The sequence below is a fragment of the Zea mays genome, chromosome 8, assembly GCF_902167145.1.
Source record: "Zea mays cultivar B73 chromosome 8, Zm-B73-REFERENCE-NAM-5.0, whole genome shotgun sequence".
NCBI lineage: Eukaryota > Viridiplantae > Streptophyta > Magnoliopsida > Poales > Poaceae > Zea > Zea mays.
The window spans coordinates 103,007,257-103,079,345 of NC_050103.1; positions in this window are offsets into that span (position 1 = coordinate 103,007,257).

The window sequence follows — 72,089 nt, forward strand, 5'->3', positions numbered from 1 at the left end:
ACTTGACCCTTTGAGACTAACCATGTGCTTGAGTTTGCTTGTTTTAGTCTCAAAGGAGGTTTGAAAGGGAAAAGGTGGACTTGGACCATGAAAGACTTCCACTGCACTCCGATGAGAGGGTAACTTATTCCAAGTTCATCTCATGTACTCTTATTGCCTTTGTATTCTTATTGAAGATTTTGGTGAGGCAATGAGGTTCTAGGGCCAAGATTGATCCCGTTTTGGTGCTTGATGCCAAAGGGGGAGAAAATAAAGGCCAAAGCAATAGATGGATCAGCTACCACTTGAGAAATTTTGAAAATAGTAGATTAGAGCTTTTGGTTTGTCAAAACTCTTTTATTGCTACCACTTGAGAAATTTTTAAAATAGTAGATTAGAGCTTTTGGTTTGTCAAAACTCTTTTATTGTCTCTTATGTCAAAAGTTGGCCGCTTGTGGGGAGAAGTGTTGATTATGGGAAAAAGGGGGAGTTTTTGAAATCCTTGATCAAATTTCTTTGGAAAACCTCTCTTTATGTCTCTACAAGTGGATTTGACTTAGAGATAGGAATTTGAGTTTGATTTGCAAAAACAAACCAAGTGGTGGCATAGAGTGATCCATAAATGTCAAATTTGAATCAAAACAATTTTGAGTTCTTGGTTGAATTGATTTTGTACTTGTTCTACTGGCTTTATGTTGTGTTGGCATAAATCACCAAAAAGGGGGAGATTGAAAGGGAAATGTGCCCTTGGGCCATTTCTAAGTATTTTGGTGATTTAGTGTCTAACACAGGTGCCTAAGTGTACAAAGGTGGACAAAGTACAAATCAAGGATAAAGGTATGTTTCTCAGACTTAGTACATTGTTTTATGGACTAATGTATTGTGTCTAAGTTCTGGAAACAAGAAAAATCCAATTGTAAATGTCTTGGCTCGAGCAGCCAAGACTCTGCTGAGTCTGGGAGCACCGGACTGTCCGGTGGTGCACCGGACAGTGTCCGGTGCGCCAGGATGGCTCGAGCGAAGTGGCCGCTCTCGGGAATTCACCGGCGACGTACGACTATAATTCACCGGACTGTCCGGTGTGCACCGGACTGTCCGGTGAGCCAACGATCGACCGGGCCAACGGTCGGCCGCGCGATCTGCGCGGGACACGTGGCCAAGCCAACGGTTAGAAGGGGGCACCGGACTGTCCGGTGTGCACCGGACATGTCCGGTGCGCCAACGGCTCTCTGGCTGTCAATGGTCGACTGCGCCAGTTATGGAAAGAAATCGGGCACCGGACATGTCTGGTGTGCACCGGACTGTCCGGTGCGCCAGTCGACAGAAGGCAAGATCAGCCTTCCTAGATTGCTCTCAACGGCTCCTAGCTGCCTTGGGGCTATAAAAGGGACCCCTAGGCGCATGGAGGTGAACATCAAGCATACTTACAACATTCCTAAGCACCAAGTCATCGATTCCGCGCATTTGTTTCTTTGTGATAGCATATAGAGCTCTTGTGGAGTTGTGAACTCATTGGGTTGTGTTGCGAGCTCTTGTTGCGACTTGTGTGCGTGTTGTTGCTCTGATTTGTGAGTCTTGTGTGAGTTGCTCATCCCTCCCTTACTCCGTGATTCTTTGTGAACATCAAAAGTGTAAGGGCGAGAGGCTCCAAGTTGTGGAGATTCCTCGCGAACGGGATAAGAAAAGAAAAGCAAAACACCGTGGTATTCAAGTTGATCATTGGATCACTTGAGAGGAGTTGAATGCAACTCTCGTCCGTTGGGACGCCACAACGTGGAGTAGGCAAGCGTTGGTCTTAGCCGAACCACGGGATAAACCACTGTGCCGTCTCTGTGATTGATTTCTTGTGGTTATTGTGTTTCGTTGAGACTCCTCTCTAGTCACTTGGCATTTACTGTGCTAACGCTTAACCAAGTTTTGTGGCTTAAGTTTTAAGTTTTATAGGATCACCTATTCACCCCCCCTCTAGGTGCTCTCAAAGGTAGAGCCGGTTTATGGCGTGGCAAGCTGTGTTCACAGCTTCTGACCAAAACTGCTCAGGCATCTTGAACTCTCCAAGCATCGTCCTCGCCATGTCGATAAGTGTCATGTTCTTCCTCTCTACCACACCATTTTGCTGTGGTATGTAGGGAGCGAAGAACTTGTGCTTGATGCCTTCCTCCTCAAGGAACTCCTCCACTTGCAAATTCTTGAACTCGGACCCGTTGTTGCTTCTTATCTTTTTCACCTTGAGCTCAAATTCGTCTTGAGCCCACCTTAGAAAGCGCTTAAGGGTCCCTTGGGTTTCTATTTTATCCTGCAAAAAGAACACCCAAGTGAAGCGGGAAAAATCATCAACAATAACAATACCATACTTACTTCCCCCGATGCCAAGGTAGGCGACGGGTCCGAAGTGATCCATATGTAGTAGCTCCAGTGGTCTTGATGTTGTTATCACATTCTTGTTGTGATGAGTGCTTCCCACCTGTTTTCCTGCCTGACAAGCTGCACAAGGTCTATCTTTTTCGAAGCAGACATTGGTTAGTCCTAACACATGTTCTCCCTTTAGAAGTTTATGAAGGTTCTTCATCCCGACATGTGCTAGACGGCGATGCCACAGCCATCCCATGCTAGTCTTAGCTATTAAGCATGCATCTAGATCGACCTCCTCATTCGAAAAATCAACTAAGTAGAGTTTGCCATCTAGTGCACCCTTAAACGCTAATGAACCATCACTCCTTCTAAAGACAGATACATCAACATTTGTAAACAAACAATTGTAGCCCATGTGGCACAATTGACTTACAGACAGGAGATTATAGCCTAGCGACTCTACTAAAAATACATTGGATATAGAGTGCTCGCTTGTGATGGCTATTTTTCCTAAACCTTTGACTTTGCCTTGATTCCCATCTCCAAAAATAATCATATCCTGGGAATCCTTGTTCTTGACGTAGGAGGTGAACATCTTCTTCTCCCCCGTCATGTGGTTTGTGCATCCGTTGTCGATAATCCAGCTTGAGCCCCCGGATGCATAAACCTTCTTTTCTTTGTCCATGAGGCAGGTGTGGCGTTCGTTGGGGAAGAGCGAAGATTTGTTGAAGGCCGAGGCTGCCAGTCCTTCATCATCGGAGTCATATGAAGAGCAGTCCGAGTCCCATTCTTTGCCAAGATGCGCCTCACCTTTAGCCTTCCTATAGCTTTTCTTCTTCTCCTTCTTCCCATGTCTTACTTCCCCCTGGTTATTTTCATTATCGAGACATTGAGCAATAAAATGACCTGTCTTACCGCATTTGAAGCAGGAGCGCTTCCCCTTGTCTTATTCTTGTTGGGGTATTCCTTGCGTCCTTTTAATGCGGTCTCGAAGCGCTTGATGATAAGCGCCATCTCATCTTCGTTGAGGCCAGCGGCCTCTACTTGTGCCACCTTGCTTGGTAGCGTCTCCCTGCTGCTTGTTGCCTTGAGCGCAACGGGTTGCAGCTCGTAGATGGGCATGGGGCCATTTAATGCATCATCAACATACCTTGCCTCCTTGACCATCATACGCCCGCTTACAAATTTTCCGAGTATCTCCTCGGGCGTCATCTTTGTGTACCTGGGATTTTCACGGATGAGGTTCACAAGATGAGGGTCAATAACAGTAAAAGACCTAAGCATAAGTCAGAGGACGTCGTGGTCCGTCCATCTTGTGCTCCCATAGCTCCTAATCTTGTTGACCAGGGTCTTGAGCCTGTTGTACGTCTGTGTTGGCTCCTCTCCGCTGATCATCGCGAACATTCCTAGCTCGCCTTCCACCAACTCCATTTTGGTGATCATGGTGGCGTCGTTTCCCTCATGTGATATTTTGAGGGTGTCCCAGATTTGCTTGGCATTGTCCAAGCCGCTCACCTTGTTGTACTCATCCCTGCACAAGGATGCTAGCAAAACAGTGGTAGCTTGTGCATTCTTATGAATTTGCTCATTGATAAACACTGGGTTATCGGTACCGTCGAAATGCATTCCATTTTCAACTATCTCCCATATACTAGGATGGAGAGAAAATAAGTGACTACGCATTTTGTGACTCCAAAAAGCGTAGTCCTCTCCATCAAAGTGTGGAGGTTTGCCAAGAGGAATTGAAAGAAAATGAGCATTGAAATTAAAAGGAATACGAGAATAATCAAATGAATAATTTGAATTAATTGGTTTCTTTTTCTCGTCGTCGTTGTCTCTTGGTGAAGAAGAAGATTCATCGCTGTCGTAGTAGACGATCTTCTTGATGCGCCTCTTCTTCTTCCCGTCCTTCTTCTTGTGACTCGAGCCAGAGTCGGTGGGCTTGTCGTCTCTAGGCTCATTGAGGAAGGACTCCTTTTCCTTGTCGTTGACCACCATCCCCTTTCCCTTAGGATCCATCTCTTCGGCCGATTAGTCCCTTACGTGAAGAGAACGGCTCTGATACCAATTGAGAGCACCTAGAGGGAGGGTGAATAGGTGATCCTGTAAAATTCAACACTAAATAGCCACAAGCTTGGTTATAAAGATGTTAGTGCAATCGAACCAAGTGGCTATAGAGCGAGCTCTTGCAAATCACAATAATCATAGAGAAAGACAGCACATGAGACACAATGGTTTATCTCGTGGTTCGGCCAAGTATAACACTTGCCTACCTCCACGTTGTGGCGTCCCAATGGATGAGGGTTGCACTCAACCTCTTTCAAGTGATCCAAAGATCAACTTGAATACCACGACTTTTCTTCCTTATATCTTTTCCCGTTTGCGAGGATTCTCCACAAGTTGGAGCCTCTCGCCCTTACAAGATTGACCACAAAGAAAGCACGAAGTAAGGTTAGGGAGCAACACACACAAATCCGCATCACATGCACTCACACAAGCCAAGACTTGAGCTCAAAATGAAACACAGAGAGTTCACAACTAGAACGGAGCTCAAATCACTAACACGATCGATCAAGTGCGCGGAGACGGAGTGTGGGAGTATTAGATTGCTTAGTGAATGCTTGGGTGACTCCTCCATGTGCCTAGGGGTCCCTTTTATAGCCCCAAGGCAGCTAGGAGCCGTTGGAGGTCAACAAGGAAGGCAATTCTTGCCTTCTGTCGGGTGGCGCACCGGACAGTCCGGTGCACCACCGGACAACCACTGTTCATGTCCGGTGCGCGATCTCCTTCCTATTCTGGCACAGTCGACCGTTGCAACTTCGGGGCAGTTGGCGCACCGGACAGTCCGGTGCACATCGGATAGTCCGGTGCCCCCTGCCGACCGTTGGCGCGGGCCACACGTCGCCCGCAGATTGCGCGGCCGACCGTTGAGCTGGCGGTCGTTGGCTCACCGGACAGTCCGGTGCACCACCGGACAGTCCGGTGAATTATAGCCGTACGCCGCCAAACATTCCCGATAGTGGCCTGTTCACCGGAGTTCAGCCTGGTGCACCGGACACTGTCTGGTGCACCACCGGACAGTCCGGTGTGCCAGACTGAGCTGAGTCTTGGGTGTACCAAGCCAAGTCTTTTGCATCTCTTTTCTTTTCTTCTTTTCTCTGTTTCTAGCACTTAGACAAATATATTAGTACACAAAAACCAATGTACTAAGTCTATAAACATACCTTTGCTTTGATTATCACTTCTCTCTTTATTTAGCACATGAGAGCTTATTTAAATGTGTTGGGCACTTAATCACCAAAACAAAATAGAAATTTCCCAAGGGCACATTTCCCTTTCAGTCTCCTACCTCTCCTGCGGGTTGGCGCTACCGATCTCGCCTTTCTTCCTGCTGCTACTGGAGAAGCTCATCCTCCAACTTCAGCACCTCACGCCCCACTCCATCCTCCAGGCGGCCATCTTCACCCACCTGTGTGAGATGTTCGTGGGGGTGGCGCCCAACACCTCCCTCTTCCGCCATTTCTTTGTGCTGGTGAAGTCTGGGAAGGCTAAGGACCACCTTGGTGCCTATTATTTCCAGACGAGGTCGGATCCAGCCGTGGCCTACATCCCTTCCCTTGGCAGCGCAAGGTGGGAGAACTGGCGCGACGACTGGGTGATCGCCAGCGCGGAGGCTAACGACCGTCTCGCCCTCCCGAGCGATGGGCCAAGACTCGACCGGAAGCAGTGGAGGGCCAAGCCGTCCCTGGCGTCGGAGTTCCAGCTCGTGCTGGATAGGATCAAGAGCTTGGCAGCGGGCGGCCTGACATCGATGCACGTGGTCGGGGACTTCCAGAAGCGTCGGATCGCGCCGCTGCAGCAGAGGGCGCGCCTGTGCTGCTGGTTCACCGACTCAAACGACATCGGCAGGGTGCAGCGCGGGCCAGGGACCGACCTGACCTGGGAGGAGCTGGAGGTTCTGGTGAAGGGGATTACTGGTGAGTCCTTCGTCCCTGAGTCCCTTATCCTCCCCGAGGGCATCTCTGCGCTCTACGACGACGCAGGGTTGAGGACGGCGATTTTGGCCACGCTGCCGACCCTCGACGAGAGCGGCGTGGTGGTTCGCCAGACTGGCGGCTGAGATCCCCACCGCAGGATCCGAATCTCCGACGCGCTGGCCGGAGGCCCCCAGTCTGCCGGCGTGGCCCCCAGCGCCCCGCTAGAGCTTCCCATGCCTCCGCCGTGGCCCCCTGCCCCTTGGACAAGGGCAAAGGGGCTGCAAGCAGCTCCTCCACCCTAGGCGGCGCTGGGGTGTTGGAGGAAGAGAGGCGACGCCGGCTGCGCCGCACCGACGGATCGTTCATTTCGAACCCCCCCCTGTTGGGGCCGAGGAGGCGGGCTCCTAGAAGCGTCAGAGGACTGCTGGCGAGGCCGAGGAGACTGGCTCCTAGGCCTAGGGCACACAAAGGCGCGTCATCCTCCGCCACCACAACCACCACCACCATCGGGCCCGCCACCGCCAACAACACCTGGGGATGATCTCCCCCAGGGGCACCAGCAGCAACAACAACAGCAGCAGCAGCAGAAGCAGCGGTCGCCCCGCTTCTAGGGTAACTAGAAGGTCCAGGGTCCCAAGTGAGTGGAGCCCTTTCTTTTTTATTAGTCTATTTATCATGCCGACAGGTCTTAACCCATCCTTTGCTTGTTAGGGCTTCCTCCCCCTCGGCTCCCAAGGTCGTGCCTCCACCGCCCCTGGCTGCTGCCACCGAGACAGCGCCGCTGGGCCCTTAGGCTCCAGCTAGGGGTCCGGCAGCAGCGGTGCCAACACCAAGTGGTGCTACAGCGGCGGAGGGGGTCCCCACTGCTCCGACGGCTGCCACAGCCGTCGACAGCGGCAGAGGAGGCCCCAGTTGTGCCCGCCGCCGCCATTGAGGTCGACACGGGGGGCGCGTCCAGCTCCAACTTGCCGCCCACTCCGGAGGAGACAGAGGTGATTTTTGGGCGGCAGCTCCGGTCCGGCGCTGAGCCAGAAGCAGCGCCAGTTCCCCTCCCTTGGGTGCTGTCCCGCACCCACCAGGCCCTCCAAGAGACTGAGGCGGCGATTCTGCGGGAGTGGGAGGCGCTTGAGGCCGAACACCAGTGCCTCAGCGACTGGCGTACCCAGCTGGAGGAGCGCACCAAGGCAACGTCCCGCCAGTTCGCCTCCGAGCGGTCCGAGCTTCAGCGGGACCGCAAGGACTACAAGAAGGACCTCCAGAAGGTGTTTGCCCGGGAGCTGGAGGTGGCTCGGAAGGAGAAGAAGCTGGTCAAGAAGGAGGAGCACTTGGACCAGAGGGAGGAGGTCATCACGGAGCTCTAGGACAAGCTGAATGCCCTCAACAAAATCCTGGAGGAGCAGCGGGTCCAGCAGACCGCGACTGTGGAGAGCCTGCAGAGGCTACAGTAGGAGCTGGATGATAGGGCCAGCAGCATTGCCCTGGCCGAGGAGAACCTCAAGGAAAAGGATGCCTCCCTGGATAAGCGGGCGACGGATCTCGCCTGGCAGGAGAAGGACCTCGCCTTCAGGGAGGAAATGTTTGAAAGGTGGGAGAAGCTGCTGGCCGATCATGAGCTCGAGGCGGAGGAGAAGGAGCGGGCACTAGAGGAGCGGGTCTGCCAGTTCCGGGCGGCGCAGGCGGCACAGGCAGCACCAGGCCCCCAGGCGATGGAGGCGATGAAGAAGACACTCGAAGATCTCCGGGCGGAGCAGCGCGCCGGGGTCCAGCACATCGCCGCATGGGCCGGCGAGGCGAGCATGACACTGGTGCCGCTAGGGGTGAGTCCCATCCCGGTGTCGGAGCTGCCGTCGTCCATCTCCAATGCGCTCTCGGTGCTGGACTCCGCCACCGACCGCCACCGACGCCTGGACCAGATCCTTGGCGCCCGCCTAGAGGCCGAGGGCAGCAGGCTCTGCCAGGCGGTGATCGTGTACATCCTGATGTGCTTCCGGAGCCATGACCCGACCATCTCCTTGGAGCCGATGATTGCTGGTCCGGTGGCCGACACCGAAGACGCCGCCCGGGAGGGCGTACAAGATACTGTGGAGGTGGTGGCCGAGCGCTTCCAGCGGGATCCTGCCGATGATTAGTAGCTAGATCTGCAGAAACAGGGCAAGGGTTCCGCTAGGGTGCGGCTTGTAATATTTTCTGGTTTTTGTAAGATACTTTTGGGAAGTATTAATCTAACAGTGATAGAACTTATATGTATGCTATTTGTCTTTGTTGCGTGCGTCGTTACCAACTTCTCCCTGGTACTTGGCCCCCCTGAGATGTAGGCTCGATGTGTCGAGGCTAGATGCCAGTATACTTACAAAAGAATTGGTAACCTGCCCCCCAGGAGGTAGTCTCGACTGGGACCTGGACCTGCACATAGCCTTGGCTAGGAAGCTTTAGTAGTGCACCCATAGGACCCACTGAAAGTCGCCTAGAGGGGGGGGGTGAATAGGGCGAATCTGAAATTTATAATCTTAAGCACAACTACAAACTGGGTTAGCGTTAGTAATATGAACGAGTCCGAGAGAGAGGGTGAAAAACAAATCATGAGCAAATAAAGAGCGAGACACTGAAAGGGAATTAGGCTTACACCTAGTTCCTAAATAATTTTGGTGGTTGAATTGCCCAACATAAATCTTTGGACTAACTTGTTTGCCCAAGTGTATAGTGTATACAGGTGTAAAAGGTTCACACTTAGCCAATAAAAAGACCAAGTTTTGGATTCAACAAAGGAGCAAAGGGGCAACCGAAGGCACCCCTGGTCTGGCGCACCGGACTGTCCGGTGTGCCACCGGACAGTGAACAGTACCTGTCCGGTGCACCAGGGGACTCAGACTCAAACTCGCCACCTTCGGGAATTTCCAAGGCGACTCGGCTATAATTCACCGGACTGTCCGGTGTACACCGGACAGTGTCCGGTGCTCCAAGGGAGGTCGGCCTCAGGAACTCGCCAGGCTCGGGTTCGCGCGGCAGCCGCTCCGCTAAAATTCACCGGACTGTCCGGTGTGCACCGGACTGTCCGGTGTGCCAGCGGAGCAACGGCTCACTGCGGCGCCAACGGCTCCCTGCGGTGCATTTAATGCGCGCGCAGCGCGCGCAGACGTCAGGCACGCCCATACCGGTGCACCGGACATCAAACAGTACATGTCCGGTGTGCACCGGACATCCAGGCGGGCCCACAAGTCAGAAGCTCCAACGGCTAGAATCCAACGGCAGTGATGACGTGGCAGGGGCACCGGACTGTCCGGTGTGCACCGGACTGTCCGGTGCGCCATCGAGCAGACAGGTTCCCAACGGCCACATTTGGTGGTTGGGGCTATAAATACCCCAACCACCCCACCATTCATTGCATCCAAGTTTTCTACTTCCCAACCACTTACAAGAGCTAGGCATTCAATTCTAGACACATACAAAGAGATCAAATCCTCTCCAATTCATCACAAAACCTTAGTGACTAGAGAGAGTGATTTGCCGTGTTCATTTGAGCTCTTGCGCTTGGATTGCTTCTTTTCTTTCTCACTTGTTCTTGAGATCACAACTCCATTGTAATCAAGGCAAGAGGCACCAATTGTGTGGTGGCCCTTGCGGGGAAGTTTTGTTCCCGGCTTTGATTTGAGAAGAGAAGCTCACTCGATCCGTGGATCGTTTGAGAGAGGGAAGGGTTGAAAGAGACCCGGCCTTTGTGGCCTCCTCAACGGGTAGTAGGTTTGCAAGAACCGAACCTCGGTAAAACAAATCTCCGTGTCTCACTTGCTTATTCGCTTGGGATTTGTTTTGCACCCTCTCTTGTGGACTCGTTCCTTATTACTAACGCTAACCCCGGCTTGTAGTTGTGTTTATATTTGTAAATTTCAGTTTCGCCCTATTCACCCCCCCTCTAGGCGACTATCAATTGGTATCAGAACCCGGTGCTTCATTAGAGCCTAACCGCTCGAAGTGATGTCGGGAGATCACGCCAAGAAGGAGATGGAGACCGGCGAAAAGCCCACTACAAGCCACGGGAGCACTTCATCGGAAGAGTCCCGCACTAAAAGGAGGGAGAAGAAGAAGAGCTCCTCCAACAAAGGGAAGGAGAAGAAATCTTCTTCTCACCACAAAGAGAAGAAGGAAAAATCTTCTTCCCACAAGCCGCATCGGAAAGGCGACAAGCACAAGAGGATGAGGAAGGTGGTCTACTACGAGACCGACACTTCATCAACATCGACCTCCGACTCCGATGCGCCCTCCGTCACTTCTAAGCGCCAAGAGCGCAAGAAGTATAGTAAGATCCCCCTACGCTACCCTCGCATTTCCAAACATACACCTTTACTTTCCGTCCCATTAGGCAAACCACCAACTTTTGATGGTGAAGATTACGCTAGGTGGAGCGATTTAATGCGATTTCATCTAACCTCGCTCCACAAAAGCATATGGGATGTTGTTGAGTTTGGCGCGCAGGTACCATCCGTAGGGGATGAGGACTATGATGAGGATGAGGTGGCCCAAATCGAGCACTTCAACTCTCAAGCAACAATAATACTCCTCGCCTCTCTAAGTAAAGAGGAGTATAACAAAGTACAAGGGTTGAAGAGCGCCAAGGAGATTTGGGATGTACTCAAAACCGCGCACGAGGGAGACGAGCTCACCAAGATCACCAAGCGGGAAACGATCGAGGGGGAGCTCGGTCGGTTCCGGCTTCACAAAGGAGAGGAGCCACAACACATGTACAACCGGCTCAAGACTTTGGTGAACCAAGTGCGCAACCTCGGGAGCAAGAAGTGGGACGATCACGAAGTGGTAAATGTTATTTTAAGATCTCTCATTTTTCTTAATCCCACTCAAGTTCAATTAATTCGTGGTAATCCTAGATATACTAAAATGACCCCCGAGGAAGTTATCGGGCATTTTGTAAGTTTTGAGTGCATGATAGAAGGCTCGAGGAAAATCAACGAGCTTGGCGACTCATCCGAAGCCCAACCCGTTGCATTCAAGGCAACGGAGGAGAAGAAGGAGGAGGCTACAACAAGTCGACAACCAATCGACGCCTCCAAGCTCGACAATGAGGAAATGGCGCTCGTCATCAAGAGCTTCCGCCAAATCCTCAAACAAAGGAGGGGGAAAGACTACAAGTCCCGCTCCAAGAAGGTTTGCTACAAGTGTGGTAAGCCCGGTCATTTCATTGCTAAATGTCCTATATCTAGTGACAGTGACCGAGGTGACGACAAGAAGGGGAGACGAAAAGAAAAGAAGAGGTATTACAAGAAGAAGGGCGGCGATGCCCATGTTTGTCGCGAGTGGGACTCCGACGAGAGCTCAAGCGACTCCTCCGACGACGAGGACGCCGCCAACATCGCCGTCACCAAGGGACTTCTCTTCCCCAACGTCGGCCACAAATGCCTCATGGCAAAGGACGGCAAACGGAAAAAGGTTAAATCCAACTCCTCCACTAAATATGAATCCTCTAGTGATGATAATGCTAGTGATGAGGAGGATAATTTGCGTTCCCTTTTTGCCAACCTTAACATAGCTCAAAAGGAAAAATTGAATGAATTGGTTAGTGCTATTCATGAAAAGGATGACCTTTTGGATTCCCAAGAGGATTGTCTAATTAAAGAAAACAAAAAACACGTTAAGGTTAAAAAGGCTTATGCTCTTGAGATAGAGAAATGTGAAAAATTATCTAGTGAGCTAAGCACTTGCCGTGAGATGATTGACAACCTTAGACATGAAAATGCTAGTTTAAATGCTAAGGTTGATTCACATATTTGTAATGTTTCAATTCCCAATTCTAGAGATAATAATGATGATTTGCTTGCTAGAATTGAAGAATTGAACATTTCTCTTGCTAGCCTTAGAATTGAGAATGAAAAATTGCTTGCTAAGGCTAAGGATTTTGATGTTTGCAATACTACCATTTCCGACCTTAGAACTAAGAATGATATCTTGCATGCTAAGGTTGTAGAATTAAAATCTTGCAAACCCTCTACATCTACCATTGAGCATGTTTCCATTTGTACTAGATGTAGAGATATTGATATTAATGCTATTCATGATCACATGGCTTTAATTAAAAAACAAAATGATCATATAGCAATATTAGATGCTAAAATTGCCGAGCACAACTTAGAAAATGAGAAATTTAAATTTGCTCGTAGCATGCTTTATAATGGGAGACGCCCGGGCATTAAGGATGGCATTGGCTTTCAAAGGGGAGACAATGTCAAAATTAGTGCCCCTCCTAAGAGATTGTCCAATTTTGTTAAGGGCAAGGCTCCCATGCCTCAGGATAACGAGGGTTACATTTTATACCCTGTCGGTTATCCCGAGGACAAAATTAAGAAAATTCATTCTAGGAAGTCTCACTCTGGCCCTAATCATGCTTTTATGTATAAGGGTGAGACATCTAGCTCTAGGCAACCAACCCGTGCCAAGTTGCCTAGAAAGAAAACTCCTATTGCATCAAATGATCATGCTATTTCATTTAAAACTTTTGATGCTTCTTATGTGCTTACAAACAAATCCGGCAAAGTAGTTGCCAAATATGTTGGGGGCAAGCACAAGGGGTCAAAGACTTGTGTTTGGGTACCCAAAGTTCTTGTGTCTAATGCCAAAGGACCCAAAACCATTTGGGTACCTAAAGTCAAGAACTAAATTTGTTTTGTAGGTTTATGCATCCGGGGGCTCAAGTTGGATACTCGACAGCGGGTGCACAAACCACATGACCGGGGAGAAAAGGATGTTCTCCTCATATGAGAAAAACCAAGATTCCCAACGAGCTATCACATTCGGGGATGGAAATCAAGGTTTGGTCAAAGGATTGGGTAAAATTGCTATATCACCTGACCATACTATTTCCAATGTTTTTCTTGTTGATTCATTAGATTACAACTTGCTTTCTGTTTCCCAATTGTGTCAAATGGGCTACAACTGTCTTTTTACTGATGTAGGTGTCACTGTCTTTAGAAGAAGTGATGATTCAATAGCATTTAAGGGTGTGTTAGAGGGTCAGCTATACTTAGTAGATTTTGATAGAGCTGAACTCGACACATGCTTAATTGCTAAGACTAACATGGGTTGGCTCTGGCACCGCCGACTAGCCCATGTTGGGATGAAGAATCTTCATAAGCTTCTAAAGGGAGAACACATTTTAGGATTAACGAATGTTCATTTTGAGAAAGACAGGATTTGTAGCGCATGCCAAGCAGGGAAGCAAGTTGGCAATCAACATCCACACAAGAACATCATGACGACCGACAGGTCACTTGAGCTACTCCATATGGATCTATTCGGCCCGATCGCTTACATAAGCATCGGCGGGAGTAAGTACTGTCTTGTTATTGTGGATGATTATTCTCGCTTCACTTGGGTATTCTTTTTACAGGAAAAATCTCAAACCCAAGAGACCTTAAAGGGATTCTTAAGACGGGCTCAAAATGAGTTCGGCTTAAGGATCAAGAAGATAAGAAGCGACAACGGGACGGAGTTCAAGAACTCTCAAATTGAAAGCTTTCTTGAGGAAGAGGGAATCAAGCATGAGTTCTCTTCTCCCTACACCCCTCAACAAAATGGTGTAGTGGAAAGGAAGAATCGAACTCTATTGGACATGGCAAGGACCATGCTTGATGAGTACAAAACTTCGGATCGGTTTTGGGCCGAGGCGGTCAACACCGCCTGCTACGCCATCAACCGGTTATATCTTCACCGAATCCTCAAGAAGACATCATATGAACTCCTAACCGGTAAAAAGCCCAACATTTCATATTTTAGAGTCTTTGGTAGCAAATGCTTTATTCTTGTTAAAAGAGGTCGAAAATCTAAATTTGCTCCTAAGACTGTAGAAGGCTTTTTACTAGGATATGACTCAAACACAAGGGCATATAGGGTCTTTAACAAGTCCACTGGACTAGTTGAAGTCTCATGTGACGTTGTGTTTGATGAAACTAACGGCTCTCAAGTAGAGCAAGTTGATCTTGATGAGATAGGTGAAGAACAGGCTCCATGCATAGCACTAAGGAACATGTCCATTGGGGATGTGTGTCCTAAGGAATCCGAAGAGCCTCCACATGCACAAGATCAACCATCCTCCTCCACGCAAGCATCTCCACCAACTCAAGATGAGGAAGAGGCTCAAGTTGATGAAGAAGAAGATCAATCAAATGAGCCACCTCAAGATAATGGCAATGATCAAGGGGGAGATGCAAATAATCAAGAAAAGGAGGATGAGCAAGAACCAAGGCCGCCACACCCAAGAGTCCACCAAGCAATACAACGAGATCACCCCGTCGACACCATCCTCGGCGACATTCATAAGGGGGTAACTACTCGATCTCGGGTTGCTCATTTTTGTGAACATTACTCTTTTGTTTCCTCTATTGAGCCACACAGGGTAGAGGAAGCTCTCCAAGATTCGGATTGGGTGGTGGCGATGCAAGAGGAGCTCAACAACTTCACGCGGAATGAGGTATGGCACTTGGTTCCACGTCCTAACCAAAATGTTGTAGGAACCAAATGGGTTTTCCGCAACAAGCAAGATGAGCATGGTGTGGTGACAAGGAACAAAGCTCGACTCGTGGCCAAAGGGTATTCACAAGTCGAAGGTTTGGATTTCGGTGAAACCTATGCACCCGTAGCTAGGCTTGAGTCAATTCGCATATTATTGGCCTATGCTACTTACCATGGCTTTAAGCTCTATCAAATGGACGTGAAAAGTGCCTTCCTCAACGGACCAATCAAGGAAGAGGTCTATGTTGAGCAACCTCCCGGCTTTGAAGACAGTGAGTATCCTAACCATGTTTATAGGCTCTCTAAGGCGCTTTATGGGCTCAAGCAAGCCCCAAGAGCATGGTATGAATGCCTTAGAGATTTCCTTATTGCTAATGGCTTCAAAGTCGGCAAGGCCGATCCTACACTCTTTACTAAAACTCTTGAAAATGACTTGTTTGTATGCCAAATTTATGTTGATGATATTATATTTGGGTCTACTAACGAGTCTACATGTGAAGAGTTTAGTAGGATCATGACACAGAAATTCGAGATGTCTATGATGGGGGAGTTGAAGTATTTTCTAGGATTTCAAGTGAAGCAACTCCAAGAGGGCACCTTCATCAGCCAAACGAAGTACACTCAAGACATCCTAAGCAAGTTTGGAATGAAGGATGCCAAGCCCATCAAAACACCCATGGGAACAAATGGGCATCTCGACCTCGACACGGGAGGTAAGTCCGTGGATCAAAAGGTATATCGGTCGATGATTGGTTCATTGCTTTATTTATGTGCATCTCGACCGGACATTATGCTTTCCGTTTGCATGTGTGCAAGATTCCAATCCGACCCTAAGGAATCCCACCTTACGGCCGTAAAACGAATCTTGAGATATTTGGCTTACACACCTAAGTTTGGGCTTTGGTACCCTCGGGGATCCACTTTTGATTTGATTGGTTATTCGGATGCCGATTGGGCGGGGTGCAAAATTAATAGGAAGAGCACATCGAGGACTTGCCAGTTCTTGGGAAGATCCTTGGTGTCTTGGGCTTCAAAGAAGCAAAACTCGGTCGCTCTTTCCACCGCCGAAGCCGAGTACATTGCCGCAGGTCATTGTTGCGCGCAATTGCTTTGGATGAGGCAAACCCTGCGGGACTACGGTTACAAATTAACCAAAGTCCCTTTGCTATGTGATAATGAGAGTGCAATCAAAATGGCCGACAATCCCGTCGAGCATAGCCGCACTAAGCACATAGCCATTCGGTATCATTTTCTTAGGGATCACCAACAAAAGGGAGATATCGAGATTTCTTATATTAACACTAAAGATCAATTAGCCGATATCTTTACCAAGCCTCTTGATGAACAATCTTTTACCAAACTTAGGCATGAGCTCAATATTCTTGATTCTCGCAACTTCTTTTGCTAGATTACACACATAGCTCATTTATATACCTTTGATCATATCTCTTTTATATGCTATGACTAATGTGTTTTCAAGTCTATTTCAAACCAAGTCATAGGTATATTGAAAGGGAATTGGAGTCTTCGGCGACGACAAAGGCTTCCACTCCGTAACTCATCCTTCGCCATCACTCCAAGCATCTCTCTATTCTTTGGGGAGAAATGAGAATTCAAAGCAAAAGGACTTCGCCTTTGGTATAGTCTTAACTCATTTATTTATGACCAAAGGGGAAGATAGCTCTAGAAGGGCTCTAATGATTCCGTTTTTGGCGATTCATGCCAAAAAGGGGGAGAAATGAGCCCAAAGCAAAAAGGACCGCACCACCACCATTTTCAAAAACTTAGTGCTTTCCAAAAGTATTTATCAATAAGTATCCTATTGTGTTCAAAAGGGGGAGAGAGTAGTATTTCAAAAATGGTATATCAAAACCCTCTTGAACACTAAGAGGTGGATCTCTTTTAGGGGGAGTTTTGTTTAGTCAAAGGAAAAGCATTTGAAACAGGGGGAGGAAATTTCAAATCTTGAGAATGCTTTTGCAAACTCCTATTCATTTACCTTTGACTATTTGCAAAAGATCTTTGAAATGGATTTACAAAAGGTTTTGCAAAAACAAAACAAGTGGTGCAAACGTGGTCCAAAATGCTAAATAAGAAAGAAACATTCCATGCATATCTTATAAGTAGTTTTATTGGCACAATTCCAAGCAACCTTTACACTTACGTTATGCAAACTAGTTCAATTGTGCACTTCTATATTTGCTTTGGTTTGTGTTGGCATCAATCACCAAAAAGGGGGAGATTGAAAGGGAATTAGGCTTACACCTAGTTCCTAAATAATTTTGGTGGTTGAATTGCCCAACATAAATCTTTGGACTAACTTGTTTGCCCAAGTGTATAGTGTATACAGGTGTAAAAGGTTCACACTTAGCCAATAAAAAGACCAAGTTTTGGATTCAACAAAGGAGCAAAGGGGCAACCGAAGGCACCCCTGGTCTGGCGCACCGGACTGTCCGGTGTGCCACCGGACAGTGAACAGTACCTGTCCGGTGCACCAGGGGACTCAGACTCAAACTCGCCACCTTCGGGAATTTCCAAGGCGACTCGGCTATAATTCACCGGACTGTCCGGTGTACACCGGACAGTGTCCGGTGCTCCAAGGGAGGTCGGCCTCAGGAACTCGCCAGGCTCGGGTTCGCGCGGCAGCCGCTCCGCTAAAATTCACCGGACTGTCCGGTGTGCACCGGACTGTCCGGTGTGCACCGGACTGTCCGGTGTGCCAGCGGAGCAACGGCTCACTGCGGCGCCAACGGCTCCCTGCGGTGCATTTAATGCGCGCGCAGCGCGCGCAGACGTCAGGCACGCCCATACCGGTGCACCGGACATCAAACAGTACATGTCCGGTGTGCACCGGACATCCAGGCGGGCCCACAAGTCAGAAGCTCCAACGGCTAGAATCCAACGGCAGTGATGACGTGGCAGGGGCACCGGACTGTCCGGTGTGCACCGGACTGTCCGGTGCGCCATCGAGCAGACAGGTTCCCAACGGCCACATTTGGTGGTTGGGGCTATAAATACCCCAACCACCCCACCATTCATTGCATCCAAGTTTTCTACTTCCCAACCACTTACAAGAGCTAGGCATTCAATTCTAGACACATACAAAGAGATCAAATCCTCTCCAATTCATCACAAAACCTTAGTGACTAGAGAGAGTGATTTGTCGTGTTCATTTGAGCTCTTGCGCTTGGATTGCTTCTTTTCTTTCTCACTTGTTCTTGAGATCACAACTCCATTGTAATCAAGGCAAGAGGCACCAATTGTGTGGTGGCCCTTGCGGGGAAGTTTTGTTCCCGGCTTTGATTTGAGAAGAGAAGCTCACTCGATCCGTGGATCGTTTGAGAGAGGGAAGGGTTGAAAGAGACCCGGCCTTTGTGGCCTCCTCAACGGGGAGTAGGTTTGCAAGAACCGAACCTCGGTAAAACAAATCTCCGTGTCTCACTTGCTTATTCGCTTGGGATTTGTTTTGCGCCCTCTCTTGTGGACTCGTTCCTTATTACTAACGCTAACCCCGGCTTGTAGTTGTGTTTATATTTGTAAATTTCAGTTTCGCCCTATTCACCCCCCCTCTAGGCGACTATCAGACACGATGATTTGTTTTACCGAGGTTCGGTTCTTGCAAACCTACTCCCCGTTGAGGTGGTCACAAAGACCGGGTCTCTTTCAACCCTTTTCCTCTCTCAAACGGTCACTTAGACCGAGTGATCTTCTATTCTCAATCAAACGGGACACAAAGTCCCCGCAAGGACCACCACACAATTGGTGTCTCTTGCCTCGGTTACAATTGAGTTGATCACAAGAAAGAATGAGAAAAAGAAGCAATCCAAGCGCAAGAGCTCAAATGAACACAAGTCACTCTCTCACTAGTTACTATTTGTTTGTGAATGATCTATGGAATTGGGAGAGGATTTGATCTCTTTGGTGTGTCTTATATTGAATGCTATAGCTCTTGTAAGGTGTGGGAAGTCAGAAAACTCAGATACCATGAATGGTGGGTGGTTGGGGGTATTTATAGCCCCAACCACCAAACTAGCCGTTTGGTGAAGGCTGCTGTCGCATGGCGCACCGGACAGTCCGGTGCGCCACCGGACACTGTCCGGTGCGCCTGCCACGTCACCAAACTGTTGGATTCCGACCGTTGGAGCTTCTGTCTTCTGGGCCACTGGACAGTCCGGTGGTGCATCGGACAGGCACTGTTCACTGTCTGGTGCGCCATCTGGCTCTGCTCTGACTCTGGCGTACACTGTAGCGCATTTAATGCCTTCTGCAGACGACCGTTAGCGCGAAGTAGCCGTTGCTCCGCTGGCACACCGGACAGTCCGGTGAATTATAGCGGGGCGGCCTCCAGAATTCCTAAAGGTGAGCAGTTCAGAGTTGGAGTCCCTGGTGCACCGGACATTGTCTGGTGGCACACCGGACAGTCCGGTGCGCCAGACCAGGGCACACTTCGGCTGACTTTATCTCTCAATATTTGAATCCTTTCTCGGTCTTTTTATTGGTTTGTTGTGAACCTTTGGCACCTGTAGAACTCATAATATAGAGAAAACTAGTTAGTCCAATTATTTGTGTTGGGCATTTCAACCACCAAAATCAATTTGGGAAAAGGTGTAAGCCTATTTCCCTTTCACCCACTAACTGGTATCTTTTATCCTTTTATTCACGCAACAGGTCCTGCAGGATTTAGACCGGGAAGCCAATCCGTGTGTCCAGACCCCCTGGATCACAGCTCCAAATACCAGAGCACTCGTCACAGAGTGGTGGAGCGTGTAGGCTAAGGGTACGGGACCAAGCTAAGCGGCTACAGAGCTGGACCACCCTAGGGGACGTGTGTCCATTCTCTAGAACCGGACCCCAGGTTGCCGGACCCACAGGACTATAGTTCCAAATACTAGGGTACCCGTCACAGAGTGGTGGAGCGTGCAGGCTTAGGGTACGGAACCAAGCTAAACGGCTACACAGCTCCGGACCACCCTAGATAAAATGATGCTCGTAAATTGAAGCAAAATAAGACCATCACAAAAACAAATCTAGGGGTGAATATTTTCTTTATAACTTGATATTCATGAGTGTAGGCCAACAGGCCAGGTTTATGAGGGCAGACCTCACCGGGCTGGCATACATATATGCTCAATCTAGTTACAAAGGAAGAAAACACGGGGAACACCAAATGTCGGAGAGGAAATTCTCTGGCCGGGTGGCGGAACGCACCCGCCCTAAATCCTAAGATGAGGAGGGGCCTAAGCATTTTGCCTGCTAGATGGAATCGGTAAGAACATAAGAACACACGGGGGTTTAGAGTGGTTTGGTCCGCCGGAGCGTAATACCCTACTCCACTGTGTGTAGTATTGAGCTTGAGAGCTTGTATGAACTTGTGAGTCTGAGAGTCTAAGTGAGCTTGCCTTGTAACGTCGTGTGCCCTCCCTTTTATAGATCAAGGGGGGCACGTACAAGGATACTGAGCCCCGACATGTGGGCCCAGGGGCAAAATGGAAGGAAGTAACTAATGTCTATAACGCCAGGGTGATCTCCGAGCGCCATAGTGTCCGTAGTGCATATAGTATTGATATGTCGTGGTTGCCTCCTCGGTAACGCGCGAGTCATGATGAGCGCGATAGCATGGCGTACTGCCTACCAACGGAATGGACAGGCACGCCGCCTGCAGGATGGCCTGGTCACCGCCCGTCAGCGGAGTGGACAGAGCTCATTAAATGTTGAGGCGGCACATCGCCTGCCAGTGGAGTGGACATGGCTCATTAAATGCCGAGGCGGCACATCACCTGCTAGTGAAATGGACATGTGGCGCGCTTTATCCGCAATAAATGCAAAGGCCACGCGGCCCAGAGGCCTTACGTCAGGCTCCACCCGTTGGCTTACGTCACGGGCAGTAGGCCACGTGGCAGCATCGGGTCTCCGCCTGAGTGGGGAGCAGAAGCGCACACGGTACGGTCCGGACACGTGTCGGCTCCGGACCCCCGCCTGGCCTTGGTTAGGGCCTAGGTATTCTTTGTCCCAGAATCCTGAGACTTGGCTGTGAGTGGCTCGGACCCCACATAGAGGGGTCCGAGACCCGTCCCAGGGGTCCGGCTCGTGCCCGTGGAGGTCCTGGACCTTGCCTGGGGGTCCGGTCTGTATATGCAGGGGTCCGGTACTTTCCCATGGGGGTCCGGACCCACTGTTGACACCTTGGAGGATATTGTCTTTTCTGGCCACGTGGCGGCTCCGGAGCCGTCCACGTGGTGGGGTCGATCGCTGTTCACCACGCGACTAGAGATAGCCGCGTGGGTATTGCGTCTTCATACTGTAGTAAGGGGTACTGAAAGTCGCCTAGAGGGGGGTGAATAGGGCGAATCTGAAATTTATAAACTTAAGCACAACTACAAGCCGGGTTAGCGTTAGAAATATGAATGAGTCCGAGAGAGAGGGTGAAAAACAAATCGCGAGCAAATAAAGAGTGGGACACGATGATTTGTTTTACCGAGGTTCGGTTCTTGCAAACCTACTCCCCGTTGAGGTGGTCACGAAGACCGGGTCTCTTTCAACCCTTTCCCTCTCTCAAACGGTCACTTAGACCGAGTGAGCTTCTCTTCTCAATCAAACGGGACACAAAGTCCCCGCAAGGACCACCACACAATTGGTGTCTCTTGCCTCGGTTACAATTGAGTTGATCACAAGAAAGAATGAGAAAAAGAAGCAATCCAAGCGCAAGAGCTCAAATGAACACAAGTCACTCTCTCACAAGTCACTATTTGATTTGGAATGAACTAAGGACTTGGGAGAGGATTTGATCTCTTTGGTGTGTCTTGTATTGAATGCTATAGCTCTTGTAAGGTGTGGGAAGTCAGAAAACTTGGATGCTATGAATGGTGGGTGGTTGGGGGTATTTATAGCCCCAACCACCAAACTAGCCATTTGGTGAAGGCTGCTGTCGCATGGCGCACTGGACAGTCCGGTGCGCCACCGGACACTGTACGGTACGCCTGCCACGTCACCAAACCGTTGGATTCCGACCGCTGGAGCTTCTGTCTTCTGGGCCACCGGACAGTCCGGTGGTGCACCGGCCAGGCACTGTTTAGTGTCCGGTGCGCCATCTGGCTCTGCTCTGACTCTGGCGCGCACTATAGCGCATTTAATGCCTTCTGTAGACGACCGTTGGCGTGAATTAGTCGTTGCTCCGTTGGCACACCAGACAATCCGGTGCACCACCGGACAGTCCGGTGAATTATAGCGGAGCGGCCTCCAGAATTCCCGAAGGTGAGCAGTTCGGAGTTGAAGTCCCTGGTGCACCGGACACTGTCCGGTGGCACACCGGACAGTCCGGTGCGCCAGACCAGGGCACACTTTGGCTGACTTTAGCTCTCAATATTTGAATCATTTCTCGGTCTTTTTATTGGTTTGTTGTGAACCTTTGGCACCTGTAGAACTCATAATCTAGAGCAAACTAGTTAGTCCAATTATTTGTGTTGGGCAATTCAACCACCAAAATCAATTAGGAAAAGGTGTAAGCCTATTTCTCTTTCAATCTCCCCCTTTTTGGTGATTGATGCCAACACAAACCAAAGCAAATATAGAAGTGCATAATTGAACTAGTTTGCAAAATGTAAGTGCAAAGGATACTAAGAATTGAACCAATAAATTCTCATAAGATGCGCATGGATTGATTTCTTTATTTTTAACATTTTGGACCATGCTTGCACCACGTGTTTTGTTTTTGCAAATTCTTTTCAAAGTCCTTTTGCAAATAGTCAAAGGTAAATGAATAAGATTTTAAGAAGCATTTTCAAGATTTGAAATTTTCTCCCCCTGTTTCAAATGCTTTTCCTTTGACTAAACAAAACTCCCCCTCAATCAAATCCTCCTATTAGTGTTCAAGAGGGTTTTAGATATTAGTTTTGAAGAGGTTGAACCAATTTGAAATTCTATCAACAATAAAATACCGATTGAAAAATCATCAATTGAAAAATCTTTTCTTAACTCAAAATTTTGAAAATTGGTGGTGGTGCGGTCCTTTTGCTTTGGGCTAACACTTTCTCCCCCTTTGGCATGAATCGCCAAAAACGGATACGTGAGTGAAATATAAGCCCTCCTTCTTTCTCTCCTTATGGTAAATAACATATGAGTGAAGATTATACCAAAGTTGGAGAGTGACGCGGAGCGACGATGAAGGATGCGTAATTTGATGGAGTGGAGTGGAAGCCTTTGTCTTCGCCGAAGACTCCATTTCCTTTCAATCTATGACTTAGTATGGAATACACTTGAAAACACATTAGTCATAGCACATGAAAGAGATATGATCAAAGGTATATCTAGGAGCTATGTGTGCAAAACATCAAAAGAAATTTCTAGAATCAAGAATATTTAGCTCATGCCTAAGTTTGGTAAATGTTTGTTCATCTAATGGCTTGGTAAAGATATCAGCTAATTGTTCTTTGGTGTTAATATATGCAATCTAGATATCCCCCTTTTGTTGGTGATCCCTTAGAAAATGATACTGAATGGCTATGTGCTTAGTGCGGCTATGTTCAACGGGATTATCCGCCATGCGGATTGCACTCTCATTATCACATAGAAGAGGAACTTTGGTTAATTTGTAACCATAGTCCGTAAGGTTTTGCCTCATCCAAAGCAATTGCGCGCAACAATGGCCTACGACAATATACTCGACTTCGGCAGTAGAAAGCGCCACAGAATTTTGCTTCTTTGAAGCCCAAGACACCAGAGACCTTCCCAAGAACTGGCAAGTCCCTGATGTGCTCTTTCTATTAATTTTACACCCCGCCCAATCGGCATCCGAATAACCAATTAAATCAAATGTGGATCCCCGAGGGTACCAAAGGCCAAACTTAGTAGTATAAACTAAATATCTCAAGATTCGTTTTACGGCCCTATGGTGAACTTCCTTAGGATCGGCTTGGAATCTTGCACACATGCATACGGAAAGCATAATGTCCGGTCGAGATGCACATAAGTAGAGTAAAGAACCTATCATCGACCGATATACCTTTTGATCTATGGATTTACCTCCCGTGTCGAGGTCGAGATGCCCATTAGTTCCCATGGGTGTCTTGATGGGTTTGGCGTCCTTCATCCCAAACTTGTTTAGAATGTCTTGAATATACTTCGTTTGGCTGATGAAGGTGCCCTCTTGGAGTTGCTTCACTTGAAATCCTAAGAAGTACTTCAACTCCCCCATCATAGACATCTCGAATTTTTGTGTCATGATCCTACTAAACTCTTCACATGTAGATTCGTTAGTAGACCCAAAAATGATATCATCAACATAAATTTGGCATACAAACAAATCATTTTCAAGTGTTTTGGTAAAGAGTGTAGGATCGGCCTTTCCGACTTTGAAGCCATTAGTGATAAGAAAATCTCTTAGGCATTCATACCATGCTCTTGGGGCTTGCTTGAGCCCATAAAGCGCCTTAGAGAGTTTACATACATGGTTAGGGTACTCACTATCTTCAAAACCGGGAGGTTGCTCAACATAGACCTCTTCCTTGATTGGTCCATTGAGGAAGGCACTTTTCACGTCCATTTGATAAAGCTTAAAGCCATGGTAAGTAGCATAGGCAAGTAAAATGCGAATTGACTCAAGCCTAGCTACAGGTGCATAGGTTTCACCAAAATCCAAACCTTCGACTTGTGAATACCCCTTGGCCACAAGTCGGGCTTTGTTCCTTGTCACCACACCATGCTCGTCTTTCTTGTTGCGGAAGACCCACTTCGTTCCTACAACATTTCGGTTAGGACGTGGAACTAAATGCCATACCTCATTCCTAGTGAAATTGTTGAGCTCCTCTTGCATTGCCACCACCCAATCTGAATCTTGAAGTGCTTCCTCTACCTTGTGTGGCTCAATAGAGGAAACAAAAGAGTAATGTTCACAAAAATGAGCAACACGAGATCGAGTAGTTACCCCCTTTTGAATATCACCGAGGATGGTGTTCACGGGGTGATCTCGTTGAATTGCTTGGTGGACTCTTGGGTGTGGCGGTCTTGGAACTGGTTCATCTTCCTTATCTTGATCATGGGCATCTCCCCCTTGATCATTGCTCTCCTCTTGAGGCGGCTCATTATCTTGATCTTCTCCTTCATCATCTTGAGCCTCATCCTCATCTTGAGTTGGTGGAGATGCTTGCATGGAGGAAGATGGTTGATCTTGTGCTTGTGGAGGCTCTTCGGATTCCTTAGGGCACACATCCCCAATGGACATGTTCATTAGCGCGACGCATGGAGCCTCTTCATCATCTAGCTCATCAAGCTCAACTTGCTCTACTTGAGAGCCGTTAGTCTCATCAAACACAATGTCACAAGAAACTTCAACTAGTCCAGAGGACTTGTTAAAGACTCTATATGCCCTTGTGTTTGAATCATATCCTAGTAAAAAGCCTTCTACAGCCTTAGGAGCTAATTTAGATTTTCTACCTCTTTTAACAAGAATAAAGCATTTGCTACCAAAGACTCTAAAATATGAAACATTGGGCTTTTTACCGGTTAGGAGTTCATACGATGTCTTCTTGAGGATTCGGTGTAGATATAACCGGTTGATGGCGTAGCACGCGGTGTTGACCGCCTCCGCCCAAAACCGATCCGAAGTCTTGCATTCATCAAGCATGGTTCTTGCCATGTCCAATAGAGTCCGATTCTTCCTCTCCACTACACCATTTTGTTGTGGCGTGTAGGGAGAAGAGAACTCATGCTTGATGCCCTCCTCCTCAAGGAAGCCTTCGATTTGTGAGTTCTTGAACTCCGTCCCGTTATCGCTTCTAATCTTTTTGATCCTTAAGCCGAACTCATTTTGAGCCCGTCTCAAGAATCCCTTTAAGGTCTCTTGGGTATGAGATTTTTCCTGCAAAAAGAACACCCAAGTGAAGCGAGAATAATCATCCACAATAACTAGACAGTACTTACTCCTGCCGATGCTTATGTAAGCTATCGGGTCGAATAGGTCCATGTGTAGGAGCTCGAGTGGCCTGTCAGTCGTCATGATGTTCTTGTGTGGATGATGAACACCAACTTGCTTCCCTGCCTGACATGCGCTACATACCTTGTCTTTCTCAAAATGAACATCTGTTAGTCCCAAAATGTGTTCTCCCTTAAGAAGCTTGTGAAGATTCTTCATTCCAACATGTGCTAGTCGGTGATGCCAGAGCCAGCCCATGTTAGTCTTAGCAATTAAGCAAGTGTCGAGTTCAGCTCTATTGAAATCTACCAAGTATAGCTGACCCTCTAACACTCCCTTAAATGCTACTGAATCATCACTTCTTCTAAAGACAGTAACACCTACATCCGTAAAAAGACAGTTGTAACCCATTTTACATAATTGCAAAACTGAAAGCAAGTTATAATCTAAAGAATCTACAAGAAAAACATTGGAAATGGAATGGTCAGGAGATATAGCAATTTTACCCAATCCTTTAACCAAACTTTGATTTCCATCCCCGAATGTGATAGCTCATTGGGGATCTTGGTTTTTCTAATAGGAGGAGAACATCTTCTTCTCCCCTGTCATATGGTTTGTGCACCCGCTGTCGATGATCCAACTTGAGCCCCCGGATGCATAAACCTACAAAACAAATTTAGTTCTTGATTTTAGGTACCCAAACGGTTTTGGGTCCTTTGACATTAGATACTAGAACTTTGGGTACCCAAACACAAGTCTTTGACCCCTTGTGCTTGCCCCCAACATACTTGGCAACTACTGTGCCGGATTTGTTAGTCAAAACATAGGATGCATCAAGAGTTTTAAATGAAATGTTAGAATCATTTGATGCATTAGGAGTTTTCTTCTTAGGCAATTTAGCATGGGTTGATTGCCTAGAACTAGATGTCTCACCATTATACATAAAAGCATGATTAGGGCTAGAGTGAGACTTCCTAGAGTGAATTCTCCTAATTTTGTGCTCAGGATAATTGGCAGGGTACAAAATGTAACCCTCGTTATCCTGAGGCATGGGAGCCTTGCCCTTAACAAAGTTAGACAATATTTTAGGAGGGCATTAAGTTTGACATTGTCTCCCTTTTGGAAGCCAATGCCATCCTTGATGCCAGGGCGTCTCCCACTATAAAGCATGCTTCTAGCAAATTTAAATTTTTCATTTTCTAAGTCATGCTCATTTATTTTGGCATTAAGTTGAGCTATGTGATCATTTTGTTTCTTAATTAAAGCTAGGTGATCATGAATAGCATCAACATTAATATATCTACATCTAGTGCAAATGGAAACATGCTCAACGGTAGATGTAGAGGGTTTGCAAGATTTTAGTTCAACAATCTTAGCATGTAAAATGTCATTTTCACTTCTAAGATTGGAAATGTTAACATTGCAAACATCTAAGTCTTTAGCCTTAGCAATTAATTTTTCATTTTCATTTCTAAGGCTAGCAAGAGAGACATTCAATTCTTCAATCTTAGCAAGTAAACAAGCATTATCATCTCTAAGATTGGGAATTGAAACATCACAAACATTTGAATCATCCTTAGCAATTATTTTAGCATTTTCATTTCTAAGGTTGAAAGGGAAATGTGCCCTTGGGCCATTTTTAAGTATTTTGGTGATTGAGTGCCAACACAAGTGGACTTATGTTAATCTATGCAAAGTGATGGATAAAGTGCAAATCAAGTAAAAATGTATGTTTCTAAGACTTAGTACATTGTTTTTGAGACTAATGTATTGTGTCTAAGTGCTGGAAACAGAAGAAATCAAGTTGGAAAAGAGATGGCTTTGTTCAGTCAAAGACAGCTCGGTCTGGGTGCACCGGACTGTCCGGTGGTGCACCGGACAGTGTCCGGTGCGCCAGGCCGGAGTCTGTCAACTGGCCGCTCTCAGGAAGCAATTAATGGCGTATGGCTATAAATCACCGGACTGTCCGGTGGTGCACCGGACTGTCCGGTGAGCCAACAGTCAGCCAGGCCAACGGTCGGCCGCGGAATCCACGCGCGACGCGTGGCAAGTGCCAACGGTCGAAAGGGGCACCGGACTGTCCGGTGTGCACCAGACAGTGTCCGGTGTGCCAACGGCTCCAATACTGCAATGGTCGGCTTCGCCAAATAAGGAAAGAGATCCGCGCCGGACAGTGTCCGATGGTGCACCGGACTGTCCGGTGCGCCAGGCGACAGAATGCAAGAATTGCCTTCTTGAAATGCTCTCAACGGCTCCTGGCTGCCTTGGGGCTATAAAAGGGACCCCTAGGCGCATGGAGGAGAACACCAAGCAACCTTTGAGCATTGTTTATCACTCACACTTCATTCTTGCGCACTTGTTCGACATTCTTAGTGATTTGAGCTCCGTTCTAGTGAGAACCTCGAGATATTGTCTTGAGCTCAAGTCTTGGTCTTGTGTGTGCGTATTCGCTGTGGATTTGAGTGTGTTGCTTCCCTCCCTTACTCTTGTGCTTCACATTGATTCTTATTGTAAGGGCGAGAGACTCCAAGTTGTGGAGATTCCTTGCAAACGGGAAAAGAGCAAAGTAAAGAAGAACACCGTGGTATTCAAGTTGATCATTGGATCACTTGAGAGGAGTTGAGTGCAACTCTCGTCCGTTGGGACGCCACAACGTGGAGTAGGCAAGTTTTGTACTTGGCCGAACCACGAGATAAATCCTCGTGTCTCTTGTGCTTGTCCTTATTGTGTCTATTGTGCTTCACAAGAGTTCTCCTCTCTACTCACTTGATTTTATTATTCTAACTCTTAATTAAGTTTGTGGTGTAAAGTTTTAAGTTCTACAAGATCACCTATTCACCCCCCTCTAGGTGCTCTCAATTGGTATCGGAGCTGTTCTCTTCAAGAAAGGGACTAATCGCCCGAAGAGATGGATCCTAGGGGCAAGGGGATGGTGGTCAATGATAAGGAGAAGGAGTCCTTCGTCAATGATCCAAAAGTTGACAATCCTACTGACTCGGGCTCAAGCCACAAAAGAAAAGACGGGAAGAAGAAGAAAACAAGGCGCGTCAAGGAGATCGTCTACTACGACGATAGCGACGAGTCCTCTTCTTCCCAAAAAGACGACGACAACTACAAGAAAAAGAAAACGGTCAATTCAAACTTTTCTTTTGATTATTCTCGTATTCCGCAAAATGCAAATGCTCATTTACTCTCCATTCCACTTGGTAAACCTCCTCACTTTGATGGAGAGGACTACGGATTTTGGAGTCACAAAATGCGTAGTCACTTGTTCTCTCTCCATCCAAGCATATGGGAGATAGTAGAGAGTGGAATGCAATTTGATAGTAGTGATAGTACCATGTTTATTAATGAGCAAATTCACAAAAATGCACAAGCTACTACTGTTCTTCTAGCTTCATTGTGCAGGGATGAATACCATAAGGTGAGCGGCTTGGATAACGCCAAGAAGATTTGGGACACCCTCAAAATCTCACATGAGGGGAACGACGTCACCATGCTCACCAAAATGGAGTTGGTGGAGGGCGAATTTGGGAGATTCGCAATGATCAGGGGCGAGGAGCCAACCCAAACATACAACCGGCTCAAGACCCTCGTAAACAAAATAAGGAGCTATGGAAGCACGCGATGGACGGACCACGACATCGTCTGCCTAATGCTAAGGTCTTTTACTGTCCTTGATCCACATCTTGTGAACAATATTCGTGAGAATCCTAGGTACACCAAGATAACGCCCGAGGAGATACTTGGAAAGTTTGTAAGCGGGCGGATGATGATCAAGGAGGCAAGATACGTTGACGATGCATTGAATGGCCCAATCCAAGAGCCTCAAACCATTGCTCTCAAAGCAACAAGGAGCAAGGAGGCGCTACCTAGCAAGGTGGCACAAATTGAGGCGGCCAGGCTTAATGGTGAAGAAATGGCCCTCATCATTAAGCGTTTCAAGACGGCACTAAGGGGTCGCAAGGAGCATCCAAACAAGACCAAAACAAAGGGGAAGCGCTCATGCTTCAAATGTGGTAAGATTGGTCATTTTATCGCTAACTGTCCCGATAATGATAGTGATCAGGAACAAGGGAACAAGAGGGAAAAGAAGAAGGCTTACAAGAAGGCCAAGGGCGAGGCACACCTTGGAAAGGAGTGGGACTCGGATTGTTCGTCGTCCGACTCCGACAACGAAGGACTCGCCGCCACCGCCTTCAACAAAGCGTCCCTCTTCCCCAATGAGCATCACACCTGCCTCATGGCAAAGGAGAAGAAGGTAAACTCTCGAAAATCCACTTATGCTTCTTCTAGTGAGGATGAGTCTAGTGATGATGATGAAATAGACTATGCTAGTTTATTCAAGGGCCTAGATAGAACTAAGATTGATAAAATAAATGAATTGATTGATGCTTTGAATGATAAGAATAGATTGTTAGAAAAGCAAGAGGATCTCTTATATGATGAGCATGATAAGTTTGTAGAGGCACAAAAATCCCTTGCGTTAGAAATTAAAAGAAATGAAATGCTTTCTTGTGAATTGTCTACATGCCATGACTCTATTTCTAGCTTAAAGAGCATAAATGATGATTTGAATGCTAAGTTAGAAATAGCCAATAAATCAACATCTTGTGTAGAACATGTTGCAATTTGCAATAGGTGTAAATATTTTAATATTGATGCTTGTAGTGAACACCTAGTTTCAATTTCTAAATTGAATGATGAAGTGGCGAGTCTTAATGCCCAACTTAAGACTAGCAAAAATGATTTTGATAAACTAAAATTTGCAATGGATGCCTACACGTTTGGTAGACACCCCTTAATTAAGGATGGTCTTGGCTTCAAGAGGGAAGTCAAGAACTTAACAAGCCATAAGGCTTCCATCTCCATCAAGGAGAAAGGGAAGGCCCCTATGGCAAATAGTATTCAAAATAACCATGCTTTCTTATACCATGATAGGAGATATTCTAGGAATGTTCTTCATGATAGGAGTTGCAATGATGTTGTGTCACATGCTTATGATTCAAATGCAATGTTTGCTTCTAGTTCTTCTATGCATGATAGAAATTTGGCTAGGAAAAATGCTATGCCTAGAAGAAATATTGTTCATGTTCCTAGGAAAGTAATGGATGAACCTTCTACAATTTATTATGCTTGCAATGCTTCCTTTGCTATTTGTAGAAAGGATAAGAAGGTAATTGCTAGGAAATTAGGGGCCAAATGTAAGGGAGACAAGACTTGCATTTGGGTCTCTAAGACTATTGTAACTAACCTTGTAGGACCCAACATGAGTTGGGTACCTAAGACCCAAGCCTAAATTTGCCTTGCAGGTTTATGCATCCGGGGGCTCAAGCTGGATTATCGACAGCAGATGCACAAACCACATGACGGGGGAAAAGAGGATGTTCTCTTCCTACGTCAAGAACAAGGATCCCCAAGATTCAATCATATTCGGTGATGGGAACCAAGGCAAGGTGAAAGGGTTAGGAAAAATTGCTATTTCATCCGAGCACTCTATTTCGAATGTGTTCTTAGTTGAGTCGCTTGGATATAACTTGTTGTCTGTGAGTCAACTTTGTAATATGGGATATAACTGTTTATTCACAAATGTAGATGTGTTTGTCTTTAGAAGAAGTGATGGTTCATTAGCTTTTAAAGGTGTACTAGACGACAAACTTTATTTAGTTGATTTTGCAAAAGAGGAGGGCGGTCTAGATGCATGCTTAATCGCTAAGACTAGCATGGGCTGGCTATGGCATCACCGTTTAGCACATGTGGGGATGAAGAACCTTCACAAGCTTCTAAAGGGAGAACACGTGATAGGTCTAAATAATGTAACTTTCGAAAAAGATAGACCTTGTGCAGCTTGTCAAGCAGGTAAACAGGTGGGAAGCTCTCATCATGCCAAAAATGTGATGACAACATCAAGACCCCTGGAGTTACTTCACATGGACCTCTTCGGACCCGTCGCCTATCTAAGTATAGGAGGAAGTAAGTATGATCTTGTTATAGTTGATGATTTTTCCCGCTTCACTTGGGTATTCTTTTTGCAGGATAAATCTGAAACCCAAGGGACCCTCAAGCGCTTCCTAAGGAGAGCTCAAAATGAGTTTGAGCTCAAGGTGAAGAAGATAAGGAGCGACAACGGGTCCGAGTTCAAGAACCTTCAAGTGGAGGAGTACCTTGAGGAGGAAGGAATCAAGCACGAGTTCTCCGCTCCCTACACACCACAGCAAAATGGTGTGGTAGAGAGGAAGAACAGGACACTCATAGATATGGCGAGGACAATGCTTGGAGAATTCAAGACACCCGAGCGGTTTTGGTCGGAAGCCGTGAACACGGCTTGCCACGCCATAAACCGAGTGTACCTTCATCGCCTCCTCAAGAAGACTTCATATGAGCTTCTAACCGGTAACAAACCCAATGTGTCTTACTTTCGTGTATTTGGGAGCAAATGTTACATTCTAGTGAAGAAAGGTAGGAATTCCAAGTTTGCTCCCAAAGCTGTAGAAGGGTTTTTGTTAGGTTATGACTCAAATACAAAGGCGTATAGAGTCTTCAACAAATCATCGGGTCTGGTTGAAGTCTCTAGCGACGTTGTATTTGATGAGACTAATGGCTCTTCAAGAGAGCAAGTTGTTGATCTTGATGATGTAGATGAAGAAGACGTTCCAACGGCTGCAATGCGCACCATGGCGATTGGAGATGTGAGGCCACTAGAACAAAAGGAGCAAGATCAACCTTCTTCCTCAACAACGGTGCATCCCCCAACTCAAGAAGATGAACAGGTTCATCAAGAGGAGGCGTGTGATCAAGGGGGAGCACAAAATGATCATTTAATGGAGGAAGAAACACAACCGACACCTCCAACCCAAGTTCGAGCGACGATTCAAAGGAATCATCCCGTCGACCAAATATTGGGTGACATAAGCAAGGGAGTAACTACTCGTTCTAGATTAGTCAATTTTTGTGAGCATTACTCCTTTGTCTCTTCTATTGAGCCTTTCAGGGTAGAAGAGGCCTTGCTAGATCCGGACTGGGTGTTGGCCATGCAAGAGGAGCTCAACAACTTCAAGAGAAATGAAGTTTGGACACTGGTGCCTCGTCCCAAGCAAAATGTTGTGGGAACCAAGTGGGTGTTCCGCAACAAACAAGACGAGCACGGAGTGGTGACAAGGAATAAGGCACGACTTGTGGCAAAAGGTTATGCCCAAGTCGCAGGTTTGGACTTTGAGGAGACTTTTGCTCCTGTGGCTAGGCTAGAGTCAATTTGCATATTGTTAGCCTATGCTACTCACCATTCTTTTAGGTTGTTCCAAATGGATGTGAAGAGCACTTTCCTCAACGGGCCAATAAAGGAGGAGGTGTACGTGGAGCAACCCCCTGGCTTTGAGGATGAATGGTACCCCGACCACGTGTGTAAGCTCTCTAAGGCGCTCTATGGACTTAAGCAAGCCCCAAGAGCATCGTACGAATGCCTTAGAGACTTTTTAATTGCTAATGCTTTCAAGGTTGGGAAAGCCGATCCAACTCTTTTTACTAAGACTTGTGATGGTGATCTTTTTGTGTGCCAAATTTATGTAGATGACATAATATTTGGTTCTACTAACCAAAAGTCTTGTGAAGAGTTTAGCAGGGTGATGACTCAAAAGTTTGAGATGTCGATGATGGGCGAGCTAAGCTATTTTCTGGGGTTCCAAGTGAAGCAACTCAAGGATGGGACCTTCATCTCCCAAACAAAGTACACGCAAGACTTGATCAAGCGGTTTGGGATGAAGGAAGCCAAGCCCGCAAAGACTGCAATGGGAACCGACGGACACACCGACCTCAACAAAGGAGTCTCAAAGGAGGTTTGAAAAGGAAAGGTGGACTTGGACCATGCAAGACTTCCACTGCACTCCGATGAAAGAGTAACTAATTCCAAGTTCATCTTTGTACTGTTATTGCCTTTTTACTCTTAGTTGAAGATTTTGGTGAGGCAATGGGGTTAAAGGGCCAAAATTGATCCCGTTTTGGTGCTTGATGCCAAAGGGGGAGAAAATAAGGTCAAAGCAAGAAATGGATCAGCTACCACTTGAGAATTTTGAAAAAGTAGAGTTAGAGTTTTTGTTTATCAAAATACTCTTGTTTGTCTCTTATTGTCAAAAGTTGGCCTCTTGTGGGGAGAATGGTTGATTATGAGAAAAGGGGGAGTTTTTGAAATCTTTGATCAATTTATCTTGGAACAACTCTCTTTATGTCTCAACAAGTGTGTTTGACTTAGAGATAGGAAATTGAATTTGATTTGCAAAAACAAACCAAGTGGTGGCAAAGAATGATCCATATATGCCAAATTTGAATCAAAGCAATTTTGAGTTCTCGTTTGTATTGATGTTGCACTTCCTTTAGTTGTTTTTTATTGTGTTGGCATAAATCACCAAAAAGGGGGAGATTGAAAGGGAAATGTGCCCTTGGGCCATTTTTAAGTATTTTGGTGATTGAGTGCCAACACAAGTGGACTTATGTTAATCTATGCAAAGTGATGGATAAAGTGCAAATCAAGTAAAAAGGTATGTTTCTAAGACTTAGTACATTGTTTTTGAGACTAATGTATTGTGTCTAAGTGCTGGAAACAGAAGAAATCAAGTTGGAAAAGAGATGGCTTTGTTCAGTCAAAGACAGCTCGGTCTGGGTGCACCGGACACTGTCCGGTGCGCCAGGCCGGAGTCTGTCAACTGGCCGCTCTCGGGAAGCAATTAACGGCGTACAGCTATAAATCACCGGACTGTTCGGTGGTGCACCGGACTGTCCGGTGAGCCAATAGTCAGCCGGGCCAACGGTCGGCCGCGGAATCCGCGCGCGACGCGTGGCAAGTGCCAACGGTCGGAAGGGGCACCGGACTGTCCGGTGTGCACCGGACAGTGTCCGGTGTGCCAACGGCTCCAAGACTGCAACGGTCGGCTTCGCCAAATAAGGAAAGAGATCCGCACCGGACAGTGTCCGGTGGTGCACCGGACTGTCCGGTGCGCCAGGCGACAGAAGGCAAGAATTGCCTTCTTGAAATGCTCTCAACGGCTCCTGGCTGCCTTGGGGCTATAAAAGGGACCCCTAGGCGCATGGAGGAGAACACCAAGCAACCTTTGAGCATTGTTGATCACTCACACTTCATTCTTGCGCACTTGTTCGACATTCTTAGTGATTTGAGCTCCGTTCTAGTGAGAACCTCGAGATATTGTCTTGAGCTCAAGTCTTGGTCTTGTGTGTGCGTATTCGCTGTGGATTTGAGTGTGTTGCTTCCCTCCCTTACTCTTGTGCTTCACATTGATTCTTATTGTAAGGGCGAGAGACTCCAAGTTGTGGAGATTCCTCGCAAACGGTAAAAGAGCAAAGTAAAGAAGAACACCGTGGTATTCAAGTTGATCATTGGATCACTTGAGAGGAGTTGAGTGCAACTCTCGTCCGTTGGGACGCCACAACGTGGAGTAGGCAAGTTTTGTACTTGGCCGAACCATGGGATAAATCCTCGTGTCTCTTGTGCTTGTCCTTATTGTGTCTATTGTGCTTCACAAGAGTTCTCCTCTCTACTCACTTGATTTTATTATTCTAACTCTTAATTAAGTTTGTGGTGTAAAGTTTTAAGTTCTACAGGATCACCTATTCACCCCCCCTCTAGGTGCTCTCAAAGGTTGGCAATAATATCATGGCAGGTGCTTAGCTCACTAGATAGTTTTTCGCATTTCTCTACTTCTAGAGCGTAAGCATTTTTAACCTTAACATGCTTCTTGTTTTCTTTAATAAGGAAGTTCTCTTGAGAATCCAAGAGTTCACCCTTATCATGAATAGCACTAATTAATTCATTTAACTTCTCTTTTTGTTGCATGTTTAGGTTGGCAAAAAGGGTGCGCAAGTTATCTTCCCCATCACTAGAATTATCCTCATCACTAGAGGTTGCATATTTAGTGGAGGATTTTGATTTTACCTTCTTCCTTTTGTCGTCCTTTGCCATGAGGCACTTGTGGCCGACGTTGGGGAAGAGGAGTCCTTTGGTGACGGCGATGTTGGCGGCGTCCTCGTCGGAGGAGGAATCAGTGGAGCTCTCGTCGGAGTCCCACTCGCGGCATACATGGGCATCGCCGCCCTTCTTCTTGTAGTACCTCTTCTTTTTCTTCCTCTTTCCCTTCTTGTCGTCGCCCCTGTCACTGTCACTTGATAATGGACATTTTGCAATAAAATGACCGGGCTTACCACACTTGTAGCATACTTTCTTGGAGTGGGACTTTTAGTCCTTCCCCTCCTTTGCTTGAGGATTTGGCGAAAGCTCTTGATAATGAGCGTCATTTCCTCGTTGTCGAGCTTGGAGGCGTCGATGGGGACTCTACTTGGTGTAGAGTCTTCTTTCTTCTCTTCCGTTGCCTTGAATGCTACCGGTTGTGCTTCGGGTGTGGAGGAGGCGCCTTGCTCGATGATTTTCTTGGAGCCTTTGATCATCAACTCAAAGCTCACAAATTTTCCTATTACTTCCTCGGGAGACATTAGTGTATATCTAGGATCACCACGAATTAATTGTACTTGCGTAGGATTAAGAAATACTAGTGATCTTAGAATAACCTTGACCATTTCATGGTCATCCCATTTTGTGCTCCCGAGGTTGCGCACTTGGTTCACCAAGGTCTTTAGCCTTTTGTACATGGCTTGAGGGTCCTCGCCTTGGTTGAGCCTAAACTGACCGAGCTCCCCCTCGATCGTCTCTCGCTTGGTGATTTTGGTCACCTCATCTCCTTCGTGCGCGGTCTTTAGTACATCCCAAACCTCTTTTGCACTTTTTAAACCTTGCACTTTATTATACTCCTCCGGACTTAGAGAGGCGAGGAGTATAGTAGTTGCTTGGGAATTAATGTGTTGGATTTGGACGACTTCATCCGCATCATAATCTTTATCCCCTATGGAAGGTACCTGTACTCCAAATTCAACAATGTCCCATATACTTTTGTGGAGAGAGGTTAGGTGAAATCTCATCAAATCACTCCATCTAGAATAATCTTCACCGTTAAACATCAGTGGTTTGCCTAATGGGACCGAAAGTAATGGAGTTTGTCTAGGAATGCGAGAGTAGTGTAGGGGAATCTTACTAAACTTCTTGCGCTTATGACGCTTAGAAGTGACGGATGCCGATTCCGAGCCGGAGGTGGAGGGTGATGAGGAGTCGGTCTCGTAGTAGACCACCTTCTTCATCTTCTTCTTCTTGTCACCCTTCCGTCTTGATGGAGGAAGAGGATTTCTCCTTGTGCTTGTGAGCGGACTCCCTTGAGTGCGTTCTCCCCGAGCTTGCGGACTTGTCGCCGGTCCCGAGCTCCCTCTTGGTGGATGGTCCCGACATCACTTCGAGCGGTTAGGCTCTAATGAAGCACCGGGCTCTGATACCAATTGAAAGTCGCCTAGAGGGGGTGAATAGGGCGAATCTGAAATTTATAAACTTAAGCACAACTACAAGCCGGGTTAGCGTTAGAAATATGAACGAGTCCGAGAAAGGGTGAAAAACAAATCGCGAGCAAATAAAGAGTGGGACACGATGATTTGTTTTACCGAGGTTCGGTTCTTGCAAACCTACTCCCCGTTGAGGTGGTCACGAAGACCGGGTCTCTTTCAACCCTTTCCCTCTCTCAAACGGTCACTTAGACCGAGTGAGCTTCTCTTCTCAATCAAACGGGACACAAAGTCCCCGCAAGGACCACCACACAATTGGTGTCTCTTGCCTCGGTTACAATTGAGTTGATCACAAGAAAGAATGAGAAAAAGAAGCAATCCAAGCGCAAGAGCTCAAATGAACACAAGTCACTCTCTCACAAGTCACTATTTGATTTGGAATGAACTAAGGACTTGGGAGAGGATTTGATCTCTTTGGTGTGTCTTGTATTGAATGCTATAGCTCTTGTAAGGTGTGGGAAGTCAGAAAACTTGGATGCTATGAATGGTGGGTGGTTGGGGTATTTATAGCCCCAACCACCAAACTAGTCGTTTGGTGAAGGCTGCTGTCGCATGGCGCACCGGACAGTCCGGTGCGCCACCGAACACTGTACGGTGCGCCTGCCACGTCACCAAACCGTTGGATTCCGACCATTGGAGCTTCTGTCTTCTGGGACGCCGGACAGTCCGGTGGTGCACCGGACAGGCACTGTTTAGTGTCTGGTGCGCCATCTGGCTCTGCTCTGACTCTAGCGCGCACTGTAGCGCATTTAATGCCTTCTGCAGACGACCGTTGGCGTGAAGTAGTCGTTGCTCCGCTGGCACACCGGACAGTCTGGTGCAACACCGGGCAGTCCGGTGAATTATAGTGGAGCGGCCTCCAGAATTCCCGAAGGTGAGCAGTTCGGAGTTGAAGTCCCTGGTGCACCGGACACAGTCCGGTGCGCCAGACCAGGGCACACTTCGGTTGACTTTAGCTCTCAATATTTGAATCCTTTCTTGGTCTTTTTATTGGTTTGTTGTGAACCTTTGGCACCTGTAGAACTCATAATCTAGAGCAAACTAGTTAGTTCAATTATTTGTGTTGGGCAATTCAACCACCAAAATCAATTAGGAAAAGGTGTAAGCCTATTTCCCTTTCAGGTACCCCTGTTTCAGGGTATCGACAGGTACATACAACCTAATTAAATGTGTTGCCACTTAAGAAGTTTCTAGGAGGTTACTTGAAAAAAAATTCAAAAGACAAGCTATTTGTCGGGGACCATAATTAGGGGTACCCTCAAGACTCCTAATTCTCAGCTGGTAACCCCCATCAGCACAAAGCTGCAAAGGCCTGATGGGTGCGACTAAGTCAAGGATCGGTCCATTCGAGGGACTCGATCGCGCCTCGCCCGAGCCCAGCCTCGGGCAAGGGTAGCCGACCCCGGAGGATCTACGTCTCGCCCGAGGCCCCCTCCAGCAACGGACATACTTTCGGCTCGCCCGAGGCCCAGCCTTCACCAAGAAGCAACCTTGGCCAAATCGCCACGCCAACCGACCAAATCGCAGGGGCATTTAATGCAAAGGTGGCCTGACACCTTTATCCTGACGCGCGCCCTCCAGTCGATAGAGCCGAAGTGACCGTAGTCACTTCGCCGCTCCACTGACCGGTCTGACAAGAGGACAGCGTCGCCTGCGCCGCTCCGACTGCTGTGCCACTCGAAAGAGTGAGGCTGACAGCAGCCAAGTCCGGCCCTAGGCGCCATGGGAAACTCCGCTTCGCCCGACCCCAGGGCTCAGACTCGGGCTCAGCCCCGGAAGACGACGAACTCCGCTCCGCCCGACCCTAGGGCTCGGACTCGGGCTCAACCCCAGAAGACGACGGACTCCGCTCCGCCCGACCCCAGGGCTCGGACTCGGGCTCAGCCCCAGAAGACGATGGACTCTACTTCGCCCGACCCCAGGGCTCGGACTCGGGCTCAGCCCCAGAAGACGACGGACTCCGCTTCACCCGACCCCAGGGCTCGGACTCGAGCTCAGCCCCGGAAGACGACGAACTCCGCTTCGCCCGACCCCAGGGCTCGGACTCAGCCCTGGCCTCAGCCGACGGTCTCTGCTCTGCCCGACCCCAGGGCTCGGACTCGGGCTCAGCCCCAGAAGACGACGAACTCCGCTTCGCTCGACCCCAGGGCTCGGACTCAGCCCTGGCCTCAGCCAGCGGTCTCCGCCTCGCCCGACCCAGGGGCTCGGACTCGACCTCGGCCTCGGGTGACAGACTCGACCTCGACCTCGGAGGAGCCTCCACATCACCCAACCCAGGGCACAGACCGACCACGTCAACAGGAGGCGCCATCATTACCCTACCCCAAGCTGACTCAGGCTACGGGGAACAAGACCGGCGTCCAATCTGGCTCGCTCCGCCAGACAAGTAATGATGGCGCCCCACACGCTCTATAACGACGGCGGCTCTCAGCCCCCTTACAGAAGCAAGAGGACGTCAGCAAGGACTCAACAGCCCCGACAGCTGTCCTTCCGCCAGGCTCCAGCGCTCCTCCGACGGCCACGACACCACACGAACCGGGTGCCAAAACCTCTCCGGCTGCCACAATGGCATGTACTTAGGGCGCTAGCTCTCCTCCGCTAGACACGTTAGCACACTGCTACACCCCCCATTGTACACCTGGATCCTCTCCTTACGCCTATAAAAGGAAGGACCAGGGCCCTCTTAAAGAGGGTTGGCCACGCGAGGAAGGACGGGACGGCGCTCGCGTGAGGCCGCTCGCTCCCTCCCACGTGGACGCTTGTAACCCCCTACTGCAAGCGCACCCGACCTGGGCGCGGGACAAACACGAAGGCCGCGGGATTTCCACCTCTCACGCCCGTCTCCCTGCGGCTGCCTTCCCCCCTTCACGCTCTGTCTCGCGCCGACCCATCTGGGCTGGGGCACGCGACGACAATTTACTCGTCGGTCCAGGGACCCCCGGGTTTCGAAACGCCGACAGTTGGCGCGCCAGGTAGGGGCCTGCTGCGTGTTGACGAACAGCTTCCCGTCAAGCTCCAGATGGGCAGTCTCCAGCAACCTTTCCAGCCCGGGACAGTGCTCCATTTCGGGAGTCTTGAGTTCATGTCCCTCGACGGCAGCTACGACATGATACTCCTTCCCCCGCCGTGCGATAGCGACAATGGCGGCCGACAGCCCGCCCGCCGACGGCGGAATCGACGACGTCTTCCTCGCGTGGTGGAAGAACAACATTCGAGCTCACCCCGTCCCCTCCCCCACCGACGGAGGAGGAGGCGGGGCAACCAAGGCCAAGCAGGAGGCGGCACCTCGTCGGCTGTCGAGCGAGTCGACGGCGCCGGCGCCCCAATGGGGGGCATGTCGGGCATCGACCTCGCGTCTGAGACGAAGACGAGCGTCGTCTCCCCGCAACACGCCAATCCCAAGCAAACGGACGACGCCAGCACGCTCGCGAAATGCTTGCTGGGCATCACCCTCGTACCTGAGACGACGGTGCAGTCAGTCCTTGACGTGACTTCGTCACCGCCCGTCGACCAAGAGGTACCCACCGATTCCCATCTCACACCTTTTGGATTCAGCCTCGACCCGCCAAGCGACTTCGCTTTGGCGGACGCTCTCGTAGAGGCGAGTCCAAACCCTCTGGGGTATCATATGCGGTCACCCTGGGACCGGCTGACGGACGTCTCGACCTACGGGCCCTCGGGGTCCGAGGAAGATGACGAGCCCGACTTCTGTTGGGATTTCTCCGGACTTGGTACCCCCAGTGCCATGCGGGACTTTATGACCGCGTGTGACTACTGCCTTTCCGATTGTTCTGACGGTAGCCGCAGCCTCGGCGACGAGGACTGCGACCCAAGTCGTGAATGTTTCCACGTCGATCTAGGGGGTCCCAACGAAGGCAACCATCTTGGTGTGCCGGAGAACGGTGACCTCCCTAGGCCTGTGCCTCGCATTGACATCCTACGGGAGCTAGCTGTGGTCCCCGTTCCGGCGGGGGGTCATGACCCACAGCTCGAGCAAATCCGCGGGGTGCAGGCCAGGCTCGACGAGGGAACAAGAACATTTGAGCCGATCTGCCGGGACGTCGGGCAGGAATGGGCGGGCCAACCTCCGGCCGGAGAAGTGCGTCATCTACCCCAGGGTATCCAGCACCGCATCGCCGACAATGTCAGGGTGAGGCCGCCACCCACTTCCAGTGGAGTCGGCCAGAACCTGGCTGCAGCAGCAATGCTTCTCCGCGCGATGCCGGAGCCATCAACCACCGAGGGGCAGCGAATTCAGGGAGAGCTCAAGAATCTCCTGGAGGACGCCGCGGTCCGACGGGCCGAAAGCTCTGCCTCCCGAAGGCAGGGGTACCCCTCGGAACATCGCGCTGCGACTTCCCGATTCATGCGGGAAGCCTCGGTCCACACCGGGCGCACGCGCAACACAGCGCCTGCGGCCCCGGGTCGCCTCGGCAACGAGCACCATCACCGCAACCGTCGGGCCCGCCTCGACGAGAGGGTGCGCCGAGGCTACCACCCCAGGCGTGGGGGACGCTACGACAGCAGGGAGGATCGCAGTCCCTCGCCCGAACCACCCGGTCCGCAGGCTTTCAGCCGCGCCATACGACGGACGCCGTTCCCAACCCGGTTCCGAACCCCGACTACTATCACAAAGTATTCGGGGGAGACGAGACCGGAACTGTGGCTCGCGGACTACCGGCTGGCCTGCCAACTGGGTGGAACGGACGATGACAACCTCATCATCCGCAACCTCCCCCTGTTCCTCTCCGACACCGCTCGCGCCTGGTTGGAGCACCTGCCTCCGGGGCAGATCTCCAACTGGGACGACCTGGTCCAAGCCTTCGCCGGCAATTTCCAGGGCACATACGTGCGCCCTGGAAACTCCTGGGACCTCCGAAGCTGCCGGCAGCAGCCAGGAGAGTCTCTCCGGGACTACATCCGGCGATTCTTGAAGCAGCGCACCGAGCTGCCCAACATCACCGATTCAGATGTCATCGGCGCGTTCCTTGCCGGCACCACCTGCCGCGACCTGGTGAGCAAGCTGGGTCGCAAGATCCCCACCAGGGCGAGCGAGCTGATGGACATCGCCACCAAGTTCGCCTCTGGCCAGGAGGCGGTTGAGGCTATCTTCCGGAAGGACAAGCAGCCCCAGGGCCGCCCACCGGAAGATGCCCCCGAGGCGTCAACTCAGCGCGGCGCCAAGAAGAAAGGCAAGAAGAAGTCGCAAGCTAAACGCGACGCCGCCGACGCGGACCTTGTCGCCGCCGCCGAGTACAAGAACCCTCGAAAACCCCCTGAAGGTGCCAACCTCTTCGACAAGATGCTCAAGGAGTCGTGCCCCTATCATCAGGGGCCCGTTAAGCACACCCTTGAGGAGTGTGCCATGCTTCGGCGCCACTTCCACAGGGCCGGGCCACTCGCGGAGGGTGGCAGGGCTCGCGACGACGACAAGAAGGAAGATCACTAGGCAGGAGAGTTCCCCGAGGTCCGCGACTGCTTCATGATCTACGGTGGGCAAGCGGCGAACGCCTCGGCTCGGCACCGCAAGCAAGAGCGTCGGGAGGTCTGTTCGGTAAAGGTGGCGGCGCCAGTCTACCTAGACTGGTCCGACAAGCCCATCACCTTCGACCAAGCCGACCACCCCGACCGCATGCCGAGCCTAGGGAAATACCCGCTTGTTGTCGACCCCGTCATCGGCGACGTCAGGCTCACCAAGGTCCTCATGGACGGAGGCAACAGCCTCAACATCATCTACGCCGAGACCCTCGGGCTCCTGCGTGTTGATCTGTCCTCGGTCCGAGCAGGCGCTGCACCTTTCCACGGGATCATCCCCGGGAAACGCGTCCAGCCCCTCGGACAACTCTATCTTCCTGTCTGCTTTGGGACACCCTCCAACTTCCGAAGGGAGACCCTCACGTTCGAGGTGGTCGGGTTCCGAGGAACCTACCACGCAGTACTGGGGAGGCCATGCTACGTGAAGTTCATGGCCGTCCCCAACTACACCTACCTCAAGCTCAAGATGTCGGGCCCCAACGGGGTCATCACCGTCGGCCCCACGTACCGACACGCGTTCGAATGCGACGTGGAGTGCGTGGAGTACGCCGAGGCCCTCGCCGAATCCGAGGCCCTCATCGCCGACCTGGAGAGCCTCTCGAAGGAGGTGCCAGACGTGAAGCGCCACGCCGGCAACTTCGAGCCAGCGGAGATGGTTAAATCCGTCCCCCTCGACCCCAGCAGCGACGCCTCTAAGCAGATCCGGATTGGCTCCGAGCTCGATCCCAAATAGGAAGCAGTGCTCGTCGACTTTCTCCGCGCAAACGCCGACGTTTTCGCGTGGAGTCCCTCGGACATGCCCGGCATACCGAGGGATGTCGCCGAGCACTCGCTGGATATCCGAGCTGGAGCCCGACCCGTGAAGCAGCCTCTGCGCCGATTCGACGAAGAAAAGCGCAGAGCCATAGGCGAGGAGATCCACAAGCTAATGGCGGCCGGATTCATCAAAGAGGTATTCCATCCCGAATGGCTTGCCAACCCTGTGCTTGTGAGAAAGAAAGGAGGGAAATGGTGGATGTGTGTAGACTACACTAGTCTAAACAAAGCATGTCCGAAGGTTCCCTACCCTCTGCCTCGCATCGACCAAATCATGGATTCCACTGCTGGGTGCGAAACCCTGTCTTTCCTCGATGCCTAGGATATCACCAAATCAGGATGAAAGAGTCCGACCAGCTCGCGACTTCTTTCATCACACCCTTCGGCATGTACTGCTAGGTCACCATGTCGTTCGGCTTGAGGAATGCGGGTGCGACGTACCAACGGTGCATGAACCATGTGTTCGGCGAACACACTGGCCGAACGGTCGAGGCCTACGTCGATGACATCGTAGTCAAGACGAGGAAGGCCTTCGACCTCCTTTCCAACCTTGAAGTGACATTCCGATGTCTCAAGGCAAAAGGCGTGAAGCTCAATCCCGAGAAGTGTGTCTTCGGGGTTCCTCGAGGCATGCTCTTGGGGTTCATCGTCTCCGAGCGGGGCATCGAGGCCAACCCGGAGAAGATCACGGCCATCACCAGCATGGAGCCCATCAAGGACTTGAAAGGCGTACAGAGAGTCACGGGATGCCTTGCGGCTCTGAGCCGCTTCATCTCGCGCCTCGGCGAAAGAGGCCTGCCTCTGTACCGCCTCTTAAGGAAGGTCGAGTGCTTCACTTGGACCCCTGAGGCTGAGGAAGCCCTCGAGAACCTGAAGGCGCTCCTTACAAACGCGCCCATCTTGGTGCCCCCCGCTGCCGGAGAAGCCCTCTTGATCTACGTCGCCGCGACCACTCAGGTGGTTAGCGCCGCGATTGTGGTTGAGAGACGTGTGGTTAGCGCCGCGATTGTGGTTGAGAGACGTGAAGAGGGGCATGCATTGCCCGTCCAGAGGCCAGTCTACTTCATCAGCGAGGTACTGTCCGAGACCAAGATCCGCTACCCACAAATTCAGAAGCTGCTATACGCGGTGCTCCTGACGCGGCGGAAGTTGCGACACTACTTCGAGTCTCATCCGGTAACTTTGGTGTCATCCTTCCCCCTGGGAGAGATCATCCAGTGCCGAGAGGCCTCGGGTAGAATTGCAAAGTGGGCGGTGGAAATCATGGGCGAAACGATCTCGTTCGCCGCTCGGAAGGCCATCAAGTCCCAGGTCTTGGCGGACTTCGTGGCTGAATGGGTCGACACCCAGCTCCCAACAGCTCTGATCCAACCGGAACTCTGGACCATGTTCTTCGATGGGTCGCTGATGAAGACAGGAGCAGGCGCAGGCCTGCTCTTCATCTCGCCCCTCGGAAAGCACCTACGCTACGTGCTACGCCTCCATTTCCCGGCGTCCAACAATGTGGCTGAATATGAGGCTCTGGTCAACTGTTTGCGCATCGCCATCGAGCTAGGGGTCTGATGCCTCGACGCGCGCGGTGACTCGCAGCTCGTCATCGACCAAGTCATGAAGAACTCCCACTGCCGCGACCCGAAGATGGAAGCCTACTGCGATGAGGTTCGGCGCCTGGAAGACAAGTTCTACGGGCTCGAGCTCAACCACATCGCCCGACGCTACAACGAGACTGCGGACGAGCTGGCTAAAATAGCCTTGGGGCGAACAACGGTTCCCCCTCACGTCTTCTCCCGAGACCTGCATCAACCCTCCGTCAAGACCGACGACACGCCCGAGCCCGAGAAGGCCTCGGCACAGCCCGAGATACCCTCGGCTCAGTCCGAGGTACCCTCGGCTTAGTCCAAGGCACCCTCGGCACAGTCCGAGGTACCCTCGGCTCGGCCCGAGGCACCCTCAGCTCAGCCCGAGGTACCCTCGGCCCCCGAGGGTGAGGCACTGCGCATCGAGGAGGAGCGAAGCGGGGTCGCGCCTAATCGAAACTGGCAGACCCCGTACCTGCAATATCTCCACCGAGGAGAGCTACCCCTCGACCAAGCCGAAGCTCGGTGGTTGGCGCGGCGCGCCAAGTCGTTTGTCTTGCTGGGGGACGGGAAAGAGCTCTACCACCGTAGCCCCTCAGGCATCCTCCAGCGATGCATTTCCATCATCGAAGGCCAGGAGCTCCTACAAGAGATACACTCAGGGGCTTGCGGCCATCACGCAGCACCTCGAACCCTTGTTGGAAACGCCTTCCGACAAGGTTTCTACTGGCCGACGACGGTGGCCGACGCCACTAGAATTGTCCGCACCTGCGAAGGGTGTCAGTTCTACGCAAGGCAGACCCACCTGCCCGCTCAGGCCCTGCAGACGATACCCATCACCTGGCCTTTTGCTGTGTGGGGTCTGGACCTCGTCGGCCCCTTGCAGAAGGCACCCGGGGGCTACACGCACCTGTTGGTCGCCATCGACAAATTCTCCAAGTGGATCGAGGTCCGACCCCTAAACAGCATCAGGTCCGAACAGGCGGTGGTGTTCTTCACCAACATCATCCATCGCTTTGGGGTCCCGAACTCCATCATCACCGACAACGGCACCCAGTTCACCGGCAGAAAGTTCCTGGACTTCTGCGAGGATCACCACATCCGGGTGGACTGGGCCGCCGTGGCTCACCCCATGACGAATGGGCAAGTAGAGCGTGCCAACGGCATGATTCTACGAGGACTCAAGCCTCGGATCTACAACGACCTCAACAAGTTCGGCAAGCGATGGATGAAGGAACTCCCCTCGGTGGTCTGGAGTCTGAGGACAACACCGAGCTGAGCCACGGGCTTCACGCCGTTCTTTCTAGTCTATGGGGCCGAGGCCATCCTGCCCACAGACTTAGAATACGGTTCCCCGAGGACGAGGGCCTACGCCGACCAAAGCAATCAAGCTAATCGAGAAGACTCACTGGACCAGCTGGAAGAGGCTCGGGACATGGCCTTACTACACTCGGCGCGGTACCAGCAGTCCCTGCGACGCTACCACGCCCGAGGGGTTTGGTCCCGAGACCTCCAGGTGGGCGACCTGGTGCTTCGACTGCGACAAGACGCCCGAGGGCGGCACAAGCTCACGCCTCCCTGGGAGGGGCCGTTCGTCATCGCCAAAGTTCTGAAGCCCGGAACATACAAGCTGGCCAACAGTCAAGGCGAGGTCTACAAAAACGCTTGGAACATCCAACAGCTACGTCGCTTCTACCCTTAAGATGCTTTCAAGTTGTTCGTATGCCTCGTTCCCACGCAAAGTTTAGTCATCAAGGAAGGGTCAGCCTTGCCTCGGCAAAGCCCGACCCTCCCTCAGGGGCTAAAAGGGGGGAACCCCCTCTGTGTCGAAATTTTCCTCGAAAAAAGATCTTTTCTGCCAGAATGCCTTTCGTGCTTTTCGACTACTTCGAAAGTGGATCCTGAAAACGGCGGAGTACACGTAAGCAGCCAAGGCTGACCGAGCCGAGGGACTCCTACGCCTCCGGGATACGGATACCTCACTCATCACCTTCTGCGATAAGTAACTCGCGTTCGGATAAGTGATTCCGCGGACCGAACAAGTCTTCACGCTTGAAGGCTCCTCTGCCAAAACGATTCTTTGTGCCTTCTCGACTGCGTCGGTTACAGAACCCTATGGACGGGTAAGAGTGCGCGTAAGCGGCGAGGCCGACCGAGCCGAGGGATTCCTACGCCTCCGGGATACAGATACCTCACTCATCGCCTTCCGTGAAAAGCAACTCTCGCTCGCACAGGCAATTCTGTTACCGACAAAAAAGTCCAGATACTCGAAACAAGAGGAAAGAAACGCAGCTTTACAACACGACGATGGTGTGTTTAGGCCTCGGCGGCCGCAGAAAACACACACTACAAGATAATCCGATCCTGCAGGCTCGGATCTTGACAGTTGAAGGGAGCAGCACCACCCTCGGCGTCAACTACACCTTCGGCGAGGTCCGACCTAGCCTCGGACGGCGACGCAGTCGGAGAATCTCCACTCTGAAGGACGACAACATCACCACGCCCGGGCCATCACCGCCAGGGTCTTCTCCAGGAATCTGGCTCGAGCAGACGGCTCGGCCGGTCACCCCGAGGCCTCGGCCAGCTGTCCCCTGAAGACATCAGCCCGGCCCGAGGCCTCGGCAACTCAATTCCGACGACGGTCCTACCAGTGGACGACCCGGCCAGGCTCTGGTCGGCCAAGTCTTCTTTTCGAGCCAACTCTGCCTCTTTCCGTGCTGACACCACTACCCCTGGCTTCGGCTCATCGAAGAGCGGCCGAGGGGTTCCTTTAACTAAGCAAGAGAAGCCTCAGACAGCAAGGCCGACCGAGCCGAGGGACTCCTACACCTCCGGGATACAGATACCTCACTCATCACCTTTGCACGGGGCGACTCACGCTTGGTGAAGCGGTTCAGATAACCAACAGGCGAGTCTTAGTGCTCGAAAATGAGGAAAAAACACGATGCATAAGGGAGCGTGAAGACATGGTCGCCTTTCAAGGGGGTCACCCTCCTTTTAAAGGCGACTCTCCCTACTTGCGTCCCAGCCGTCGTGGGCTAAGTCTTCTCCAACACGCTCCAAGGTCCTCCCCCTACGGCGCGGGGGCTGGGTCCCACGCGTCATGCAAACTGGCCCAGGGCAGAAGAAGCCAAACCGCCGCGTGCGGTGCGTGCAACCGCCCAGCGGTTACAAGTGTTCCTCCACTTTCGCCCAGACCAGCGGGTGAAAGGGCGGACAGCCGTGCGGGCAGCATGCAACCGCGCCAAGTGGGCGCGCCCCTCCGACTTCCAACGCACCCAACATGGAGGCCCAGACCCACGCGTAATGCAACCGGCGCGCCGGTTGCTGCGTGCGAGCAACTGCACCGCCACTCACACCACTACCACGCCTCCTCGACTGCGGAACCAGTACCGCGACTCGAGGCAACCCTGCGTACGACCCAGCAGTGCCAGCCTGGCGCGACGGTCAATACAGCCAAAAATGGGCCGGCAGTAATGGCGGTGGCAGGCGGGCAGGAGCAGCGGTCACGTCGTCAGCCAAGCTTATGTCCCATCCAAGGGCAGTGAGAGAACCCTCTCTCACGGCGTGAAGACGGCGCGCCCATGTTTCATTCCTCGAACGGCTCGCGCACGCGCAACGGCCACCTCGCGAACCACTCGCCCCGTCACATTAACTCCGCGGCGGGAGAGGCGGCGCCTCTGGCAGGAGAAGCAAGTGACGCTTCGCCTTCGCCATAATGACCGCGTCAAAAAAGGTACGCCACGTCATTCGATTTCGTATCCTTTTCCTTTTCCTCTTTCTCTCTCTTACAACAGGGACCGGGAAAGGGGGATACCCCGAAAAGGATCCTTCTCCGTGAAGGAAACAGGCCCCGAGCCTCCCTACTGATCAGAGGTTCGAAGGCTGGCCCCTCGGAGGGGTTCAATAGCCGCCTCAGAGCGCTTGGGTTCTGCGCCCACTACTGGTCAGAGGTTCGAAGGCCGGCCCCTCGGAAGGGTTCAACGGCCGCCTCAGGCCACTCGGGCTCCGCACCCACTATTGATCAGGGGTTCGTAGGCTGGCCCTCGAAGGGTTCACAGCCGCCTCAGACACAGAGCGAGGGATGACCCTGGGTACGTTCGATACATAACCAAGGCTCGGGCTACGCTCCCGAGGTACCCTAGGACATTTCCGAGACCAGCGAGAACGATCTTGTAACGGAATCCCATCAGAGGGAGGCATCGAGCCCTCGGACCCCGTCGAAAGGGGACCGGGTCCGGCAGATCACCCGCAGGTACTTTTGAGCGCGCCTCCGGGCCTCTAGCCGACCCCTAACAAATGGGGCACGGGCGTCCACTCGGATTACCCGCCAGCAGCTCACCGGAGACACCATGTTCGGCGCCCTCCGAGGGCAACATGGCGCTTTCCCCCCCTCCTCCTTGCGGAAAGGCGACGCAGGGGCGTATGTAAAAAAGTCGAGTCTGTCCTCGACCGTCCTCTCGCCCTGTGCAGAGGCTCGGGGGCTGCTCTCGCAAACCCGGCTCCGGCCAAACCGTTGACAGCGTCAACATACCAGCCCGAGAACTTGGGACCCGACCGTGCACCCGGGCTACGGCCAGCTCGCATGAGGGAACGACCAGACCAGCCGAAGCATTGCGCAAGGCATTAAGACCTCGGAGGAGTCAAACCACTCCTTCGAGGCCTCGGGGGCTACACCCGGCGGGTGCGCTCGCGCGCACCCACCGGAACAAAACGCAACCGAGAAAGGCTGGTCCCCTTGCACAAAAGTGCGACAAAAGCCTCCAAGCGAGTATTAACACTCCCTTCGAGGCTCGGGGGCTACTGTCGGGGACCATAATTAGGGGTACCCTCAAGACTCCTAATTCTCAGCTGGTAACCCCCATCAGCACAAAGCTGCAAAGGCCTGATGGGTGCGACTAAGTCAAGGATCGGTCCATTCGAGGGACTCGATCGCGCCTCGCCCGAGACCAGCCTCGGGCAAGGGTAGTCGACCCCGGAGGATCTACGTCTCGCCCGAGGCCCCCTCCAGCAATGGACATACTTTCGGCTCGCCCGAGGCCCAGCCTTCACCAAGAAGCAACCTTGGCCAAATCGCCACGCCAACCAACCAAATCGCAAGGGCATTTAATGCAAAGGTGGCCTGACACCTTTATCCTGACGCGCGCCCTCCAGTCGATAGAGCCGAAGTGACCATAGTCACTTCGCCGCTCCACTGACCGGTCTGACAAGAGGACAGCGCCGCCTGCGCCGCTCCGACTGCTGTGCCACTCAATAGAGTGAGGCTGACAGCAGCCAAGTCCGGCCCTAGGCGCCATGGGAAACTCCGCTTCGCCCGACCCCAGGGCTCGGACTCGGGCTCAGCCCCGGAAGACGACGAACTCCGCTCCGCCCGACCCCAGGGCTCGGACTCGGGCTCAGCCCCAGAAGACGACGGACTCCGCTCCGCCCGACCCCAGGGCTCGGACTCGGGCTCAGCCCCAGAAGACGACGGACTCCGCTTCGCTCGACCCCAGGGCTCGGACTCGGGCTCAGCCCCAGAAGACGACGGACTCCGCTTCGCCCGACCCCAGGGCTTGGACTCGAGCTCAGCCCCGGAAGACGACGAACTCCGCTTCGCCCGACCCCAGGGCTCGGACTCAGCCCTGGCCTCAGCCGACGGTCTCCGCTCCGCCCGACCCCAGGGCTCGGACTCGGGCTCAGCCCCAGAAGACGACGAACTCCGCTTTGCCCGACCCCAGGGCTCGGACTCAGCCCTGGCCTCAGCCGACGGTCTCCGCCTCGCCGACCCAGGGGCTCGGACTCGACCTCGGCCTCGGGTGACAGACTCGACCTCGACCTCGGAGGAGCCTCCACATCGCCCAACCCAGGGCACGGACCGACCATGTCAACAGGAGGCGCCATCATTACCCTACCCCAAGCTGACTCAGGCTACGGGGAACAAGACCGGCGTCCCATCTGGCTCGCTCCGCCAGACAAGTAATGATGGCGCCCCGCACGCTCTATGACGACGGCGGCTCTCAGCCCCCTTACGGAAGCAAGAGGACGTCAACAAGGACTCGACAGCCCCGACAGCTGTCCTTCCGCCAGGCTCCAGCGCTCCTCCGACGGCCACGACACCACACGAACCGGGTGCCAAAACCTCTCCGGCTGCCACAATGGCATGTACTTAGGGCGCTAGCTCTCCTCCGCTAGACACGTTAGCACACTGCTACACCCCCCATTGTACACATGGATCCTCTCCTTACGCCTATAAAAGGAAGGACCAGGGCCCTCTTAAAGAGGGTTGGCCGCGCGAGGAAGGACGGGACGGCGCTCGCGTGAGGCCGCTCGCTCCCTCCCGCGTGGACGCTTGTAACCCCCTACTGCAAGCGCACCCGACCTGGGCGCGGGACAAACACGAAGGCCGCGGGATTTCCACCTCTCACGCCCGTCTCCCTCCGGCTGCCTTCCCCCCTTCGCGCTCCGTCTCGCGCCGACCCATCTGGGCTGGGACACGCGGCGACAATTTACTCGTCGGTCCAGGGACCCCTGTGTTTCGAAACGCCGACACTATTTGTGAAGTATCCGTCTCTACATGACTCTCTATACATAATATATTTTAACTGTATTTATTATCTAGGGGCTAAGTCTTTTACCTTTATCTTATACTATCTTCGTTCACAAATATATGACACCGTTGACTTTTTTCGAAAACTTTGATCACTCGTCTTATTCAAAATATTTATTCAAAAATGTAAAATTCTAAATTAAGCACAAACTAATTTAAATGATAAAACAAATCATAAAAATAAATGATAATTTATTATTATTATTTTAAATAAGATGATTGGTCAATTTTTTTAAACGGAGTCATATATTTATGAACAGAAAAAATATTTAGAAAACTGTTATAAGGCCTTAAGGTACATGGCATAAGGAAGTCAAGTTTCACAGCTCGAGGAGGCTCGCATTGCATGCACTGCAAAGTAGCCTGCCAGCCGCATCTAGTCAAACGGTTTGAACCTGGCGGTCTGCCCCATCCCCCAGTTTGTACGAAGACACTTGAAAACTTGAGGACAGGGAGAGAAAAAAACTCAAGGATCTGTCTCCAGAAAGGCCTTGCAGGGTTTGGCCACGCCCACGGACATTCCATCTCAGAGCCATGATTAGAACGAAAAACACATGAGAGCCGTCGTTGCTAGGAGTCGGTTTCATATGTTCGCTAAAACAAGAGATTTGTTTTTTTTCTCTCTCGTACATACACGAGTCAGCCCTTTTAATCTCAGGTTGACGTGCAATGTCGCTCGTCTAAGCAGAACATTTTGAGAACAAATGTGTTGTACATGAGAGTTTTGTGTACATGGTACGTACATTAAAACATCATCATTTATCTTAGATCTAACATCTCTACTTGCTTGTTATATATTTTTTTTGTAAAATAACATCTTTCACCACTTTATATGGTGTTGTTTGCAAAATATACAGAGCAATTAGAGACGTTAGATTTGAGATGGACGGTGATAATTTAATACATGCATAATGTACAAGAAAATCCTAACTGCACTAGATATGTTGTCAAACATTTTACCTTTGTTACAAAAAGAAATGAATAGATGTTGAACGGTTGTCTTTCAAGCCTGTTCGCTGCGGCTTTAATTCACCAACTGCAATGAACAACCTGAAAGGTGATCGTTGCCGAACACATGCTGTTTGGCAAAGCTAGTAGTACCTTTTTTGTCTGTCACCTGGAATGATGAGAAAGGAGACAAGAGGAGAGGGCTGGCCATTGTTTATATATATACGTATTTCCATTGCTTTGTGGCATGCAACAGTTCAAGCGTCCAAACTGGCAGGTTTTCAGCACCGACAAATATAATAAAAAAACTACAAAAAAAAAAGGTCCGTTTACATTCCTTTTTTGACAACGCTAGTCCGTGCTGGAGCGAGCGTGCATCCATCAGTGAGACGTTGAAGGCACCGCGAAGTCTCGAGTCAAACCGCGCGCGCGCCTGCAATGTAGGATGTGGCTCGCTTAGGATAAAAACGGTCGGTAAACACTAAAATCATTACCGTTTTCATATTTTTTATCGGAAACAAAATCGAAAACGGTAATTTCGGAAACGGAAACGATATCGGTATTTCGAAAACAAAAATTCGGTGCGGAAAATACACCGGTAACGGTCGAAATCTAAAATACGATCGGTAAACATATCAAACTTCACAATACAACAAAATTGACAAAAGATCACAAAGACCACAAGTTCACAATTCATGATATAACAAGTTCACAATATAACAAGTTCACAAGTATCACAAATTTATAATATAAACAGTTTACAAAGACCACAAGTTCACAATATAACAAGTTCACAGTATAACAAGTTCATAAAGATCACAAGTTCACAGACTCAAAGTTCACAATATCCACTTGATTTAGCTGGCATGCCATACTTACTCATAAAATATTTTTCCTCACATAAAGAGTTTTTCATAGCCTCACAGGAAAACCCTAAAATCTAGTGTTTGAAAAAGACAGACTGTCGACTCTCTATCATTATATATTACTAATACATAACATGTGCATAGAAAATAGTGTATTCGTTCGAGAGACCAAATCGTTAATTTCAACTGCCTTCCAACACCATCTATCCCCCCAAAAAAATCTTAAAACATCCAAAAAATACAAAAATAAGTAATCCTTATCCAGAGACGTACAGACGATGAGAAAAAATCACATGCTGGAAAATTCCGAGACAGAATTCCGGAAAATTCCGAGACAGAATTCCGGAAAATTCCGAGACACAAATCTGGTAATTTCCGACAAAAACCGGTAACCGAAGGAAACGGTCGGTAAAACACTACGCCGATTCCGATAGAAAATTCCGAAAACCGATTCCGTTTTCGAAAAATACCGTTACCGGTGACTCCGATCGAAAAATTTCGAAATCGGTTTCCGGAATTCTGAAAAATTTCGAAACCGTTTTCATCCCTAGGCTCGATCATATATTCCAGACTTCCAGTGATAGGCCTCTGCCATGGAGGCATGAAAACGTTGCATCAGCGGCATACACCCTTTGGTTGCAAATCTGCTCTCTTTCGTCGCAGAGAATGCAAAAAAACAAACACAGCCCAAATTTGCTAAGTGGGTTTTGTTATATCAGACGCTCTCTCCATCCTAACATATACTGCATGATTGGTTACCTAGACGCGCGCATCTAGACTCTCCCTATGCGTTGACCAAGTAACGGACCCTGTTTGGTTACTTGCTTACGTGGAGACCAGGATTGCATTCGTCCGTGCAGTGTAGGCTAAAATACTGCATGCGTGGGTACGTAGTATGGATATCGGTTTCAGTGGGCCAAGCTCAAATGAGCTAGGATACGCTTAACCACGCAACCAATCAAAGCCATAGAGGATTCTAAGCTCATCCTAAAAACCCATACAACTGCCACCTTCACGCGACCACGGAACTACGTATACAACTATACCACCTTGCCGTAAATACCATGCCACCACTCGACGCCTACCACTACCGGAATCGCGCTCTTTGCCGAGTGTCTAAGACACTCGGCAAATATCATTTTACACTCGGCAAAGGCTTTACCGAGTGTAACACTCGGTAAATATATTATGTTTTCATTCCTCATGTACTATAACAAATCGAGAGTAATTTGATTATTTAAGACACTAAATTAATTTATTTGAAAATGTGACCAACTATAAAATTGCATAACTTTTTGAGATCTACAAGTTCTATTTTAATAGTTTCTACATCCGAGGCCATTTACAAAATTTAAATTAGAAAACTTCACATGAATTTTTCAAGGATAAGATGATTTCAAATCAAAAAGTTGTCAATTACAAAGTTTCATTACATTTCAAGACCTACAACTTTTATTTTGGTGGTTTTTCCATCCGAGGTAGTTTGAAAAATTCAAATTTCAAAATTAAAACATAGTTTTTCATGATAAGATGATTTCAAACCAAAACATTGTCAACTACAAAGTTTCATAACTCTTCAATACCTACAACTTTTATGTTGGTGGTTTTTTCTTTCGAGGTCGTTTTCAAAATTTAAATTTTTTAAATTCAGACATAGTTTTCGTTGACAATATGACTTCAAATGAAAAAGTTGCCAATTACAAAATTCTATAACTTCTCAAGATCTACAAAGTTTATTTTGGTTGTTTGGTCATTTGTTTATCTCGCATGATGGTTCTAACAACATGCACAAATTCTATACATCTCTCTCGTAGTTTCATAAACTACGAGAGAGATATAGGTTATATGAACAAATTTATTTTTATTTTGTCATATGAAGAAATGTTCAAAATATAAATTATACATCATGATGAGTTATATAAATTTGTAGTTGAAAACTTTTTCATTTAAATTAATTTACTGCTTTAAAATGTGATTTTTAAATTGTCTTTGCCTATTGTTAGAAAAACACTCGACAAAGAGCTTCTTCGTCGAGTGTTTTCTTTTACCGAGGATTTTTTACGTGGCACTCGACAAAGAGCTTCTTTGCCGAGTGCCTGAAAAAACACTCGGCAAAATATTTGGCACTCGGCAAAGAGCCAAATTCCGGTAGTGTACCACGTTACACCACCAATACTGTAGTTATTAAACTTGCTAGTGATCCTTTCATTAGTCGCAAATTATTGTTACATGAACAATGATACCCTAGGAACAGTATCATGTAGCACCTTGCAATTATGGATAGCAGTGAGTAAGATATACCCGGTGGACAAAAAAAAGTCATACCCATAAACAAAATTCTAGTAGACTGCGGAGTGCACAAAAGTAACCATTCCCGTGCCCACTACAAAATCACTCCATACACATACTCACCAACATCCTAGTAGATATGATGATTTAAATTGCAAAATTAATATCAAATACAAAATACAAATTTTACTGGCATTTTTTGCTTGGCTTGAGACGAGGATGTGGAGACAGAGGCTGACGACACGTGTAGCCGTGTAGGCGACGGCAAGTTGTGGGTGAGGTAGCCAGGTAGGTCGGGGGCCGAAAATCTGTGGATTGCGATGGCAACATCGTCAACATGGTCCACGGCTGGCTCAGAGCCCCTGAGCGATAGCAGCAGAGAGGTCAGCAGCGCCGCCTTCGGCACAGGGACGGCTAGCTAGAGCGACAGGTCACGTCCGAGGTTCCAACACGCCAGCCAGCTCACCGTTCAAACCACATCAGCTAGAATGTCAGGGCAGGCCTCAGATGGACCGTAACGGCGTCGACACGTCCGAGTCCGGTGCACGATGATGATGCGTAGCGCAAAACAAACAAAAGAGGCGTCCGGTCAACACGTCGGGAGCCCCCTTTTCCTCCTTTGCTGCTCGATCTGCTGGTGTTCTGTTCTCTGGGGCCTGCAGCCCTGCATGCATGCATGTCCTCTCTCTGTAATGGTGCTAGCGGCGTTGCGTTGCATGCTCCCGATGTGGCTGGCGGTCGCACAGAGGAATTGGACAACGAAGACACCAAGTGGTGGTGGTAGTTATTACATTTGAGGTCCTGGCTCATCGTCGCTTAGCAAGGGTGGCTGTCGTGGAATGATCACTAGTCCACGGTTAAAGATGAGTCTCTCTCCAATCCTGGATAGAGATTGGCGACGAGTAATGGATAAACACCCATCGGATATTAATATCTAGTACTCATACCCACAAGAAAAAAAAATAACTCCGCTGGATCACCCGTAGCCACTAGTAGGTATGGTCGTATGGATTTGCCCCCAATATCCGTACCTGTTGAGCACACTTTTGAGCTGGCGGACGGTCCGGCCCTGAGGCCGGACGGTCCGCGGTCCGGACAGTCCGCGTCTGTGGGCCGGACGGTCCGCGCATGCGCAGAGCAGTTTAGGGTTCCGAGTTTTGTGCTACGGTTGTTAGCTATATTCGCGGGATTAGCTCGGAATCAGTTGTGTAAAGGGTCCAGCCCCCCTCCTCTATAAATAGAGAGGTCTACGACCGATTAATCATCAACAATCGAATCAATACAACTTCTATTTCGCATTTTATCCTAGGAGTAGTTCTAGTCTAGTTTAGGTTTAGCCTCTCGATCCCCAAATCTTCCGCCTCTCCTCGACTCTACGTCGATTAGAGAAGTCTAGGTCGGTCTATCCGAGCCTAGACAACTCCTAGGATCTCTCCTCCCCGACGGGGTCCCTCCCGGGAGCGAGATCCAGGCGCCGCCGGCGATCTTCCGCCACCCCTGCGCACGCGCGGACCGTCCGGCCGTCAGGCAGGGAACCCGAGCTCCTGCACCAGGTCGCGGACCGTCCGGCCCTGTGCCGCGGACCGTCCGCGCCTGACCAGAGAGCACCGCCGCGCCTCGCACCAGGTCGCGGACCGTCCGGCCCCTGCGCGCGGACCGTCCGCCCCTGTGCAGAGGGCACCGCCACGGTTCTTGTTGAGTGATTGGCGCTCCGAAAAGGCGTCAACATACTTTTTGGCGACTCCGCTGGGGAAGACAAATATAGACGCATCAAATCGACCCTCAATGGCTGGTTCAAGGGATAGCTCTGATATTTCCCCAAGCAACATCATAGAGCCGACTTGGGAAACCTTGCCGGCTGATGAACAGCTCCAGTTTGAGGAGCACAAGGAGCGTATGATCCAGGAGGCAAAAGCAAAATTCTTGGCCAGCTTCAAAGTGGACAGGAACAACAAGGTCGTCCGACATCGGGCGACGGATCCGGCTTCGCTCCAACCCACACCAGATATCCCCAATGTAAGTAATACCAACGAGCTACAATCTCTTAGAAATTATGTAGAAGAGCAACGTGAACAAATGCAGAACATCATAGGGGGTATGCAAAGCGATCTTAAGAGACTAGTACGTGCATTTGATAAATCTAATATCACAAATTTTCCTTCGCACGAGGTTGAGTTAGCGGGTAACACGCGTAATACATCGGCTACAGGTTGTCACGACCAGTCACAACCCCTTTATGGGATGCCGATGGACACATACCCTGAGCAACCGCAAATCGGCAGCAAATCAGTCGATCTGCACATGGCCGGACCGTCCACACGTGAGCACGGACCGTCTGGGCCAGCAATAGTCGGGCCTATTTTTAATGAGTTACCTAGATATGCGCCCGAGCCACCACACACAACACAAAATCTAAACTACCCAGTCGGACCGTCCGCATACAACGACGAACGGTCCGCATATAATCACGGACGGTCTGGGCCAATGTCCGGACAGTCCGCGCATGACCATTTTGAGGAGGATTGTTACCTGAATCCTCACCAGTCCCAGCAACACATCCCATCGCGCTATGCAATGCATCAATCCATTAATTCGAGATCTAGAGCCCAGGAAAACTTTGCGGCCCCACCTGGAAGGCCAGAAAGGAACGATCAAACATATGAACCATATAGGGCAGGTGGCAATGCACCACGTAGCTCAAACCAATGGGGGGAAAGACAACATGCTAATATCCAGCCAACCCCACCTATGTTTGACCAGAGATCCGGTGGTCTCGCACCGGCTGTCATTGATATAGTAAGGGAAGAAATAGCCGGGGTGTTCCGAGATAAGCTCGGAGTAAGCATGGTCCCTGGGGGGCAATCATATCGGAAACCTTATGACAGCCGATTTGATCACCACCCATACCCACAGGGAACCAGGATACCCGAATTCACAAAATTTTCAGGTGATCAAGGAAAAAACACACGTGAACACATAGGCCAATTTTTAGCACAATTAGGAGAGTTGGCCGACATAGAGGCATTTCGCGTACGTTTATTTTCATTATCTTTAACAGGAACTGCGTTTGCATGGTACGCCACTTTACCTCCTAATTCCATTTCATCATGGGGGATCTAGAACAAAAATTTCATGATCATTTTTTCTCCGGTGACTATGAGTTGGATTTGGTAGATTTAATGTCATTACGACAAGCAAAAGATGAATCGGTTAATGATTACATCCGGAGATTCCGAGATACAAGAAACCGATGCTTCCAAATTCATTTAGCAGAAAAACAGCTAGCAGGATTAGCCTTTAATGGTCTACGATATTATTTAAAAGAAAGATTAGAAGGCATCCAATTTTTTACACTAGCACAGTTACACCAGAGAGCTTCGGCTTGTGAAAGCCGAAGCAAAGAAACTGCTAAAACAATTCGTCACAACGTACATATAGTAGAATGCGACCAAAGTAGCTCAGATGACGAGTCAGCAGAAGTATATGCTGCTGAAATGGTTTGGCCAAAACAGGCCAAATCTTCAGCTTGTTCCTCCTTACAGCCGGTTCAAAAGAAACAACAAGAGGAGGTTAAGTTTACATTTAATGTTGGTAAGTGTGATAAAATATTTGATAAATTACTCAAAAATGGCAACATTAAAATAAATCACACTGTTCCATCCGCCAACGAGTTAAAACGTCGGGCATACTGCGAGTGGCATAACTCATTTTCTCATGCCACTAATGATTGTAATGTATTCCGTCGACAGATTCAATCGGCCATTAATGAGGGAAGATTGAAATTTCAGAAAATGCAGGTGGATACAGAGCCCTTTCCAATGAACATGATCGACTTCGAGGGCAAGAAAGTCCTGGTTCGGCCAAACACAACCGATAAAGGCAAAGGCAAAGAAACAATCATCGACAATTCTAAAAAGGCCGATGAGGATCGTAAAGTTTCTTGCAGGAAAGTAGTGACCGAGAAGACTCCCGATGGGGGGGAGACCCTAAAGGTGACCATCACAGCCTCTAGCACTGGGGGGCAAGCGCAGACAGGGAGACAGATGTAGGAACCCGTGCTGCGCATCCCGGACGGTCCGGCACATAGGCGCAGACTGTCCGGGACCCCGCCGGAAACTCCAACGGACGGTCCGGCCGTACTCAAGACTCGCAACGGCCACGTACTTTCAAGCCACGACGGGCAGAGATAGGTACATGGAAAACAAATACATTCAAGGCAGCTGGTCGGTTGGTCAAAGCCGACCCAACTTTTGATCAATTATTGTCTAAATACGTAAAAAAGAAGGCCGGCCCTAGTGACCGGCCAGTAAAGCAACCCCGCTCACCCATTCATAAGCAGCGTCAGGTCAGGCCGATTGGACCACCCCACCAATCGGAAGAAATGAAAGGTCATATTGTACAAGTGAGACCTAACATACCTGCATGGACACCTCCACCTCCATATCCACCTATGCCATATCCATACACATACATGCCTCCACCATATGTTCCAAATCAAATGTGGGGCATACCACCATATTCATTTGGGATGCCACAGTACCCTACTTAGGGGGCACCCCAAACATCCATTTTTGATAGGTTAGCGCCACCAGTACAAGACCGATTAAGCACCGCTCAATCCGGTCATCAGGCACACACCCAACAGGATTGCCGGACCACTCGGCCTCCAAGGCTGACCAATCCGGCAGGGGGGCATGTACCTGCAGCAACCAAAAGGACAACAAAGAAGGACGTCATCAAAATAGGTATTGCAGACGTCGTCATATAGGAAGATAAAAAAGGGCCGATGATTTTTGGTGAATCGGCCAACATAACCAAAAAAGAAGATACGGTTACCATCAAAACAGCCGATCCAAAATACTCCATGCCTCGATGGTGCCCAGCGGGATTGACACGGTCCCAAAAGCGGAAATTACAGCGCCTAAGAGCGAAGGAGAGCCAGGAAAAGGAGGCGGAAAAGATATTCAATGACACACACCCACAGTACCCGCCACCGCAAAAGAAATGGAGACCAAAGGCCGTTGAGGAAAATCAAACGGCCACAAAAATAGAAAATGAAACAACACTTGTACAGCACCCTGCAGGTATGACAGGGAGCCTGGCCAGCAAGACTGGGCAATCTGCACCAGGCGCGGACCGTCCGCTCCCGGAGTCCGGACCGTCCGCACCGCATCAGGAAGCCTCCAACGACACGTCAACATCAATGGAGGAAGACGACCTGCTAGGAGAAGACTTGGTCGACTATGAGGCTTCTCCAGAACGCCCAGGTATGCATGTAAATGTTATTACATTTTCTGCCGATTGTACTATTATCGGCGACGATGAACCTGTTGTTGCTCAGTTTGATTTCGGTCCTAAAGAAGCCGCCTTTACTAAACCAAAGAAATCGGTAAATCATTTAAAGCCGCTCTTCATGCGCGGTCACATTGATGGAATACCGATTGCTAAGATGTTGGTAGATGGAGGGGCGGCTGTAAATCTAATGCCTTATTCATTATACAGAAAATTAGGAAAACAAGATGACGAACTTGTCAAAGACCAACATGACCCTCAGCGGTGTTGGGGATAGTTCGATTAAAGCCAGGGGAGTCACGTCCGTTGAATTAACCATCGGGACTAAGACCCTTGCTGCTGCATTCTTCGTCGCTGATGTAGAAGGAAATTACAGTTTAATTCTAGGCAGAGATTGGATTCATGCCAATCAATGTATACCTTCTACATTACATCAAATGTTAATACAATGGGTAGGCGATGATATAGAACAAGTACATGCTGATGTATCGGCCTGCATCGCTGTGGCCGATGCCCCTGTACTCTGGACTTATGAGACTGCTACATGTCTCACAGGAGTAGATTTTTCTGATTATCAGTTCATAAGTATAGATAAGAAAGGTTTCATTCCGGTAATGCTAGAGCCGATGGAGAATCGGCTAAATCCTAAATAAAGTTTAAATGATGAATACACACAAAGTTCATGAGTCTTTGATCACGGACAGTTCGGCTCTCAAAGCCAGATGGTCTGGTCTGTCACAAAACAGTTCGGCTTTAAGACCGAACATCTACCGCAGCAAAAAGACAGTATTACGGATGATCCGGTCCCCGAGACCGGAAAGTCCGCCATCACACAAAGATCATCTGATTCCTCTGTGGGGGACATGATAGAGGAATTCAGAGATCTTGATAAACTAGGACAGGGGTTTACATCGGCCGATCCTTTGGAGGAGATTGACATAGGAGATGGTAAAACTCCAAGGCCGACTTTTGTAAACAAGACCCTAGAGACCGATCCTAGAGATGAGATGATTGGTCTATTGAAGGAATATTCAGATTGCTTTGCTTGGAACTACACTGAGATGCCTGGATTAAGCCGAGAGATCGTAGAGCATCGGCTGCCTATTAAATCTGGTTTCAGACCTTTCCAGCAGAGAGCTAGAACATTTCATCCAGATCTTCTCCCACGCATTAAGGACGAAATCCACCGGCTGCTAGAAGCTGATTTTATCAGACCGTGTAGATACGCAGAGTGGGTCTCCAATATTGTGCCGGTGGAGAAGGAGTCAGGTAAGCTTAGAGTATGCATTGATTTTCGCAATTTAAATAGAGCAACTCCTAAAGACGAATATCCCATGCCCATAGCCGACACATTAATCAATAATGCATCAGGAAATAGAATTATTAGCTTTCTTGATGGTAATACTGGATATAATCAGATTTTCATGGCCGAAGAAGATGCGTCTAAAACGACCTTTATATGTCCAGGCTTCATTGGTTTATTTGAGTGGGTTGTCATGACATTTGGTCTGAAAAATGCTGGTGCTACTTATCAGAGGGCTATGAATTTGATCTTCCATGAATTGTTAGGAAACACTGTGGAAGTTTACATTGATGATATTGTAGTCAAATCGGCTAAGTTTAGTTCTCATATAGCTGATTTGCGCAAAGCCTTTGATAAAATGCGTCTGTATGGTTTGAAAATGAACCCACGTAAATGTGCTTTTGGAGTGTCGGCTGGTAAGTTTTTAGGATTTGTCATACATGAACATGATATAGAGATAGATCCTGACCGAATCAAGTCTATTCGGAATGTGGGACCTCCGACCTGTAAGGTCGAGGTACAGAGGTTTCTCGGCAAGGTGAATTATTTACGAAGGTTTATTTCTAACCTAGCTGGGAAGATTGATGCGTTCACCCCTATTCTTCGGCTTAAGAATGATGCCGAATTCGCTTGGGGGGCAGAACAACAAGAAGCATTTGATCTCATCAAAAAATACTTATCTTCGGTTCCCGTATTAAAAGCACCACGAGCAGGAGTACCATTCCGATTATACATTGCAGCTGAGGATAAGGTCATTGGGGCTGTTCTGACACAAGAAACTGAGGGGAAGGAGCATGTGGTGACATATCTAAGCCGAATGTTGGTGGATGCTGAAACAAGGTACACTTTTATTGAGAAGTTATGCTTATGCTTGTTTTATGCATGCACCAAATGTAGATGTTATTTACTGTCTAGTCATTGCACTGTTTCCGGTCAAGCCGATGTGATCAAATACATGTTGCATAACCCAATTATGAGTGGTAGAATTGGTAAGTGGGCTTATGCACTCATAGAATATGACTTGGCCTATGAACCATTGAAATCTATGAAAGGCCAAGTCATAGCGGATTTCATTGTAGAACATCGGATTAATGATATTCATAAACTAGACATGTCATACCTCACTATTACTCCTTGGACTTTATATTTTGATGGATCAGTTTGCAATGAAGGGCAAGGAATTGGCATCGTACTTGTTTCACCAAGTAATGTCTCCTTCGACTTCTCTAGCCGATTGAAAACTTATTGCACTAATAATCAAGCCGAATATGAGGCCCTCCTATTCGGCTTAGAACTTTTAAATGGTATGGGAGTAAAATATGTGAAGGTATTTGGTGATTCTCAGCTGGTTGTCCAACAAGTGTTAGAAGAATATCAATGTTTTGATGGTACTCTAAATAGTTACCTTGAAAAATGTTAGGGTATAATTCATTCTTTTGACGAATTCAGTATTCGGCATATCTCTAGAGTTGAGAATCATAGAGCTAACAATTTGGCACAAGACGCATCAGGTTATCGGATAAAGCGAGAGAGATTTCACAACGCTGAGAATCTGATAACCAGTGCAGGGCCAATTCCCCAGGTCGCGGACCGTCCGCGTCGGGACGCCGGACCGTCCGGGGTTACCAGAAATGTTCTCTTAATTGATTCGGCTGATAATGAAGCCGATGCAAGTGATTGGAGGACACCTATACTTAATTATTTAAGAAACCCCAATATCAGGACAGATAAGAACATTCGGCGAACAACTTTCAAGTATGTCTTGATGAGTGATGAACTCTACCGCTGAACAGTCAACGACGTCCTGCTTAAGTGCTTGGGCCCAGATGATGCTATATTGGCTATGGCCGAAGTACATGAAGGAATTTGTGGTACCCACCAATCGGCTCCAAAGATGAAATGGTTGTTGCGAAGGTCTGGTTTTTATTGGCCTAACATGATAGCTGATTGTTTCAAGTACTACAAGGGTTGCCAGGTGTGTCAAAAATTCGGCGACCTACAGTTGGTCCCTGCAGCTGAATTACATCCTATCATCAAGCCTTGGCCTTTCAGAGGATGGGGATTAGACTTTATTGGAGAAATTTATCCTTCGTCATCAAAGGGGCATCGGTTCGTGTTAGTTGCCACTGACTATTTCACCAAATGGACTGAAGTCGTTGCTCTGAAGAACATGACGCACAAGGAGGTAATTGAGTTCATAACTGAGCATATTATTCATAGATTCGACATTCCCCAGACCTTGACTACAGATCAAGGTACTTCTTTTATGTCAAAGGAGGTACGTGAATTTGCCGAATCATACAGGATTAAGCTACTTAATTCATCTCCATATTATGCTCAGGCCAATGGACATGCGAAGTCTAGTAATAGGACATTGATTAATTTGATAAAAAAGAAGATATCCGATAATCCTAAACATTGGCATAAGATTTTGTCTGAAGCTTTATGGGCTCATATAATATCTAAACATAGGGCTACTAAAGTATCTCCTTTTGAGCTTGTCTATGGCAGGAAGCAGTGTTGCCTGTGGAAATAAGTTTGAATGCTGTCAGGTTTGCCAGACAAAATGATCTAACTGTTACTGATTATTATAATTCAATGATGGATAATATTGATGAGGTGACTGACAAGAGGATGATAGCTTTGGAAGCAATAGAAAAGGACAAGATCATGGTAGCCAGGGCCTACAACAAGAAGGTCAAAACAAAATCATTTCAAGTAGGGGACCTGGTGTGGAAGACCATTCTACCGCTAAGGAATAAAGACCGGAAGTTTGGGAAATGGTCGCCAAGCTGGGAGGGTCCTTATAAAGTAAAACAGGTGATGTCTGGCAACGCCTATTTGCTACAAACATTACAAGGCAAGGATTTGTCTAAGGCTTTGAATGGGCGTTTCCTCAAACAGTACCATCCTAGTATGTGGCAAGATGCCTAAGAGAACCGATGTAATCACATCGAGTTAGTTGCTTTTGGTTTGCTCAGGTCCACCAAAAGGCAGGGGGGCATATGTTGAGCACACTTTTGAGCTGGCGGACGGTCCAGCCCTGAGGCCGGACGGTCCGCGGTCCGGACAGTCTGCGCCTGTGGGCCGGACGGTCCGCGCATGCGCAGAGCAGTTTAGGGTTCCGAGTTTTGTGCTACGGTTGTTAGCTATATTCGCAGGATTAGCTCGGAATCAGTTGTGTAAAGGGTCCAGCCCCCCTCCTCTATAAATAGAGAGGTCTACGGCCGATTAATCATCAACAATCGAATCAATACAACTTCTATTTCGCATTTTATCGTAGGAGTAGTTCTAGTCTAGTTTAGGTTTAGCCTCTCGATCCCCAAATCTTCTGCCTCTCCTCGACTCTACGTCGATTAGAGGAGTCTAGGTCGGTCTATTCGAGCTTAGACAACTCCTAGGATCTCTCCTCCCCGACGGGGTCCGTCCCGGGAGCGAGATCCAGGCGCCGCCGGCGATCTTCCGCCGCCCCTGCGCACGCGCGGACCGTCCGGCCCTAGGGTGCGGACCGTCCGGCCGTAAGGCAGAGAACCCGAGCTCCTGCACCAGGTCGCGGACCGTCCGCGCCTGACCAGAGAGCATCGTCGCGCCTCGCACCAGGTCGCGGACCGTCCGGCCCCTGCGCGCGGACCGTCCGCCCCTGTGCAGAGGGCACCGCTACGGGCGTCAACAGTACCCATACAGGTATGAGTCACCCATCAGGTCATCCATGCCGACAGAGATTAAGCATATGTCAAAATAATACATTGTGTGAATATCAAGTATATCCATCTAAATACCATTACATAAATTCTATCGTTATTCAATCATCCATTCAACATCACCACAGATAATTGGATAGAGTAGCAACACTAAGATAGTACCACGTATAACGCACTACATGTTCCATTAAATGGTCGTTGAATAATTGTTAAGTCTTCCGTGATATTATTGTTCAAAAGATTGTTAAATAGTCAAATCCTTTCATGATATTATTGTTCTCTTTAAAAACCCACGCGTTTCAGAACTGCGGCGGCGCCCTGATCACTTTGACTTGCGAGTTAACGCAGCACAAACAACCGCCAAACTCAGAACTGCGGCGCCCTGACCACCTGCGCAGTCAACAAACAATTGCGAAGTCAGCAAGTGGACTTGGTCGACGTGATTCAGGGCCAATTGCGAGCTCAGCAAGTGCTAGTCGCTTTCAGAAACACGCTGCGACTTGCGTTGCAGCAAAAATAATAATAAAAAAATCTTCCTGCCTCTACTTATCTTGGTTGCACTGCTACACCAATATGTATAGTTGCGCTAGATATGCTCACATTCTAGCTTCCAGTTGCACATAAATGGAATTCCATGAGAAGAACCGTTGCAATGCAAGAAGACCAGCAGTAAAGTCCTCCAGCACAGCCGGCTTCGACATCAACATGCTCCAGTCCTCCAGTAAAGTCCTTGGCAGTAGTCAGAACCCAGGAGACCAGCAGAAGATACCCTCGAGGAATCAGGACGGGTTCCCACCAGAAACAAAAAGCAGACACCAACGTTCCAAGACCCAATTCCAGAAGCAGACGAAGAGTTTAGGTCGTCTCTTGTTGGATGCCTTGAATGATGGGAATTCAACTCAGTGGGCATCAGAATATCAGATCAGATCACGCGGTTTAGGTCTTCAGGAAACCTAACTGCACATGAATCTGTGCTCCTTACGAGCCTGTGAGGTGCGAGAGGATTGCAAAGGGCCAGCCCGAGACGCATGCACACTGCATTCGCAATTTACAGACAGGAACTTGTGTAGGCCCGGAACCTGTGTTTGGAAGGCTTTGTCTTGCTACAGAAGACTTCGAGGAAGTTGTTCAGGCATCCTTGGCTGTAGATGCTAGGCCTGCCGTCTGATCTGTATCGGAAGCCCCAAAGAAGCTGGAGAGTGTTTGAAGGCCTACAGTGCTGACATTGCAAATATGTAAATGCAAATAAGAGTCGAGGAAGAAACAAACACGAAAAAGTGCCGGTAATATTGCGCTGCACAATGTCGAAGTGAGTGAGCCAACAAAGATCAGGTTAAAAGAAGGCAACAGAAGAGGAACTGAAGCAATAATACTTCCTAGAGTTTGTAAGAAATCATTCTTTCGACATGAAAGTCCTGAGCGGCCTCTCACTTAGGAAGTTCTATTTCAAATAGTAGCTGATCTTGTAGGAAGTTCTATTTGATCCTGTGTCATGGAGGAGATTTTATTTGGATTACAGAATTCAACAGTTCCCTTTTGCCAGTGCACAACTTATACAGACTATCATGGGGGGACTAATTAATACAGTGTGTCATGTGTGGTTCCTAGGATTTACTGCCAGTTATGCATATTTGAGAAACTGGTCAGGCTGCTGCAATAGGGTGACACTCCACCCAGCTAATAGAAACAAAATCATAAACCTATGTTGAGAGTGCAATAATAAGTATAGAAACATGTTACATGCCCACCAAAGGTTCTTTAGGTTTAAAACAATGAAGTGTATCACATTTATGCTGTCAAGGAATCACAACAGTTATATGTTTGGTGTACTAAGTAGGCCAACTGAAATTAAGCTTCATATGTGGCAATGATGGTCAAATCGCTCTACACAATTGTTGCATATCGAACAGTGTGACCATCGAGGAGGCCGATAAATCATGCAGGAATTAGCACGCAGAATGAACTCACGTAAACCATAAACACCGCAGGAATCGCATATCCTGCATTGTAAGCTGGGAAATGGTGGCACCAATACTGGGGCCACAATGAGCGAAATAGACAGGATGGCTACGCTAGGCATCCTGTATAGAGAAATATATTTAGAGGGTGACTCTACTTGAAAACTCTACACAAGGCTACCTATGGTTCGGGATATGGCTTGTTCCTTCGTCAGATCAGCCTACTCGAAGGACGCACATCATTTGATGAAGGGTTAGATCGTTATTACTCCTACTTTTAGAGTAGTTAATTAATTTAGAAAACTGCACGTGTGGCTTGGCCAATCCACTGACTCGAAGACAGATGGATAATTTGATGTATATGGTACCGTTGTTAAACAAATCAATTCTTTGAACCAGCCCAAATAAAACTATCTTAAAGATGAATAGTTTTACAGAAACTACGAGGGCATCTATGAAAGTATGAGTATATTTTACAGCGGGTTTTCAATCCCAAGCACAAAATTAAATTTGGCAGCTGAAAGTGCCAAACGAGGCCCAAATGTTCCTTTGTCGTTTCATTCACAGCAGCTAGCCTAACGGTTCGAAACAACCTGAAAAGAAGCAAAGGCCAAGACTGATAAACAGTTTGCCCGATCCATGCGCAAGAGATTTGGGGAGGTATGCAACGCAGCCCAGTACCATTTGAGTGAATTTGCAGAACTGAAAGGTTCAGATAAGAACCAAAGTCATGTACAACAGCCACCACATAACGAGCAGAACAAGCTGAATGTTGATGCTGCGTGGTAAAGCATCCCAAGAGCAGGGCGGGTATAGCATCCCAAGAGCAGCAAGCGCTCTTCACGCTGAAGCTCTGGCAGCTCTCTCCTTGGGTTGGAGAGAGCTATTCTGGCATCACAGTGAGTGAGCTGGAACTGGAATACGGGTTGGGTGGCTTCAGTGCTCGAGCTGGTGTCGAGCTGCACCAGCCACCAGCTGCTCACTTCGCCCAAGACTGCCGACAAGGCGACATGTCAAGATGTTCAGAACTTGAGATGCCTCTCCTGAAGAAGAAGAAGAAGAAGAAGAAGAAGAAGAAGAAGAAGAAGAAGAAGAAGAAGAAGAAGAAGAAGAAGAAGAAGAAGAAGAAGAAGAAGAAGAAGAAGAAGAAGAAGAAGAAGAAGAAGAAGAAGGATTTCAGAGATAAGGATGGTCATGATCAGGCCAAGCAGCTTTTGTGCAATACTAGAAAATGTAAAGATCTGAAAGTATGGGAAGGAACAACGGGCCTATAACAAAGCTCTTTGTCTCTTTTCCCCTTCTCATTCCCATCCTTTAGACCAAAGGCAATAAATATATCAAGCATATGCTTGGAACGAAGCTTTTCATATCTCTTTTGGCTTCTCAGATCTCTTTAGGCTTGTGGCCCATGGCAGGGTGGAAGACAGCCGAGGGCGCGGCCCAGGCGTGCAGGACCAAGGCGGAGAAGCCCACGCGTGTTGGCTAGCTGGGAGCCAGCCCAGGCGCATTGGCGCCCGAATTTTTTGTTTTTTAGCCCTTTTTGTGACAAAAATTTACATTTAGACCCCCAGAAATTTTATATGCATTTTTGGACCCTTTGCTCGACGCCATAGGCTATGGCGCCGAGGTAACACTGCTCGGCGCCATAGGCTATGGCGCCGAGCTCTGACGTGGCGACGGGAGTTTGAGTTGACGTGGAGGCTGACGTGTCCCCTAGCTCGGTGTCATAGATCTTGGCGCCGAGCTAGGGGTGAAAGACCCGCGCCGTGTTCCTCTGCTCATTCCGTTGTCACGCCGTCCCGCATCTTATCACCGCCGCACGCCGAGTCGCCGACCCTCGCCGTGCCCGTCCTCCTAGGCGCTCGCCGCCCCACACCGCGGGCTCCTCCGCCGCCGCCCGCCGTCTTGGCCGCCGCCCAACCCCGCGTCGCACGCCGCAGGCTCCTCCGGCGCCGCCACACGCCGCGGGATCCCCCACCGCCGCCCCACGCCGCGGCCTCCTCCGCCGCCGGCACACGTCGAGCCCCACGCCGCCTCCCCACGCCGTCACGCCAGCGCCCAACTCCGAGCAGCCATCCCACGTCGCGGGATCCTCCACCGCCGCCCCACGCCGCGGCCTCCTCCGCCGCTGGCACACATCGAGCCCCACGCCGCCTCCCCATGCCGCGCCCCACGCCGTCGCGCCAGCGCCCAACTCCGAGAAGCCATCCCACGTCGCGGCCTCCTCCGCCGTCGCGCCATCCTCGAAGCCCCTCGTCCCCACAGCCGCGACGTCCTCACAGCCAGCGCCCAACTCCGAGCAGCCATCCCCACGGCCGACCCTCCTCCCCACGGTAATGGTTTTACTTAGTTTTTAGTATTTAGTTAGCTAATTTACTTGGTATAATGTATAGATTGATAGCTATTCACTTGTTAGTATAAATAGTTAGCTAGGTATTTATTTGTGTTGATGTTCAGATTGAGGATGAGGAGGAGCCATATGAGGCTGCACGGGCCTTAGATTCTGATGATGACCGTCCGGTTCAAGAAATGACCGAGCAAGAAATTGAACTCATAAGACGTTTGTGTCCCGAGCGTGACCCTGCAGTATATGAATTTAGCAGTCTAAGTCATTCCACCCGTGCATATGCTGAAGGACGTGATGATGAACTGCTAGAGGCTCCGGATAACGCCGACATCATTGAGATTAAGGTAGGCTTACTTTTCAAGGACCTGCCTACACTGAGACGATGGCTACAGGAATATTCTGTGAACCGCAAGAGGCCGTTCAAGGTGAGACATTCGTATGCACAGCGTCGTTACACTGTTGTGTGCGAGGTGTCGAAATGTAATTGGAGGGTATGTGCCCGAAGGTAGAAGGACACCGAAAAGTTTAAGATCACCAAAATTGTAGGTCCACACACTTGTGCCCAGACAGAGCTGAGCTCTAAGCATCGTCAGTTGACACCTACCCTAATTGCGAAAAGGATATTGGGGATATTGAAGGGTCAGCCAAACTTGAAGGTGAAGTCAATTATGACCATGACTTCGGAGCTGTTTGGTTACAGGATCAAATATGGGAAAGCATGGAGGGCAAAGCAGCGAGCATGGAAGATGATATACGGGGATTGGGAGGAGGGTTATGAGAAGTTATCCAACATCTGTTTCTCGGCTTGAGCCGCTTCCCATTCCCTTGCATCTTGTGCTCTCTTCTCATCTGCCGCCTTCAACCTCCTATACTCTGCACGCTTCGGGCTATCATAAAAGGCAGATTTTGCGTCCCTACGCATGTCGCGTATGCGATCGTTAATGTACGAATCGACGAGCTGAGATCCACAACACATCTTCTGTCCCATTAGTCTCTTGGACTCTATTGTGCGCATCACCTCTCCTTTGTCGTCGTAACTCTCCCAACTGCATTTTCTCGTCTCCTACAAAAAAAATAGTAAGTACCGCTATAACATTACAACTGGTGCAAAAAATAAATAAATACCAACCTCATCGTAATCGACCATATGTCCACAAAAATATCCAACACCAAGCTCGGAAGGAACTAATCCATACTTAGCTTCAATACCACATTTGCAGAGTACTGGATCAAATTTCAACTCTTCCGCCCACTGATTTTTTTCTTTTCCTTTACCTCTGGCTCTGGCCAATGGGACAAAGGACCATACAACCACTCTCTGAAACGACACTTACGTCACCCGTATGGCTGCAGGAGAAAAAATTAGTAATTTATTGTAAAAAATAACTAGTTCATACATTTAGCGTATCGATATTTAGTGTATCGATGGGCTCACATAATCAATGTTCAGACAACAGAACTGCTTCTCATGGTCTTCGTCGGTGACAACACGGTCTCCACAATCGCATCGAGACGGTGAGTCCATCTGTCTTTCTGTTGCTACCTCCTTCTCCGCATCCGTCATTGGTGGAGGATTCGGGGGAGGAGGTACCCAACGCTTAAAACGCTCATGACTAGTCCTTTCACTCAACCAATTAACGAAAAGAAGATATCGAGGGTCAAATTTATCAGGATCGTCGATCCACTAGAAAAAGA